The sequence below is a fragment of the Bubalus kerabau genome, chromosome 15 (assembly GCF_029407905.1).
Source record: "Bubalus kerabau isolate K-KA32 ecotype Philippines breed swamp buffalo chromosome 15, PCC_UOA_SB_1v2, whole genome shotgun sequence".
Classification (NCBI taxonomy): Eukaryota; Metazoa; Chordata; class Mammalia; order Artiodactyla; family Bovidae; genus Bubalus; species Bubalus kerabau.
The window spans coordinates 37,251,934-37,304,724 of NC_073638.1; the positions used below are offsets into that span (position 1 = coordinate 37,251,934).

The 52,791-nt window shown below is 43.0% G+C and overlaps 2 long non-coding RNA genes across 2 annotated transcripts; one reads left to right on the forward strand and one right to left on the reverse strand.

Annotated features, from left to right (window-relative positions):
- Window positions 1-10,856: 10,856 nt before the first annotated feature.
- LOC129628079 (uncharacterized) lies at window positions 10,857-25,409 on the forward strand. The gene is made up of 2 exons (XR_008702718.1): window positions 10,857-11,269; window positions 25,007-25,409. It is a non-coding gene; the product is annotated as an uncharacterized LOC129628079 (long non-coding RNA).
- On the reverse strand, window positions 21,543-28,591 carry LOC129628078 (uncharacterized). The gene is made up of 5 exons (XR_008702717.1): window positions 28,538-28,591; window positions 27,545-27,586; window positions 24,522-24,613; window positions 22,635-22,728; window positions 21,543-21,770 (listed from the first exon to the last, which is right to left on the reverse strand). It is a non-coding gene; the product is annotated as an uncharacterized LOC129628078 (long non-coding RNA).
- Between the last annotated feature and the right edge of the window lie 24,200 nt (window positions 28,592-52,791).

The window sequence follows — 52,791 nt, forward strand, 5'->3', positions numbered from 1 at the left end:
TCAGGAAATAAGAAAAGACCTGTGTTTTGATTAGAGGCTTCAGATACCATGATCCTGAAGGACTTGGTGTTCTCAGGTATAAATTTTAAGGTGTATAAAATGTAAGGCTAACTGCAAAGTTAGACCAAGTTTGGACTGAAATAAAGTCCAGATTTTAATCTCAAAGGCATAAGGGCCCTGCCCCAGTTCTGAGTCCACAGTAGGCCTGATTAAAAATCTGTTGGTTAAAAACCTGCTTTCATTATAATGAATTTTTCTCATTTTTCTTCTGTATTGAGAGTGACAATTTCCATTTGTGATGATCAGCCACAACATAGATGCAAATGTGCTAAGTAAAATTAGGTGTATCAGAGAGACTATCTTATAAAAAAGATCATTTTACAGCCTAACCCAGCAAGTAGAGAGTTATTCCTGCTCAATGTACTATATGCAAATGCTCAGATTATAGCTAATTATATTGTTGCAAAGCAGAGCCAAGAAACTGCTACAATACTCCTAGTCTCCTTGGGGAACAGGCCATGAAAAGAACTTTTTTTTCCTCCTTTGTAAATTACACTATGATATAATTGGGTCTCACTGTTCATGTAACACCCCGCTCAGGGATAGCGCAAGAGAAATGAACAATGTCTTACTAAGTCCCTGTTAAGATCATTAAATGTAGATCACAACACACTAGCAGGCGCCCAAATCTTAATGTGTCACAGTTACAAAACCGGGAAAAGAAAAAAAGTGACAAGTTGCCTCATATTATTTTTCTCTTACAATGGAGTTTAAGGTAATAAAGTGTTAATGAATTCGGCCCTGTGTAGTTGGCATTGTGAGAGAATTTTTTTTTTTTTTTTTTTTACTACATTGTAGGAAAAATTGTCATATTCTTTTAGGCAGCTGTTTAGAGAAAAGCTTTGACAGTGTATAATTGACTCTATTTTTACTGCATTTTCATATGGCATTGTTAGGATTATATACTGTACTGAGCTCTGCTTTTCAGTTTTACGCACTAAGAAATTTTCCCCTCAGACAATTTTTCACTGGGGATAAACCAGAGTCCAACCAGACAGGCAAAAATGCACATCCCCAGCTTCTCCCATTGGACGCCCTGAGAGGAGTTACTGAATTATTGTTAGAATTCTTTCCGAGGGAAAAGACCTCTCAGATTGACCCCCTCAGCCTACAGCTGGAGTAATATATAAATATATTTCTAAAATTACACACACACAGAGCACCAAAATGGTAACCATAGTTGTCAGAGGTTTTCTCTAGGAGATAAGAATTTGAGAATCGTGGGTGATTTTTCATTTACTTATTTATTCATTTATTTATTGCATTTCTCGTTTTGTTTTCAAAAGCATCTTTCTCCTGGGGTTAGGAGGAGTGTTTTTAACAAGCCAGCTCCCTGACTCCCACCAAAGTGCCCTTTCCTCCCACCAGGCTGGTTAGGTATTGCAGATATAGTTGTCAACCATTTCAATCCTGAGATCCTGGGCATTTTAAGTTAACTCTGTTTCTTTTTCAATTCAAATCAATTTGTCATAGATTCTAAGAAGATATTCCACAACTGTCTTTTTTTTTTCCCTTCCCACGTTCAATTATAACAATGTAATATTGCCTCCAGGTTGAGAAGAGCAGTGACAGAAATATTTGCCAGCCAGTACAGCAGGGGCCAAGGTATCAGAAAGGACGATGGTTACAAATTTCCTATGCCATCTGGGTGTGTCCTGGACGGACATCAGCCCTAGTTAAGACCATGACCTTTTAGAGTCAGAAAAGCTTGTGTTTTAATCTGGGCTCCATCATATACTGGCCATGTGACCTCAGGCCAGCTAATCTCTTAAAACCCTTTTAATGACACCGACCATTGAAAACCCACTAGGGTATTATGAAGATTAAATGAGATAATTCATTTCTAAAGCACTTAGCAACATGCCCAACACACAGTCAGTATTCAATAAGTGATTGCTATAACTGTTACTATACATGATGGACAAGGATCCAATGTATTATTATTTTTTTTTTTTATGTAAAAAGGAGGCTTTAAAACTCATCTTAACAAACTGTAAATTGCTTCTCTGACTCTCCCACCCCCACCCCTGTTTATGCACCTTCCCCTAGTCTATTCATATTCTTCTGTGAACTTGTGGTTGCTGCCAAATGAGTAGAGCAAAACAGGAGCGCAATTTAATTGAAAATGCATGTGTCAATGTCACAATGTGAGAAAGGTGCCATCGTTCGGGCCATCACTTCTCATCACACACACATATGGGTGCTTGTATGTGTGTACACACACACACACACACACACACACACACACGATAAAATGCAGTGCATGTGTCTGAATTATTCTGTGGTTCTCCAAGAAAGGAAATGTCTCTACTTCTCAGTGTAGAGGTGATCATATGTGGAGGTAAAATGATTATGTTTCTAATAGTGATATTAAAGCTACAGCTTACATAGTACTGTTACATGCTCTTTATACATGTTAATCGATTTACTACTCACTGCAATCCTACAAGATAGGCAGTAACATGATACCTGTTTTCCAGATGAAGACACTGAGTCACAGAGCGGTGAAGTGACTTAGCCAAGATCACACAGTAAAGAACCGAGCTGGGATTCACCCCAAGGAATCTAGCTTCAGGAAATACACACTTACTGTTCTCTTAGAATCTAACAACTCCCTATCGAACATTTCCCCTGTGCCAGGCACCCTGCTGTGTTGATGATGTCTCACTTGCCCGCCTTTACTAGACATTGTAGTTAGTAAGGGGTAGAATCCAGCTCCAAACTTAGTCTTATCTGATTCTAAAATTACACTGTTGGCCCCTGGAATATACACGCAAATGTATATATGTGTTCATGCATGCGTGCTGAGTCACTTCACCCATGTCTGACCTTTTACAACCCTATGGACAGTAGTCTACCAGGCTCCTCTGTCCATGGGATTCTCCAGGCAAGAATACTGGAGTGGGTTGCCATGCCCTCCTCCAGGGGTTCTTCCTGGCCCAGTGATAGAACCAGCAACTCTTAAACTCCTGCATTGGCAGGCAGATTCTTTACCACTAGCACCATATATACACATATACATACATATATATACATATAATATACTATAATGTATACATATATGTGTGTATATATAATATATATTATATATATATTCCTCTTTTGAGGAAATTCTAGGACACCCAAATCAAGTGTCTATACTTGATACACCAACATCTGCCTATACTTACCTCACTTTGCCAGGAATTCACACAAAACTTAGCACCTGCATCTCAAGAGTTTGATGCCTTTGGTTTCTGCAACTGCATCACATAAATTCTTTGAAGCTCCCTAAAGCAAAACGTAGGTCATTTGAGAGCCAGGATCATATTTTTACCCTTTTATATTCCCAGGGATTCTGGAACAGAATTAGCCACATAATTGACAATCGCTCATTTTGGTGAAGACTTTATATGAAATGTAAAAAATCTAAAAAAATAGAAGTACCACAGAAAAAGAGTTAGGTAATCTTTGTGCCCCCAAATTCTCATCTTTTGTCCATTCTCCAGTTATCACCTCAGTAAGACAGAAACTTATTTCTTTATATCCACAGCAAAACTCAGAAGGCAGCAGGGACAATGCCCTCCTCAGAATAACTTCTAATAGTGAAGCAAGAGTCAAATCAGGAGTCATCCCTGATGCAAGATTCATGGTAATTTTACTAAAGGACTTATGAAATCAGTGCATTATTATGTGACTTTAACTTCTGAATTTCATGATAGGCTTATCAAATTCTCTTCCTGCACCGATGGCTACTGCTATGACCTTGGTACCTGTTCTCATGAATTCTCCTAAGTTATTTCCCTGTCTTAGTCCATGACCTCTCCCTTCCATCCTATCTATGGCAAAAACAAAAAGTTGTGTGGTCACCAGATTCATTTCCTTTTTCCTCTGGGCACCCAGATGGATAATATTCATCACCCTTGGCAGTTACCCGGAGCCCACACAACTAGGTTCTGACCAATGAATCATGGAGCGTCATCATGCACGCCACCTCCAGTGTGAGTGACCTGTAAAAATCCTCCACTTGCTCCCTGTCACTCCCCTCCCACTTCACAGTGACCATATATTGATGCTGAAAATAGGACCACAAAGTGGAAGAGTCCAGGCTCTAGAGTTAACATTTGGCCAAAAAAACAAAAAACAAAAAAGATATTCACTGACCTGATTGTGAAGAGAGAAAAACTGAATTTTTATTGGATTATTTCACTGGTCTTTGAGGGGTGCTTGTAACAACAGTTAGTGGTTATTTATGACTTACTCTAGGACTCACTCCACGATGGCAGTTGAGTCAACTGCAAGGGGAACTTCAATTGTTTCACTTCCAGAAATTACCAGGAATTTTCTATCCCACTTTGGAGAGTCTTCTGACCAGAGACCATGTCTCTCTCATCTCTGAATCCCCAGGACTCCCCACACCACCTGACCCAGAGAACAGAAGTTAACCAATAGACTTCTCTATTTAGGAATATTTGAAAGTGTTTACCATGTACCTCGGAGAAGGCAATGGCACCCCACTCCAGTACTCTTGCCTGGAAAATCCAATGGACAGAGGAGCCTGGTGGGCTGCAGTCCAAGGGGTTGCTAAGAGTCGTGCACGACTGAGCGACTTCACTTTCACTTTTCACTTTCATGTATTGGAGAAGGAAATGGCAACCCACTCCAGTGTTCTTGCCTGGAAAATCCCAGGGACAGGGGAGCCTGGTGGGCTGCCATCTATGGGGTCGCACAGAGTCGGACACGACTGAAGCGACTTAGCAGGGGCAACCATGTACCTGACATTCTCCCAGGCACTGGGGAGACCAGGTGAACCAATTTCCTGATTTCCCAGAGCAATCTAGTAAGGGACTCAGACCACAACATACCAACCAAAAATATTTTAATATAGTATTAGGTATGTGTATTATGAAGGAAATGAAATGTAAGAATGGTGTAGAGTTTGACTTGAAATAAAAGACTCTTGTCTGTAACTTGGTTAAGAAAGAGGCTTCTCCAAGGAGATAACATTTAAACTAAGACTTAATTATCTATATAATCATTTAACAAATAACTCTTGACCATTTAGTTGTGTTATTGTGCTAGAAACTAGGACTTGATAGATGTTTATTGAGTGTATGAACAAATAAGTTCAGCGTGAAATTCAGTTCTTTAATTTGGGTATCCTTTATGTGGCTTCAACTCACTTTCAACAAAGAAAGAGGATCAAAGCGATAGGAAGGAAGAAAAAGACAAGAGGTCAGAGTCAGAGAGAGAAACGGGAAACAGAAGGAGAGGGGACACAGATAGGGAGGTAGTTTGATCCTGTGTCAATCCATTCTCTTTGATCAGCTGCCTCTGCAGCTCCAGATAATATATATCTCCTGATAGATTTGGAAGTTTCCATTCTGGATTGTCCCATTCAACTCACTGAGGGCACCTGGGATCCCCTTCCTAATGACCCTTCACGCTAGACCAGCATCCTCTGAAAGGGGCTCTCTAGGCCCATCCACCTCTTGGGGACTCCAGATGGGTCCCCTTTATCTGACCATCTCCCTATACTCTTTAGGTTTCTTCTAAAAACTGGCTGCTTCCAGACCCATCTTTAAGCATCCCCTCAAGGCCAAGGTCCATGATCACTAAACAAGGCAAGAAGTTTCCATTAACCCTTGCCAAGGAAATGAAATTCAACATTATCCTAGAAAATTCTCAAACCTGCAGACAATATCCAGGTTACAGTCTTGGAAAAGTTGTGCTTAGTGCCAAGGTGTTTATGCCAAAGCTTCCTCTATGCCTTACAGAGGGTCCCATATGGGCTGACCCCACTTATGGGTTATGACTTGAAAATATGACTTCCAAATATCCCAATGACACATGATCTTTTCCATAATATGCAATAGAAATAGCCTGCAAATGCTGTTGTGTGGAGTGTCTAAACCACATATCCCAGCCTTCATTTTTTACTCTGATAGCAAAATATTCTTCTCAAACCATGTATTACTATTGTTCTGCTCTCCCCTCTTATCCTTCCCTACCTGATGCTACCCCAGTCGTGACAACCAAATATGTCTCCCAGACATTGCCATAAGCAGCTGGTGGGGGGAGAGGGGAAAAATCACCCCCAATTGAAAACCAATGCTCTAGTTGGAGAAGGATGGCCTTTCCCTATATCCCCATAACATAGGGAGGAGAAGAGAAGAGGGGAGGGAAACATGAGCTATCCTGGCTGGGTCTCTATGCCCTGCAACCTATGGAGACTGACTAGGACAGCTTCCTACGAGGCTGGTAGGAGCTCAGCTTAGTAGCTATCATTACAGTCATTACCATTACAATGACTACTTATAAAGGGGATTTGAGCTTGGAGGTGGGATTGGACCAGTTGATCTTCACAGTTCCTTCAAGCCCCTGGAGCCCCGGATTTCTCACCCAGAAATCCCCCAAGTGTGACGCTTCTTTCCTGGTAGCAATCTTATCATCTCGCCTCCTGTGCCCTTCACTGCTGTCTCTTCAATCTTTCCACCTCACCAATTCAAAATACTTTCCTAACACATGACAATAAAGTGCAAATAGCAGAAATCAAGTCCCAAGTTTCTGTCAAACCACCTCATCACGAAACAGCTGAAGTCAGATGCACAAAGTCTGTTGATTAAAATTCCCTGTTAAGACAATGAACACCAGACCCAGAGCTCCTGAAGGTGGCTGGGGTGACATCAGCCATGCTGACTCTGGACCTAAAGGATCCTTCCAGAAATGCCTCCTGAAATCTTGGCCTTTCCTGGGCCTCCCTGGTGACTGTTCCAGTACCACCAGAGACTGGCAGGCTGAGCCCAGGCTGTTTTTCTTTCTGTCTAGAGCTCAAGGAAGGATAAGGCCCAGCCAGGTAGAAGCCCAAGAGGACAACCTGAGATGCCAATGCGTAAACACTTCAGGAGGGATGGAAGTATGAGAGCAGTCATCACACAGAGTCCACGTGCAGTTGGGAGAAGTCCCAGCAGAGCCCTGCCATGGATAACCAGCCCCTCCTGATGTCATTCTTTCTAGGTCACTGTTTGTGCCACAAACATGCACACATGCTGTTGAAATAGAGAGAAATTATTCTGAAATTATTTATTGAACACTTACTATCTGTCAGGCAAATTCACCAACATACCATAAATATACCTCTGTAACTGCACACACCTGTATATAAATGCACCTCTATAACTCTATAACTGGAAAAGGTCAGTTTTCATCCCAATCCCAAAGAAAGGCAATGCCAGAAAATGTTCAAACTACCACACAATTTCACTCATTGCACATACTAGCAAAGTAATGCTGAAAATTCTCCAAGCTAGACTTCAACAGTATGTGAACCAAGAACTTCCAGATGTTCAAACTGGATTTAGAAAAGGCAGAGGAACCAGAGATCAAATTGCCAACATCTGTTGGATCATAGAAAAAGCAAGAGAATTCCAGAAAAGCATCTACTTCTGCTTCATTGACTACTCTAAAGCCTTTCACTCTGTGGATCACAACAAACTATGGAAAATTCTTAAAGAGCTGGGAATACCAGACTACCTTACATGCCTTCTGAGAAATCTGTATGTTAGTCAAGAAGCAACAGTTAGAACTGGACATGGAACAACAGACTGGTTCCAAATTGGGAAAGGAGTATGTCAAGGCTGTATATTGTCACCCTGCTTATTTAACTTATATGCAGAGTACATCATGCAAAATGCTGGGCTGGATGAATCACAAACTGGAATCAAGATTACAGGCAGGGAGAAATATCAATAACCTCAGATATGCAGATGACACAACCCATATGGCAGAAAGCGAAGAGGAACTGAGAAGCCTCTTGATGAAAGTGAAAGAGGAGAGTGAAAAGGTTGGCTTAAAACTCAACATTCAAAAAACTAAGATCATGGCATCCAGTATCATCACTTCATGGCAAATAGATGGGGAAACAATGGAATCAGTGACAAACTTAATTTTCTTGGGCTCCAAAATCACTGCAGATGGTGACTATAGCCATGAAATTAAAAGATGCTTTCTCCTTGGAATAAGAGCTATGACAAACCTTGAAAGCATATTGAAAATCAGAGACATTACTTTGACAACAAATGTCCATCTAGTCAAAGCTATGATTTTTCCAGTAGTGATGTATGGATGTGAGAATTGGACCATAAAGAAAGTTGAGTGCCGAAGAACTGATGCTTTTGAACTATGGTGCTGGAGAAGACTCTCGAGAGTCCCTTGAACTGCATGGAGATCAAACCAGTCAATCCTAAAGGAAATCAGTCCTGAGTATTGACTGGAAGGACTGATGCTGAAGCTGAAGCTCCAGTACTTTGGCCACGTGATGCAAAGAACTGACTCATTAGAAAAGACCGTGATGCTAGGAAAGATTGAAGGCAGGAGGAGAAGGAGACAACAGCGAATGAGACAGTTGGATGGTATCACCAGCTCAATGGACATGAGTTTGAGTAAGTTCTGGGAGTTGGTAATGGACAGGGAAGTCTGGTGTGCTGCAGTCCATGGGGTTGCAGAGTCAGACATGAGTAAGCAACTGAACTAAACTGAACTGATAACTGCATAGGATTACCAGGGTACACAGAGGCACATGAGGATATATAGGCACACACATTTCATAAGTGTCAGCACATATATGAATATACACAAATAAGCATTCAAACACATAGCATTGTAATGTATATGTGTATTGTCACACAAAACCATACATATTACATTAGAGTCCGTGCAAGTGACAGAAACTCAATTCAGGTTGGCATTAATTAGATGAGGATTCATCTAATTAATGAATGGGGCTTCCCTGATGGCTTAGATGGTAAAGAATCTGCCTGCAATGCTAGAGACCGGAGTTTGATCCCTGGGTTGGGAAGATCCTCTGGAGGAAGAAATGGCTACCCACTCCAGTATTCTTGCCTGCAGAATACCATGGACAGAGGAGTCTGATGAACTATATATATAGTCCATGGGGTTGCAAAGAGTTGGACATGATTAAGCAACTAACACTTTCATTTTCAGAGGGGGAATTTACTGTTTACAGAATCAAGATGAAATGGGACAATGAAGCTGGGTGCAGAGCAAGGATGCAGCTGGGTCTCAAGAACAACTGAACTCAGAACCGCAGACTTCATCAATTTCATCTCCCACTTTGATCTCTATTTCTCTGCTCTCTATCTTTGCTGACTTTGCATAAAAGGCATATGTTTAGTCAGATGAGAGAAATATGGCCTTTATTCATGCATGGGAAACATGACCACACATTTCCTGATCTCCAGCCATAAATCACAGTCAACAGAAATTACTAAAGCGCTTTCCGGTTCCAAAACTGAAAGCCCAAGGAGTGAGACAATTGATCCCAGCGCCAATTTGTTGTAGTCAGTTTAGGATAGGTTATGCTGCAATACCTAGGTCACAACAATGAAAACCCTAAAATCTCCACGCTTTACTCCCACAAGGTTTACTTCTTACTTGTACCACATGTTTACCATCGGCTGGCTAAGGCTGTGCTCCAGGGCATCTGCTTTCTGGGACCCAGGATGACAGAACAGCATTTATCTGAATATCACAAGTCTTATGGCAGAGGAAAAGGAGAAATGGCAACTCAGGCAAGGGCTCTTAGAGCTTCGGCTCACATATAGCTTATGTCACCTGGGCTCTCACTTCCATTGGCCAAAGGAGGTTATTCAACCATTCCAAACATCAATGGGAGAAAGGTGACAAAGGAAGTTTTAAATGGTAATCCAGCCTACCACAACATTTCCTGACCATGATAATGACGTGAGTGGGTACTAGAATTGACTCATCCCTAGACAAATTACATTGGGCCAGGAGGCAGAACCAGGTTGTTCTACTATGACTTCAGGGGTAATATTTTGAACAAAGAGTAACACTATTATGCCTGTCTGCTAAATCAATTCAGTCTTGTCTTATTCTGTGACCCTATGGATCACAACCCACAGGCTCCCCTGTCTATGGGATTCTCCAGGCATGAATAGTGGAGTGGGTTGCCATGCCCTCCTCCAGGGGATCTTCCCACCCCTGGGATCAAACCTGAGTCTCTTACATCTCCTGCATTGGCAGGCGGGTTCTTGACTACTAGTGCCACGTGGGAAGCCCAACACTGTTATAAATTGCCTCATATGGAAATTGCTGGGTGGATAATACTATTCATTGTGTTATAGAGATATCACAGATGAACTGACGTGCAGACATGTGCTCTGCCCAGCAAACTTCAAGGCATACACATGTATGCACACTCAGTAACTCCCAAGTTTAGATACGGGCACACGTACACAGATAGGCACACACACATTCATGCATATGCACACATGTGAACCTGTAGCGGTGCCTGTGTGCATCCACATACGTGCACATGTTGGTGTCCAGTCTGCCCTCATTTACATGTGAACCCACACACACATGCCACCCTCAAGCACACATGCACACTCCAGCTCAGCAGGGAGTGGCTGCTTCTTGCTGGAGAGATCAAAGGCAGCTGCTCCCTCTGCATATTTAAGGAGCCCCTGCTGTGAGCCTGTAGCTCTTAGCTGAGCCCCCTGCCTAGGTAAAACCCCACTCTGGGAAATGCCGCCCACCCCCAACTCTACCCCAGGGGAAAGTCTTTGGAATCTGATCACTTACTTCCCCAAGCCTTTCAGGAAGAACCCAGAGAGAACCCCATGGTGGGGGCCCTGGAGAAGCAATCTGGCCCCCAGGGCTGTAGTATGGCCTAGCAGGCAGAGGAGATAATGCCTCTGGGACAGTCAAGCTCAGTCCAGGGGAGGAAGGACTGGCCTTGCCCATTTGCCGAGATCCTATATTTCCTCCTAGGGAATGAGCCTGCCGCCTAGATACTTGACGTCATGCTTTGTGGAAGGCTACCAAGACAGAAAGCCGAGCCCTCATCAGACCTGGCTTTGCCGCAAACTCATCTGGACCAGTCACTTTCCTTTCTGGGCCTCAGTTTCCTAGAAAAGTAGACATTCCGAGCCACCCAAAACCGTCCAATCCAAGAATGACAAACACCTGGCCCAACTACCTCTGCAGCAACTCATTCCAGGCGCGGGAGAGACCAGGAAGCAAACACAGTGCCCCTTCTGGCCAAGACTAAATGAGGCCTTTGTTGTTCGGTTGAGCGTGCCAGGCTTCCATGTCCTTCACCAGGAGGCCTAGGAGGCTGAAACAGATGAACTCTCAACCTTCCCTCCTCCTCCACCCTCCCCCACTCTGCTTTCATCCAAAAGAGGTGAGTGGGTTTCCTCTTGTTTGCAACCTCTGATCAATTTGTAAAAACTGCAGGAAACTTGATATTGAGCAGATTCCCTGACTGTACCTCGGCTCCTTAGAAAAGGGCATGGTGACCAGCACTATCTGCCATCAGCACAGGTGTGCAGTGTGGGGCAGCAGGCCCCATGCTAGCTAAGCCATGTTTATAACGGGGCAAATGCTGCACTTTCCTCCACGTGTAAGACAATAAGCCCGATCTGCCTGTAAAAAGAAATGTATTCTTTCCCAGGAGTAGAGATGCTTTGAGTTGAGCCCTGGGAGACATGAGGGAGCCTTTTGCAAATGACACTGATAAGGAGGAGGTAAGTCCCAGCTTCAACAGCCAGGGAGCGTTCCTTTAAAATCTGTCTCTATGCTGATTAAATCTGCCTACCAGAAAAAAAAAAGAAAAGGGCATAGTATCCATACTCTGTAGTTCCTTTATACAACAATAACAATACCAAAGCGACAACAATATAATAATAATTTTTCGACCACCTACCATATGTCAGGTACTGTGCTTGGCTCTATACACACAGCGTGTCTAATTCTCTCAACATTGCTGCAAGTTAGGTCTATTCCTACTTTACAGATAAAGAAATGGATGCTCAGAGAAGTTACGTGAATTGCCCACTATCACTCAAGGTAGGAAGGGGGTTGGATTTGAGCCCATATCTGTATGCAGAAGCCTCTTCTCTTTTTACTGCATAATAGTCAGATCTATTTTGAATCAAAATAAGAGACAACATGAACTCTGTGAGTAAGACGGCAGACAGCTTTGGGGTGGGAGCAGAAAGAATGGGATATTGATACCCAAACCTTAACAGCATTTCTCTCATCCCTCACTTCTTAAATTCTGCATTTCCTTCCATTCAAATTTAAAACTTGAGCATGAGTATCACACAGATCTCCAGATTTTAGTAAACAGATATTATGAAAATTTTATTTAAACAGGTGAATGTTGTTTATTAGACTTTTATTACCTTTTTAACACAAAAGCATTACACTACCAGTAAAGAAAATACAAATGAACATACAGAAGAAAACAAAAAGTACTCCAAACTTCCTAATCTCTCCACCAGAAACAAGCCTTGTTAATACTTTAATACGTAACCTTCCAGAATTTTGCTATACATACTTTGTTACATGAATTCATTCTGTAATACCGTTTCTATAATTTGCCCTTTCTTTTCATGATTTTATGTTATTCATCTACTGCATCATTTTATTCCACTCAGTAGTAGTACATTGTATGGATGTATTTTCTTTAACCAAAACCTATTGTTGGACATTGTGGATCACAATAAACTCTGGAAAATTCTTAAAGAGATGGGAATACCAGATCACCTGACCTGCCTCTTGAGAAACCTATATGCAGGTCAGGAAGCAACAGTCAGAACTGGACATGGAACAACAGACTGGTTCCAAATAGGAAAAGGAGTATGTCAAGGCTGTATATTGTCACCCTGCTTATTTAACTTATATGCAGAGTACATCATGAAAAATGCTGGGCTGGAAGAAGCACAAGCTAGAATCAAGATTGCCGGGAGAAATACCAATATCCTCAGATATGCAGATGATACCACCCTTATGGCAGAAAGTGAAGAGGAACTCAAAAGCCTCTTGATGAAAGTGAAAGAGGAGAGTGAAAAAGTTGGCTTAAAGCTCAACATTTAGAAAACAAAAATCATGGCATCTGGTCCCATCACTTCATGGGAAATAGATGGGGCAACAGTGGAAACAGTGTCAGACTTTATTTTTGGGGGCTCCAAAATCATTGCAGATGGTGACTGCAGCCATGAAATTAAAAGATGCTTACTCCTTGGAAGGAAAGTTATAACCAACCTAGATAGCATATTCAAAAACAGAGACATTACTTTGCCAACAAAGGTCTGTCTAGTCAAGGCTATGGTTTTTCCAGTGGTTGTGTACGGATGTGAGAGTTGGACTGTGAAGAAAGCTGAGTGCCAAAGAATTGATGCTTTTGAACTGTGGTGTTGGAGAAGACTCTTAAGAGTTCCTTGGACTGCAAGGAGATCCAACCAGTCCATTCTAAAGGAGATCAGTCCTGGGTGTTCTTTGGAAGGAATGATGCTAAAGTTGAAACTCCAGTACTTTGGCCACCTTATGCGAAGAGTTGACTCATTGGAAAAGACTCTGATGCTGGGAGGGATTGGGGGCAGGAGGAGAGGGGACGACAGAGGATGAGATGGCTGGATGGCATCACCGACTGGATGGACATGAGTTTGAGTGAACTCTGGGAGCTGGTGGTGGACAGGGAGGCCTGGCGTGCTGCAGTTCATGGGGTCGCAAAGAATCGGACACGACTGAGTGACTGAACTGAACTGAACTGATTGTTGGACATTTAGGTTGTTTTCAGTTAAATGTCATCATCATAAAATACATTTTAAATAAACTTTGTACATCCTTATTGTAGGTGATTCCCTTAGAATAAATTTCTAGAATTTGAGGGTCAAATGTATGAATATTCTAAGGGGTTTGTTACCTAATCCAAATTTCCCTCCCCAAAAAAAGATTGTTATCAACTTACAAATTCTGTCCGCTTCTCCTGATCTTTGCCAATACTGGACTTTTCAGTTTTAAATCTTTGACTGCTTCTTAACACTTGTGAACACGAAAACAGAGTGAAGCACTTTGGAGGGGTTCCCTGGGGCATCCCATGCGTCACAGGCACTGATGGTGAAAATGGACATGTTGATTTATTTAAGTGGACAGGCATTAGCATCACTTGAAAAGAAGATGTCAATGCACCAGATCACGTGATGACATGCCACCTCTAGATCTGGGTGTAACGTACCGTGGAGTATGGCCTCCCCAGTCAGAAACTCAGTTCTATGAGGGTAGGAACTAAGCCATACTCATCCCTGAAAACTGCTAGGGCCTAGTGTAGGGCCCTGCACACAGGGAGTATCTCTGGATCTGCTATCTTCATCCGTCAATGATGAGATCATCAAGCATCCAATTTGAGGCCCCACAGGAAAACTGACTGGAAAGGGGGATGGCCTGGCTCAGGGGAGCACTCATGCAGTTTAGATTCAGGAGCTCTGAGTTTAAGTCCTGGCTCCCCTGCTTCTTTTGGGCAATTTTTTTTTAAAACCTTTTTGAATCTACTTGCCTCAACTAGAAGAAGGACATCAGTATTGACTCATAAGGCTGGTTAAATTAACGGATATTGCAACTGACAAACCCTGTACTGATATCCTTGTGTTAATGATCATATCAAATACTTGGACTTGTTGTCTGGATGTCCCTCACCTGGACAAAAATGCAAACAGAATTAATCACTTCAAACTTTTCTTCTCCTTTAAAAAATATCCCAATTAATGACCAGGGTTAGGGCATCCAGGCAGATAGACCTGAGTTTGAATACTGGTTCTACCATTTACTAGCTTTGTGATTTTGGGCAAGTAACCTAAGCATTGGAAATCTCTTTGCTGCAAAATGGGGATATTAATAGTGTTAACTGCACAAAGGAAACTCTATATCCAGTATGAGGACCAAAGGAGATGATAATATATGTGTAAATGCCTGGCCCAGCCTAGAGGTATAGCAGGAACTCAAGAAGTATCCTCTTCTCCCTAACTATAAATAGGACTCCCCTATCTATCAATCTCAGCATTCTGTACTTTTTCTGTCATGTAACAAATCACTCTGAACTTACTTAATATAGCAGCCCATGCATTTAGCTCAGAATTCTGTGGAGCGGCAATGGCTCGGAACTGCTGGGTGGTTCTTCTGCTGCCTCTGCATATGGCTGCAGTCAGCTAGCAGGGAATGGCTTCAATCCCATGTCTGGCAATGGAAGAGTATCACTAGAGCAAAGAAGATAACTAGATCATGGGTCTTCCCATCCCCCACTGGGGGCTTGTTCACCTCATGGTTAAGTGCCAATTTCCAAAAGTAGCAAGAGGGCAAGTCATTGTGAACAAGTCTGCCAATGACCCTGTAGCCAAAGCCAGACACATAGCCAATCCCAGATTTAAAAGCTGGAGAACTAGACTCCAACTCTGGGTAGGAGAAGCTCCAATATCACATTAAATAGGAGTTGAAATACAGGAAGAATCTGTGGCCATTTTTGCAATTTGTCTCCGAGGTGAGTGCTTCTTCTAGGGTTGTTGTCTGTAGCCCTGTGACCCAGCTGCTCACAGGGAAATCATGTCTCCTCTATGTATATCAGAAAAGTCTTCCATAATTTTCCCAGCATTCCTGCAAATCAGTGCCAACATGGTGCCATGATCTCCAGCCTAGAAGCTTGTGAGCAGGAGACAGAGACAAAAGAACAAATGCTTAAATTATCTGATGAATGTCAGATACATTAAACTAATTTATGTAATAATGTAAGCATAGTGATGGGAAGGTAATATGAGAGACATAAATTATACATTATTATTGTCAGCTCTAGCACTTATCTTAGTAGCGTGTCAAAATACATCCTGATATGTTAACATTTATAGAAATGAACAACAAGTGCTTGTGCTCAGGGATCCGGCAGTGAGAAGCTGGATGTCATTTGCATGTGTACACCAAGCCATCATCGTCTTGCTCAGGAATGACAGGGACAGGAGAAGAAGGTGCCCATGTGCTTTGCTCCCCTAAAGAGCTCTCAGCCTGAATGCCCCTGGCATGAGTTCCCGGGTGTGGTCAATATGGGAAGCCATGATATATAGGAAGCATGGTCTTGGGGTCAGCCTGATAACTTATCAGCTGTCTAATCCAAGTCATCACAACTCTTCAGACCTCACTTTCCACATCTATGAAATGGGAATAATAAATCTATCTTCAAAAGATTACCACAAGCATAAAATGAAATTATTTTGTTTTTCTTCTCATAGGGGGATCTCTGAAGTATGTATCTGGAGATCATACTCTCTGGAGTATGATCTCTGGAGTATGGGGATATCTGGAGGAAGTATCTGAAGGAATCTTAAACACTGGAAACTGGAAGGCAGGCTTTCCTACTCATCTCAAGCACAGCTAGTGACTGCTTGACTATGGTTATGTTTATTTTTCTCCATTCCATCCACAACATACTGTCTGATATTCCCCTTTCTCTGTCAATGTTATAGCCAGACAATAATTTTTATGCCTAGAGCATAACATGAGAGTATAATATAACACTAATAAGAAACTCCCAGGGCTGATCTGCAGGGAACCATGGTTTGATCTTGGACACATCCAAGTCCTGACCTCTGAGGCAGGGATGATACAGAAGTCTCTAGACATTAGAGAAATCTGTGTGTAGGACAGCTCTCACAGGGAAACATGGCCCTAGGGAAGGGAACCTAATATACAGGGGCAGGCAGGTGGGCAACTATCCTTAGAAGGAATGACCCAAGGATGACAGCCCATCCTGAGGAGGACCAGGATGGGCCTCCAGCTAAACCCAAGCCAAGTCCTGAGCACAGGCAACTCCAGGGCAAGAAAACCAAAAGGAGGGACAGGCATAAGCTTTGTAGAGAAGCCCAGGAGAGCCATGGGATTCTCACCATGTGCAGCCCCAGAAGCCCAGGGTCCAGCAAGGGCAGAGGCAAACCAGAGCTGTTTCAATCCAACCTGCCCACTGTACCACCATCTGGACACATGGGTAGGCTAAATCTATAGAGATGGGAGGACATATAAGGTATTAGGCCCAGAAGTGGGGACTTGGACTTCCAATAGAAGCTGGACATGGGGGAATAGCAATGATCCTGAGCCTGGAGCCTGGGCCCCTGGAATCTGCCTCCCCTCTCCTTTTCTTAAGATACCCACCCTGAGGCCTACTATCCCTTCCACAGTTGGAACTCAAGAAAGTCTAGATCTACCTTCTAGACCTCAATTTCTTCATTGTGAGCAGGAGCCAAAATGCCTTGCCCTTAGTCCATGTGCCTTGTAGAGAAATCAACTCCCAAGGCTGGGTCTAGGGAGAGACAGGCAAGGAGCTTAGAGTGCTCCCTCTCGGGTTCATGCAGGCACAGGTTGGGCACCTAAGAGGAAGTACTCCCTTCAGTATCACACCCTGTTCACCTCCATTGCTTCCCCCTAGTCCTGGCCCTGGACCCACCAGGACTTGTGTGAGGAGTCTCAGTTTTGAAGCAATGAGTATCCCTGGGGTTCCCAGGGCAGTCCCCAAGAGCATATCCTCTCTAACAGGAAACACTGAGATGAGGAGAGCCACTCAGCTCTCTCCCTGGAGAGGAACACCTTCCCTTGGCTCCTATGGTTCCTGGGGAAATAAGCAGAGATTTGCTGTTGTTCAGTCACTCAGTCATGTCTGACTCTTTGCCCTATGGACTGCAGCATGCCAGGCTTCCCTGTACTCCACCATTTGCTGGAGCTTGCTCAGACTCATGTCTATTGAATCAGGGATGCCATCCAACCATCTCATCCTCTGTCATCCCCTTTTCCTCCTGTCTTCGATCTTTCCCAGCATCAGGGCCTTTTTAACTGAGTCTGCTCTTCACATCAGGGGGCCAAAGCATTGGCGCTTCAGCTTCAGCATCAGTCCGTTCAATGAATATTCCAGGTTGATTTCATTTAGGGTTGATTGGCTTGATCTCCTTGCTGTCCAAGGGATTGGGATTCTCAAGTCTTCTCCAGCACCACAGTTTGAAAATATCAACTCTTTGGCACTCATCCTTCCTTACGGTCCAACTCTCACAGCTGAACATGACTACTCGAAAAACCATAGCTTTGACTATATCGACATTTGTTGGCAAAGTGATGTCTCTGCTTTTTAGTACACTGTCTAGTTTTGTCATAGCTTTTCTTCAAGGAGCAAGTGTCTTTTAACTTAATGGCTGAAGTCACCATCCACAGTGATTTTGGAGCCTAAGAAAATAAAGTCTGTCACGGTTTCCATTTTTTCCCCATCTATTTACCATGAAGTGAGATACGAACAGATATGAATACTTAAATCCGGTTCTGCCCTCCCCTGTCCAGGAGGCCTCCGTGGCAACCCCATCACCCATGGAATAACATCCAACTTTCTTAACTTGGCCTTCAAGGCCATTATCTGTTCTAGCTTCTATCACACTCTGTTGTGACCACTTGCTATGTGACTGACTGGACTGGATGTTGGGCACCTCCAAAGAAAGCCTTCCCTCCCTTTCCAGTTCTTGGTGCATCGATATCTGATGAGTTACTGAGCACCTACTTTACGCACATGCCATGCTAGGTGCTGAGAAATCACCATGGACTAAGCCTCTACTTTCACAGAACTTATACTCTAATTGGAAGACACAAACAAAATATAAATTAAATATACCATATACATGCGCTAAGAAGAAAATAAAACCCAGCAAAGGGACAGTGAGACAGAATGGGGTTTGCTAGTGCCCAGGGAAGGCCTCTCTGAGGAGCTGCTGCTTGAGGAGAGAGCCATATGAGAGTATTTGTGGGGAGATAATTTCCGGGGTGAAGACAGCACTTCACACAGTGTGAAGGCCCACACAGGTGTGTGCGTGAAAGGAACAACGCATGCCTCCTCTCACACCCCCGACAAAGCCAGTGCTTTGGCCATATGCTAGCGATCTTTTGTGACTAAGACTGTTTCACGGGCTATTCTCTCTGTTTGATGTGCCTTTCACACTTTCTCTGCTTGGAAAACTCCTACTCAGTCTTCAGAACCCATCCTTTAATCACGTATTTGTAGGTTTCCCTGGCAGGTAGGTGCAACTGACTTCTTCTTCCTCTGTGCTCTCATAGCAGTTTGCACATCCTCCATGACAGCAGCTTAATAGATGCATCTCCGCTAAAGATTGTGTGCTCTCCAAGGGCAGAAACCTCCTTGTTCCAATGCGGAATTGTCTTTATAGGTATTCCTATTAACAGTGATCAAGCTTACCTTTATGACTGTTCCCTTGTTTCTAAGTAAAATATGTCTCTCCCTCTTTCATGAGTTGCTTTGTAGGAAGATTATAAAAGCCTGAAAGATAGTAACAAGAAATAACTTTCTTCCATAGACACATTTACAGATGATCCCGGCCCCAAATTTCTTTTTTCTTAACCTCTGTCATCTAATTCAGCAAGTCAAAATAAATCATTCAGATCAGATCAGACCAGTCGCTCAGTCGTGTCCGACTCTTTGTGACCCCATGAATTGCAGCACGCCAGGCCTCCCTCTCCATTACCAACTCCCGGAGTTCACTGAGACTCACGTCCATCGAGTCAGTGATGCCATCCAGCCATCTCATCCTCTGTCATCCCCTTCTCCTCTTGCCTCCAATTCCTCCCAGTATCAGAGTCTTTTCCAATGAGTCAACTCTTCACATGAGGTGGCCAAAGTAACTGGAGTTTCAGCTTTAGCATCATTCCTTCCAAAGAAATCCCAGGGCCAATCTCCTTCAGAATGGACTGGTTGGATCTCCTTGCAGTCCAAGGGACTCTCAAGAGTCTTCTCCAACACCACAGTTCAAAAGCATCAATTCTTTGGCGCTCAGCCTTCTTCACAGTCCAACTCTCACATCCATACATGACCACAGGAAAAACCATAGCCTTGACTAGACAGACCTTTGTTGGCAAAGTAATGTATCTGCTTTTGAATATGCTGTCTAGGTTGGTCATAATAAATCACTGGGGAGGGGAAAACTCCATCAATCCCCTCTTAGCTCTTTGTGCTGTCGAATAATTCAAATGATTTAGGACGAATTAATAGTGGGAAACAAATTTAATTACATACACACAGGGAATCCACATAAACTAGATTACAAAGACAGTCAGGCAAAATGGGGTATATATGTCATTCTGGACTAAGGAGAAGGGGGCAGGCTCTGGGGCTTCAAAGGGAAAGAAGGCAATCGTAGGAAGATGAGAAAAGAGCAAATGTTTGGTGAACAAATGTTTGCTGGGCCATGTAGAGACAATGGAACACAGAGAATTTTAACAAGCAGACTATGCTACATTCCTCCCTGCCTATGTACCTAGTTCATACTGCAGCATTGAGTATTACACAATCTGGTGATAGTTACCTTTGCAGAACAGATCCTCTATTTAAATTCTCGTAGGTAGTTAGGGGAGAAGTTCAAAGCTCCTTTCTGAGTTTTCATTTCTTAAAAATAATCAAGCCCAAATAATCTTTATAACAAAGAGATACATTTGGGGTGGCAAATTTTGCTTTCCTACAAAATAAATCCTGGCCCTATAATAGCCAATTTCAAAGGAAGCTCTTCACCATTAGAATGAGAATGATGTTGAAGTCAGGACATTAAAAAACAACAACGACAACTATCTGTGCATCATCAGTTGCCCAGCAATGCCTAGTATCTTAGATGAAAGTGGGAAAACGTTTGATGTGTGAAAAGTTATGGGTCTTCTTTATGAGAACATGAGAAGGTAAGAGACCCCTTTTGTTGAATGTATCTTGGTCAGTGCAGCCAGCCCAATACAAGACTTTCAACTAGAGCACAGGACAGCAAACCAGAGCCCCAGGCCACGGGAGGCGCCCAACTCTTACTTTGGTAAATTTTTATTGGAACACAGCCCCTCTTATCTATTTACCTATTATTGTCTATGGGTGCCTCCAGGGGATAAAGGCAGAGTTGAGCGGTTATTACGTAGACTGCATGGTCTTTTCCTGAAAAGGTTTGCTGGCCTCTGAATTAGAGAATCATGGCATGTAATGCATAGTCAAGTATGAATTGCCCTGTGAACAGCCCCGAAATGCTATCTATGGTGAAGATTCTCTCCATGTCATTTCTTTCCTCTATAGTACAGATAGCCCCCTCGGCTCAGTTTTCCTAGGTACTGTATTAACCCCAGGCCCCTCCTCCCCACCTGAGGAGGATGGAGGTGACCCAAAAGCAGGCTTCATCTGGGAGGGATGCCAACTCTCTTTTCATCTGATCTACAAGCCCCCTGACACCCAACCAGCAGTATCATTTTCCCCATCTTCTTGCTAAGCCAAACAACTTTGCCCACCCATTTGCCATTCGACAAAGTCTTTTAAACAGATGACTTTTAATAAGTTAATCCATTCATTGTCTGGAGCTCTGAAAACTGACATAAAAGCACAATGACGCCTAATTAAACTTGTTCTGTGAAAACTAATTTGTCAAACCCAGAAGCACAGTTCATAGATAAATGCTAATATTTGAAAGTCAAATTAAAGTTGAAAAGGTTTGTAATAACAGTTAATTAACTCTTGTTTTGTTTTCCTTCACTGCAAACTGGAACCAACTGCATTGCGGGCGCCTCTTTAACATTTTGGACCACAAAGATAAAATTCAAAGCTTTGAGATACGCCTTTGATGTTGGTATTCTCTGCAGATTCGATATTATTTTAAGTCTCTTTGTTTAAAAATTCATTTTTATTATCCCTGCATGAAATGCATGGCAATTCCCCAAATAACGAGCCATCAGTGCAATTAACATCGTCGATCGACACCAGCGTCCTGATAATTAATACAGACGTGCTGCCTCCCCAGCGAGAACTGTGAGGGCTTGATTTTTCAGAGCAACTGTTCATTTACAGACTCAGCTTCAACCTAATGAAAATGGATTGTGAAACTTTAATGAACAAGACTTTGCTGTCATAATAATAAAGACTTTGAAACAACGCGGAGGCCTCCATAGCAAGCGTCTGGCGCTGTGCTTGTTGCTACGGTACATCAAACCAATTAAGCCATATGATGAATATTTACACCGAGGTTTTTTTCAACTCTATGACATAAGATAAACTCGTAAAAGTGAGCATTAATTCTGCATCAACAGTTTCTGACATTACATCGCACCAAAGACTCATCCGCCTAGCCAAAAGACTGTCTGCCTACCTCTGTTTTGTCTTAATAAGTGTCAACAAAGAATTAGAACGTTCTGAAAATCCAATTTGCATGCACAGGTTGTGAGTACAAGTGCAAGGAAAATATCTTCCCTGAAGTGCATATATATTTGTGTATGTGTGTGTGTGTTTTGCTTGTGGGTGTGTGTATGAAAGAACCCGGGTGGGCTTGTTTTGTTTGTGTGCATCTCTGTGCCTGGGGGAGTGTGTGGCCGCCTTGTATACATGAACCTGCGGGGGTAGGGTGTGTAAAAGTGCAAAACTTGTTTCTCTGTGCATATATGTGTCTACACATTTCTATCTCTGCAAATGTATATATGGGGATGATTTTATGCATTTGTTTGTGTTCATATGGCTATTCCTTGAATCCATTCAACAGTATTTTCTGAGCACCTATTATGTACTAGACCTTGTGAAGTTACAGTGGTTATAAAATCTTTGAAAGCATCTCTACTCAAGGCACTATAATCTGGTAGGAGACTCTATATGTCAATTAGTATCTAATCAGAGTACAGCAGGCTAAGTGCCAAGATGGGAAAAAGAAACAGTATTTTGGGTGTGCATACTATACTAGGGCTTCCTACATGGTGCAGTAGTAAAGAATGCGCCTGCCAATTCAGGAGATGCAAGAGATGCAGGTTTGTTCTCTAGGTCAGGAAGATCCCCTGGGGAAGAAAATGGCAACCTGCTCTAGTATTCTTGCCTGAAAAATTCCATGGACAGAGGAGCCTGGCAGGCTACAGTCCATGAGGTTTCAAAGAGTCAGATACAACTGAAAGTACACACTCTCACACACACACACAATAGGGACATATAACACAAAGTAAAAGAAATTGGGAAATACTTCTTGGAAGAACTGGGGTATAAGCTGAGGCCCAAAGATAAGGAGGAGGTAGCCAGGCAAAAAGAGGGAGACAGGTAAGGAGATGATCTAGGTGCCTTTGCATGCATTCTTGAGCTGTGAGCCAGTGAAGTGTGGTGTCTGCACGTGTACTTTGAGAAACCTCTGTACACCCAGGCCTTAGTGTCTCGAGAATCACAGCACTCCCTGGTAGGACATATCTCAAGACATCACCCATCTGGACTGTAAATGATGCAAATGTAGAGCAAGGACCATGACCTCAGAAGGTTCAGGGCAGCAACTTTGGATTAAAAAAATCTATCATCCCCATTTCTAATCTAACCCACGTTTGTAAGTCAAACTTTCACATACCTATAATTGCCTGAGGTTCTTATTTATGGAAGCATAGAGCTTCCCAGAAGCTAACAGAAGGTAAATTTACCCTGTGATTTTGAGCACAATCTCGGTAGCTTAGGAATTTTCAAGTCAGGGGCTTCTAAACAATCTTCTTCTAGAAGTAAGAGTGTCAGATATAGACAAATGAACCAAACTACAGTAACTTCTGAACATAGCTGTATCTCAATCATATACAGTTGTGCACACATGCATGGACACAAAAGAACAATTTCTGATTCTATTATGGTTTTAAAAAAAAATGTCTAGGAGTTAGCATTGCTCATAGGCAGGCTGTAGCAGAGCAGTTTAAGGTTGCTCACTTTGTTTCCCAGGTGGAAGATAGGTTAAAACTGATATTACATGTGTTCAGAGCACGTCCAGGGATAAGGAAGGAAGCTACTGGGCCAAAAGAGCTGTCACAAGCCATGTAATTTATCCATGGGGAGATTTTCAGGCATTTGACAACTCACTTTACTAACAAAATTTTTGGATGTTCTTTTCCTAGCCTGCAGAAGAGGAGAGACAGTTAATTAAATTTGTTGAGAAAGCTACTATTTGCAGACACATCAGCAGAAGTGATGAGGCAGAGGCCTGTTCTGGGGCCATTTATCATGGAGGCACACAGTCTGACCTATCTTCTCAAGGGTCTCTCTGAGCCATGGTTGGTGTTCATCATGATGACCCTGAGTTCCCAAGAGGAGGTTAAATCATTTAGTTTCCTCTGGTGAAGAAAGGTATGAAGATCTGCAGCAAAATCATTTTTAAAAGATTTAAATGTTACAAGGATTTGCCCTTGGCTGTCCAGAAAGTTCAACTACAATACCTTGGTTCAGATACACTATCATATACTGAGTGCCAGCTAGGCACTGGGCTAAGTCTTTCCACTGGTCATCTCATAGAATCCTTATCAAAATTCTGAGAAGTATTAGGTTGGCCAGAAGTTTCATTCAGGTTTTTCTGTAAGATGTTACAAACTTTTTGGCCAACCCAGTAGAACTTAATACTCTATTTTAGAGAAGAGGAAATAGAAGCAGAAAGAAGTTGAGTAATTAAGGGAAGGCACACTTCTTTTGGCTCTCACTCTTCCTATTCTTAGATACTTATTCCAGAACAATGAATTGTCCCAGGGTTCCAGAGATTTGAGGTCTTACAACAGATGCTTGAAAGTGCCTCACACATCTGCCGGCAGTAAAGCCATCACTATTTGAGAGGTGCCCTTACCTTTGCGTTTATCCAGATCTTCAGTCAGCATTGTAGTTCTCACTTGGTCTCCCTCTCAGGATCAGCAGAAATAGGGACTTCTGAAAATAAAACTTTAAGAAATATTAGACGACCCAGACTGATGCATCAGAGGATGTGAACTCCTTGACACACCAAAACGGCTTGGGGGAAGGAAAGTGATATGTATGCTTTTCTGTGTGTTCTCTTATTTAGTTTGCACAATGGTCTTGTAAATACATACATCTATAATGTTCACATGTACATATGTGCACATTATAGAATTCCCCTCTGCTGTACCAGGCACCACACAAGCATTATCTCTACTGTTCAAGGTTCAGCAAGAGGGTAAAACAACCCCAGGAAATCTGAGGTGCAGAAAGGTTTAGCAAGTTACTTAATGCCACAAAACTAGGAGTGGTAATGCTGGGATTCGAACACAGGATGTGTGACTCTAAGCCCTGTGTTCTTTCACTTATATTATTCAGCCTTCTGAGAATGAGCCCCCAGCCCTAAAGAGGCGAAGCCTATCACATCTTCCAAGATCTGTCCAGTCTGGAGTCTATGATACAGAAAAAGAAGGTTGATGGTCTCATCATGGGTTACTGGGACAGCACAGCTCCGTTCCTGGAGTCTCCTGAGTCTTACAGGGCACAGAAAGAAGACTTAGTTCCATGCCTTCTGAAAACAAGACAGACTCATCATCCATCCTGGAGATTTACAACAGAGACTGCAGGGATCTACAGATGCCAAGTATCATCTTGTCTAATCTCTTTGTAGTATCCCAGGGTCCTCTATTGAAAAACCTTTCAGTGGCTACATTCATCCAAAGTGCTGTCCAATCTTAACTTTATAGAGAGTTCTTGTTCTACTTAATTAAAACAGTTAAAATCTCTCTCTCTCTTTGTAGCTTGTACCCACTGGTCCAACACTGAGCCCTTGCTCCATGGGACCCCCTTTCCATTCCAAATGTAGAAGCAGTGAGGGTGTGTGCTCCTCCTCAGGATGCATACCTGGGGTCTGTTGATGTCTTCATTTTCCTCTCTGAGCTTCACTGGGTCTCAGACTTGAGGACTGTCCAGCAGTCAGACCAGCATTGAGCCCTGAGAGGATCTGGCCAACACTCCTCTTCAGTAGGACTGAGGGAAGGGCCTGTGCTCTGGTCAGGTGTCAGCCTCTACATCCTCTGCTGGCCAGACCTTCCAACAAAGTCTCATCCACTCAGACAGTGCCTCCTCTTCAGTCTCAGCACTGGAGTCTAGGACCCATGTGAATTATCACCCCCGTGGGTCTAAAGATCTGTTAAATCCTTTGCAAATTACCTGAGAGCCCACTGAATATATGTCATCATTTTATGTTATTACTGTTTCTATTGTTGTTGTTGCTACCTGATAATAGTGCATGTTCAGTTGCTTTAGTCGTGTCCAACTCTTTGCAATCCCATGGACTATAGTTCCCCGGACTCCTCTGTCCATGGGATTCCCCAGGCGAGAATACTGGAGCAGGTTGCCATTTCCTTCTGCAGGGGAACTTCCCAGCCCAGGGATCAAACCCACGTTCCCTGAGTCACCAGCATGGCAGGCAGATTCTTTTACTACTAAGCCACCGGGGAAACCCACCTGATAGTAGAACCCCAGGGTAATTAGAAGGGGGCTGAAGGCACTAAGACTCACCAAAGATCCTACTTTGATCTGATAAGAAAATCTGAGTCCTAATTATAGTTCCACTGTTAAAAAATGATGACAAGGAGGATTTTGACGGTAAGGATCACAACAAGATCAATCACCGTTTCTACCAGGCACAACGAATTGAATGCATACAACTCTGTAAGTGAAAGTGAAAGTGAAGTCGCTCAGTCGTGTCTGACTCTTTGCGACCCCATGGACTGTAGCCTACCAGGCTCCTCTGTCCATGGGATTTTCCAGGCAATAGTACTGGAGTGGATTGCCATTTCCTTCTCCAGGGGATCTTCCCAACCCAGGGATTGAACCCGGGTCTCCCGGGGAAGTCCTACAACTCTGTAAAGTGGATACTATTATTTGCCTCATTTTACAGATGAGGAAACTGAGGCTTAGAGAGGTTACGTATTAAATAATTTGCCAAGGCCACATAGCAGTAATGGGATGAGCATCTGGGTGGTCCAAGAGACTCGGAATCTATACTATTAACTACTATGTGGTTCTTCCTGTCACTAGCCTGCAGTGTGAGTTGAGCAAGACAATTCCCTCTCTGGGCCTCAAGTCTGAGTCACCTAGGGTTTTTAAAGCTCCATTAGATCACAAAGTTGACTTGAGAAAGGCAGTGGAAGTCCCAGGGAAGTTGAATCTCCCTCACTGGGGAGCCACCCTCTACTTTCCGGCATCTGAATTTCCTCCTGACTGCCAGGGCAGCTCTCAGGCTCATCTGAACATGCAAATCAGAATTAATTATTCAAGACCGGGTCTACTTTGCATACCAATTCCATTTTCTTCTGTGTGGGAAGGTTCTCACCCCTTTTAACAGTTTAGAATAATGTGCATCAGACCTTCAAAATGAAAACAAAAGTTAAAAAAAAAAATGGAGGAAGAATGGATAAGCTGGATTCTTCACTTGTTCTCTCTGGGGCTGGGCCAGACTGGCTATAAACCAGTATGGCAGAGACCTCGACAGCCTGGAAGGTCTCTACCATTGATGGTGGACAAGGAGTTCTTGAATTTCTGGATCGTGGATATCTCTGAGACTCTGATGAAAACTACGGCGTCTCATCTCCAGAAAACCTACAAAATGCAAGCATGCAATTCTGGAATGTTTCCTGTGAATCTGAAACTCAGCTCTGGACCCCTGATTAGGAAGCCAGGAATGGCTAAAATCAGAAATAATATGGAGATGAAGGCCTATCAGGATTCCTGGGCATGCAGGTATATCAGTGAGTTAAGAAAGATGACTAATCAAACTCAGTTTACTGAGATGCCTAAAGACCCCTGGTCCTTCACTTCAGAGGTGGACCAGGGCCCATCCCAAGGCATGACAGCCTTTGATTGGCTCACCTGACAGTATGTGCTTCAAGGAAGACGTCTTCAACTGCACTTCTGCAGAAGACGAAAATTTTGTTATTCTTAAATTAAGCTATTTTATGTGATCACAAGTATAAAAATAACCACACAGAAATGAAGATGAGCAGAAAATAAGTAAAATTTTTGTGGAAGTTATCCTTGAATATAACAATAGTTACTATTTCTCTTTTTGTTGATTTTCTATATTTTTTCCTAATTTTCTGTAAGGAAAAGTTTTGCCTCATGGTGAAAAATGCATGCAGTTTAAATGTTAAAACAGAAGACCTGTGGGTAGCCCATGATCATGTCTGAGAACAGAGACAAATGGTGATATTAATATTCTATCATGATATTAATAATAACCATAAAAGTCAAATGAACATGTAGGGACAGCTATGATGATCTGAATGAAGCAGAGAAAAGAAAACTGTCCGGAGGAGAAACAGAAGAATGAACCATGCGCTCAGAGGGAGGCAGAGCATTGTGTCCCCTCTATACCCTGAAAAAGAGAGAGAAAAAGTCACACCCTGGCCCCCAACTCCCTCAGGAGACCTGGCTGAGTTCTGTGACATAGCTTTAATCTTTCCTCTTTTTGCCTAAATTGGTTTGAGTGGGCTTGGTCTCATGTAACCAAATAACACCTAAGACAGTGGGAAGACAAAAAGAACACGTATGTCTAGTCTACGATCAAGTGTCTGTGACATCTGAGTGAGTGTGGGTGACATCTGAGAAATTATGGGTAACATCTGCATGGGTGTGTTTGTGTAACAGGCTGAGTGTGTGTAACATCCAAGCATTTGTGACATCTTGAGAGAGAGTGTGTGTGAGATCAAAGTCAGTGTATGTAGCACTGGAATAAGTATGCATAGTTAGCTGGAGTCAATAAATGTTTAAATCTGTGACCTGTCAGTTGTAATTTCTATCAGTTTTTCCCTCCACAATCTGGTCTTACATTCAGCCCAAGGGTCCCATCTTTGCAGATCTCACCTGATGCCAGGGCAGACTTTCTTGGGATGCTTTCCTGTCCAGTTCTATGGGCCTGTGGAGAGAAGAGCAGCCGGTCAAGTTTATCCCCTCCATGCTCTTCAGGCAATGTCAGCTGATTCTCTGCAACCTCTTTGGAAAACTCAAGCCCAGGGCCAAGAGACACCTCCCCCCTTGACCACATCAGACTAGGCTCTCTGAAGCTCAAAGCAACACTTGAGTGCTGTCCGTGCAGAGATAATCATTCACTTATCACAGATAAGTAAAACTGAGGTCCAGAGTCACACAGCATTTGTGCCAAGCAGTGAGGATCTGATCTCAGGTCTCCTGACTCCAGAGCCTGTGCCTTCTCAGTATGTCACACTCCTCCCAGCCAGACTCTACAGATGTCATGAGTGGCTTTTCTCAGCTATACTAGGTCTCAGTTATCTTCCAATTTCCCATCAAGTGTTCCCAGATGGGCCTCCATGGCAACACTGCACCCGTGGCAACAGGAGTAACTACAGCCACTTGCTGGTGGCTTGAAGCCCACTGGCACAGGAGTTGACACAGAGACAAAGGACACCAAGCCTGCAAAGTGTACAGGCCTATACTTGAGCAGTGTTGAAAGGGTAGATTCATTCTGTGGCTTTCTTGGGATCAATTTTATTTGGAGAATTGATGACACAGAGATTGCCGCATACAAAGCCCTCAAAAATGTGTTTCATCAAAGGTGATGCAGAATCCAGAAAACTCAGGGCATACAGCCTGGTTGAGCACTATAGCAAGGGAACGTTATCTAAAGCTCTTTTGAGGAAATGGGAAGACTCTAGTCATATCCAATGGGGGTGTTGGGAAGGCATCATATTTGGCCACGGTCTAGAAGAAGAATGTATTTTTCATTAAATGCTGAGGTCACTGGTGTGTGTGACATTGTGAGCTGACCTTGCTTCATTCATTCTGTTTCCTTTCCTCATGGTTCAGTGAGACCTGCCCAGCCCACAAGGACAGCTGCAGTGACAAGGAAATTATGTGAATTCATTCCTATTCTATTACTCCCAAACTATGTGACTTTCCCAGTAGTGAATTCCTACAACTCAGCTTGAAACTCAAATGGGATTTGCTCTCTAAAGGGAATCTTTTGGTTCCAATCTTATTCTTACCTAAGGCTCCTGCAGAACAATATTCTTCCAATATCCTTCCTTGACATCTCATTGTGAATAAATCCATCAGTCTTTCCTAAGAGTGGGATTTTAAGGGAATCTGGTTAAAGTTGGGAAGAGATGGAACGTATAGAAACATAAAGATTGAAAGCTCAGAAGACAAATTATACCAACAACTTAATTTGCCGAAGGCCTATCCATGCATGCATGCTAAGTGGCTTCAGTTGTGTCTGACTCTGTGCGACCCTATGGACTGAAGCCTGCCAACATCCTCTGTCCATTGGATTCTCCAGGCAAGAATACTGGAGTGAGTAGCCATGTCCTCCTCCAAGGGATCCTCCCAACCCGAGTATCGAATCCGCCTCTCTTAAGTCTGCCTGTATTGGTAGGTGGGTTCTTTACCACTAGTGCCACCTGGGAAGCCCAGAAGGCCTATCCACTCATGTTCAAAGTGGAGATCCTTGTGGCTGAGCACCGATGAAATGATTTCGGCATGTCGGGCGCAGTTGCAAGCTCTTCACATTAGTTAACGCTCTTAATCTCTTTTTCTTCAGCTTTTAGGCTCACTGCTTGGCACAAATAAAATAATCCATGGGCTAAAAGATTACCAAAATGACTAAAGATGGATGGATAGCTGGGGTAGTGAAACAGTAAGAAGGACAGAGTCTTGGGGTAACTTCTTTGTGTCACTAACATGAGTTTTTAAACATTTTCCTGCCCAGATTTTTCATAAACCATTGTCAGTGGGTCAATTTTTATCCTAGCTGTCCTTTTCCCACTTGGCTAAGAAACCGTCAGATGAAAAATGGTAGATTTCTATTAGAAATAGAAGGAAAAATCATAAGGACAGCTATTAATGAGATGATTTAAAAATATATATATTCAATCAAGAGTAATTGGGGCTGAGCATAGTAAGTCATGGAAAATTATAAGCTCTGCCCACTCTAGGGCATGACTGACTATTAAAATCTTTTTCACACCATTGCCTACAGAAAGCAGCTGGGCACCATGCCACCAGGGAGGTGGCAGCAGAATGGCCTCATTCCCTAAACAGGCTTGCAAAAAAGAGGACAATCGGTTGAATTGCTGAATCAAACTTAACCCTTTTAATGCCACATCAAGTGGATTTTTGACAAAGAAGAGTCAACATTTAACTCCTCAAGACCAAGTCATGGAATGACTTAGTTGAAAAACATTTATTATTTATGGAATACACACTGTGAGCTTTTGTATCAGTGATCTCATTCCCTTAAATTCTCAAAGTAAATATATATGGCCCATTTTATTCACCCATGTTCATAAAGGCTGAAACTGGAGTTCAGAGAAGCCAAGGTGCTTAGCCCAAAGTCCCATGGTCGATTTGTGGCAGAACTGCTGTGGTAAAAGCTGACTCCACTCCCAGAACTCTTCCCATACACCCACAGACAGCTCATCTGTTTGTTCTGCCTTCATGTAGTCATGGTTTGACCTCAGTTAAAGTGAAGAAGAGCTAAGGAGCCTCTTGATGAAAGTGAAAGAGGAGAGTGAAAAAGTTGGCTTAAAACTCAACATTCAGAAAACTAAGATCATGGCATCTGGTCCCATCAGTTCATGGCAAATAGATGGGGAAACAATGGAAACAGTGAGAAATTTTATTTTGGGGGGGGGTGCCAAAATCACTGCAGATAGTGACTGCAGCCATGAAATTAAAAGGCACTTGCTCCTTGGAAGAAAAGCTATGACCAACCTAGACAGCATATTAAAAAGCAGAGACATTACTTTATGAACAAAGGTCCATCTAGTCAAAGTTATGGTTTTTCCAGTTGTCACGTATGGATGTGAGAGTTGAACTATAAAGAAAGCTGAGCACCGAAGAATGGATGGTTTTGAACTGTGGTGCTGGAGAAGACTCTTGCGAGTCCCTCGGACTGCAAGGAGATCCAACCAGTCCATCTGAAAGGAAATCAGTCCTGAATATTCATTGGAAGAACTGATACTGAGGCTGAAACTCCAATACTTTGGCCACCTGATGCGAAGAACTGACTCATTGGAAAAGACCATGATGCTGGGAAAGATTGAAGGAGGGAGGAAAAGAGGACAATAGTGGATGAGATGGTTGGATGGTATCACCAACACAATGGACATAAGTTTGAGTAGGCTCTGGGAATTGGTGATAGACAGGGAAGCCTGGTGTGCTGCAGTCCATGGGGTCACAAAGAGTTGGACTCGACTGAGAGACTGAATTGAACTGAACCAACAACAAACCTGTTAACCAGAACTTGCACCTGGAGATTTTCTTGAATGTTTTTCTTCCTGTTACTCAGAGTTAAAGAGAAAACTCTCCTCTCTCAACCTTGCTAGTTGATAAATTTAGTACAATGTCTGGATCTCTCTTCTCCACTGGCTTATGCAGAGAATGTTGTAGAGTCTTTCTAGGAAGGAACCACTTGCAAAAATGATCTCTTTGAACATACTTTGCACTGTCTAGGACTAAGAGTAGTGGGAATCCCAGAATCCCTGAATGTCTAGGTTCTCTTATCTGGGCCTTTGTCTTCTTGCCACTTCTTCCTTTTCTCCTCGTCTTGCTGATCACACCAACTACTCCAATTGTCTTGCTGTATCTCACTGTGTGAACTTTTACCTGAACCCAGGTTAGGCAAGGCTGGAGCAGGGAAGCTGAAAGAAGACTCATTCTCTCCAGGCAACAGCAAAAAGGGGTCTCCTCAGGTGGGGCTTACACTTGTACAGAGCAAACACGGCCTGTGGCCAAGTGGGTACAATGTGATGGGCATGCGCAGTGCTATAAGTGATCTCAGCTATTACATAACCATTATTTACAAAATGTGGGGCAACAGTGAGAGGCCTTGGGGCCAGAGAGCCTGACCACACCATCTTGGCTAATTTGCTCTCTCCTTACACCCCTGCTCCCACTCCATTACAGGTTAGGATCTAGACAGAAGCAGGAATTTGGTTGACTTAGATATGGCCTGATCCTAGCCTGTATCTTTTCTTCCTTTACTAATAAATCTTTTATGTGAGGCTGCTTCATTGTGTTTTACATCATATTCCTCCCAAAAACGTGAAGGAAAAGTAAAATTATATTTTAGTGATGTGTTTGATCAACTAGGATCTATTTTGTCAAGGTTAGTGGTCACATTGTATGGTGGAAAAAACTCTAAAGCAAAAATTAGTTACAAGAGTTCCAGCCTCAAATTCATCATCTGCTACAGGTGTGATCAGGTGTCAATTTCTTCAACTTCAGGTGGAACTAATGATACTTACTTCACAAGATGGTTGTGGAGATCAAGCAATATAATGAGGATTAAAGTATTTGGCGGAGAAGGCAATGGCAACCCACTCCAGTACTCTTGCCCGGAAAATCCCATGGGCAGAGGAGCCTGGGAAGCTGCAGTCCATGGGGTCGCTAAGAGTCAGACATGACTGCAACTTCACTTTCACTTTTCACTTGCACTTTGACTTTTCACTTTCTTGCATTGGAGAAGGAAATGACAGCCCACTCCAGTGTTCTTGCCTGGAGAATCCCAGGGACGGGGGAGCCTGGTGGGCTGCCGTCTGTGGGGTCGCACAGAGTCGGACACGACTGAAGCGACTTAACAGCAGCAGCAGCAGCAAAGTATTTGGAATGTGTAAAAATGCTGTCAAAATTGTATGTGACATGTGCTTGTGACTTTGCCCAGTAACACTCCCACCTGGGGTCCATGTAATTTAAGCATTACCAAGACCATGAATGGAGCTGCATGAAAAGAGCAGTCTTTGGGATCAGATTTGTGTCAGTTCAAGTGCTGAATCTACCATTTGCCATTTGAATATTCTTGAACAAATTAATTATACTCATTCTTATTTTTTCACCTATAAGGTGAAAATAGCAATACTTTTCTCCTTGAGTTCTGAAGAGTACTAAAATGGTATGCTGATAAATGTTTAACAATCAGCTTTCTAAAGTAAAAAAAAAGCCCTGGGTTTGTGGTGTTGGCTTCCATGATGTAAATATTCTCATCACAGCTGACTTCAAGTTACTACTATGGCATTTCTGGATGCTGAGTTGGGAAGTTGTGCACAGTTGGCTCTTGCAAGCCAGTCTGAGCCAGCACCAGCCCACCTCTCATGTTAGATGAGTTAACAATTGTAAAGACTCAGAAGAGGTTTTCTGTTTACCGGGAAACTGATAAGTGTACATTGACTTTATTTTGCTTGGGCCCTGTCCTCCAAGGCACAGAATCTGAGGCAGGCACTGAGGCAAGCTGGGAGGCAGGGATTGGGGTGGGCGAAGGATCTACAAGCAGATTCATTCCTGCGGTAAAGGAAGTGAGAGGATAACTGGAAGGAAGGGGCATCCTGGTGCTACAAGGAAAACAAGGTAACTAGAGAAAGATAATCAGCAGGAAAAGGAGGAATCTTTCCCCCAAGTCCTGGATGCAGTAAAGGATTGTAATTCACACCCAGTCCTGGGATCATCCGGATCCTTTCATTCCACCATCACCTAGGTAACTGGGGCAAAGTGGGATTAGTTGCCTGGCAACAATACCCACCTCTCTACTCCTGTACACACTCATATGTCCTGACCTCTGCTGACATTCCCTCCCTCGGGCCATCACCTGTCCCAGCAACACACCTTCTGCCACCCCAAGCCCCTGTCTAAGCCAGGCCCAGGGCCCATTTAATCGGAGTACATCAGCCCAGAAATCCACATGTTTGCCTGCTCTCATGGAAGAGAAGCAACAAAGAGAGAGAGCCCAGACCAAGAGCAGGGAGACTTGGAGTCTAGCCTCAGCTTCACACAGGACCTGCTCCTGTGGGATCTTGGGTAGGCTGTTTGACTTCTCTGAGTTATTGCTTCTTCATCCCCAACTGGCGATTTCCCTCACATTTGCACCATGGAGAGTCCCTTTCATCTGTAAAATGGGAATTATAACACCTGCTGGGCCAGCACAGAGTCGTCCTCAGGTCCACGTGTGTGCAGAGTCCCCTGATGTACAGCGAGTGCCAAGGGTGACAAGGTGATGATTACAAGGGCCAGCAACCCTGTCATCAAATGGGCTTCCAGCCTCTCCAGTGTTCCCTGAAGCTCGGCAGAGGCCTTGGCACCAGGAAACCAAGGGATGAATGAAGCCGAATCCCTTCCAGGACAAAGCAGATGACATGCTCTGATGGATTCTGAAGAGGGCTTGTGTTCCTGCCCTTCACCATTGTCGGGCCATTCGTGCAGGCAGCCCGGAATCCTGCCCAGCAGCTCTTTCTCCCCGAGAAGAAAATTGGCAGTCCTGGGAAGCGAGCAGCTCTCAGGTTGGACTTGATTAGGGACCAATTTGGGCCTGTTAGCCGAGCCTCCAGTATCATCTCGGCCAATTACTGGCCCAGCCTGGCCTGCAGCTGGCTGCTCCCTTCCAAGCTGGACACTTTTATTTCCAGCAAAGCTCACCCTGTGCCTGAGGCAAGAGACCAGGGTGACTGTGGCCCATTAAAAAGATGGAGAGCGAAATAACTCACTCAGTAAGGTAATGGTGTGGGTGGGGCTTGAGCTGGAGTTTTAATTAAAAAAAAAAAAATTCCTCAATAAACAGTCTTGTGCCTTACGTGTAATAAGTATGGGAATTTATAAACTCTCCCCTGCTATGGGGCTCTGATGACTATTAAACTTCACGTCTGGCAGAGGAATTTTGGCCTTATGGGCTAACTGCACTACTTCACCTCTGCCAAGCCAAACAGGCTGGCAACCCAGGAGGGAGGCCAGTGAAACTGTGTTCAGACTGCCCCCACCTTTGCAGAGCTGCTGGTTCCGACTATCCCCTGAACAGCGCTGCAGCACTGGCCCTTGGGAAACCCAGGATCTGCCAAAAGACTCTCCTTCCGGCTCCTTTCCCTGCCTCTGCAGGAACCTGGCATTCACTCCTGCCCCCTCCAGTCAAAGCACTGCTCCCAGGAATGCAAGTGAGAAGGGTCAAATCTCAGAATAATATATCACCTCTTCCCCCACGGCGGGTGCTGCCTTGGATATTTAACAGCCTTATACTTCTTAGCATGGCATACAAAGCCCCCTGCAATCTGGCCCCTTTGTACCTCATTTCTCACCACTCTCTGCCTCCCACTTACCCCTCCATGCAATCTTCATCTAGTCTCCTGACTATGGGTCTCTGCTGCTGCTGCTGCCTCTGCCTAGATGCCCATGCCTTTATACTCTAGAGAGGAGTAGTGGCATTGCCATGTGCATAGGCCCCAGGGCCAGCCTAGAGTTTGAACCCCTGCTCACCAGCTGTTTCACTTTTGCAAATTTAACCTGTTAATACCTCAGCTGCTGCTGCTCAGTCGCTTAGTAGTGCCCGATTCTTTCTGACTTTTTAGACTGTAGCCCACCGGCTCCTCTGTCCATGGGATTTCCCAGGCAAGAATACTGGAGTGGGTTGCCATTTCCTTCTCCAGGGATCTTTCCAACCCAAGGATCGAACCCGCGTCTCCTGCACTGCAGGCAGTTCTTCTACCACTAAGCCACTGTGGAAGCCCCTAATACCTCAGACTCCTCCATATAAAATGAAACTTGTACCTCCATCCTAGGGTTAGTGTGAGGATTAAATGAGCACCTGTTTGTGTTTGGCACATAGGAAGTTTTATATAGCTCGTTGTTGTCATTATTATTATCTTTATAGATAAATGTCAGCTAACCACAGCCTGCAGACCAAATCTACCTACCTGTATTCATAAATGAAGTTCTGCTGGAGCACAGCCACAGACACATCCATTCACTGACATATTGTTTATGGCTCTTTTCCTGCTACAATTGGCAGAGTCATGCAATTGTGACACACACTGTGGTCCCAAATCCTAAACTATTTACTATCCGCCAATTGTATTGGCCCTTACTTTAAGATCCAGTTAAAGGGGATGCTGATGCTAACACCCCCGATCCCAGGCTGCATTCAGCACAATCTTTTCTGTCCCCAGCCCAACCCCCATCCCTGCCCTTCTGCACCCTTGTCACACACTGCAGTGACCTGCTAAGGATCTGCTTCCATCACTGGACTGTGAGCCCTTCAAGGGAAAGAAACCTATTTTCTTCTTTTGCTTTTCTCCCATCAGTTCAGTTCAGTTCAGTCGCTCAGTCGTGTCCTACTCTTTGTGATCGCATGAATCGCAGCACGCCAGACCTCCCTGTCTATCACCAACTCCTGGAGTTTACTCAAACTCGTCTCCATCGAGTTGGTGATACCATCCAGCCATCTCATCCTCTGTTGTCCCCTTCTCCTCCTGCCCCCAGTCTCTCGCAGCATCAGAGTCTTTTCCAATGAGTCAACTCTTCACATGAGGTGCCCAAAGTACTGGAGTTTCAGCTTTAGCGTCAGTCCTTCCAAAGAACACCCAGGACTGATCTCCTTTAGAATGGACTGGTTGGATCTCCTTGCAATCCAAGGAACTCTCAAGAGTCTTCTCCAACACCACAGTTCAAAAGCATCAATTCTTCGGCGCTCAGCCTTCTTCACAGTCCAACTCTCACATCCATGCATGACTACTGGAAAAACCATAGCCTTTACTAGAAGAACCTTTGTTGGCAAAGTAATGTCTCTGCTTTTGAATATGCTATCTAGGTTGGCCATAACTTTTCTTCCAAGGAGTAAGCGTCTTTTAATTTCATGGCTGCAATCACCATCTGCAGTGATTTTGGAGCCCCAAAAAATAAAGTCTGACACTATTTCCACTGTTTCCCCATCTACTTCCCATGAACTGATGGGACTGGATGCCATGATTTTCGTTTTCTGAATGTTGAGCTTTAAGCCAACTTTTTCACTTTCCTCTTTCACTTTCATCAAGAGGCTTTTCAGTTCCTCTTCACTTTCTGCCATAAGGGTGGTGTCATCTGCATATCTGAGGTTATTGATATTTCTCCCGGCAATCTTGATTCCAGCTTGTGCTTCTTCCAGCCCAGCGTTTCTCATGATGTACTCTGCATATAAGTTAAATAAGTTCTGACTAATAGATGATAGATCATACCTTGAGCCACAAAGATATACAAGCACAAACTCTGTAGGCCGAACACTGCGGCTCAGTTTGTGATAGGGGCATTTAGCCCACTGAGTGGTGTCACCTGTGACCTTCAGAGGCGTCACTTCAGGCTTGTCTGCTTCTTGTCTGTGCTTCCCAAGACAGAGTCATTTCAGATTTACATAGCTTCAAAAACATGAACTGATGAGGCAGAATGAAGAACAACTTTCATATCCACACGAGTTTGTATTATTAGTTCCCAGTGTTTCAAAGTCTCGTTTCTCCTTCTTCTCCATCTTTCACTAACCTAGGGCTCAGAGGTGGCTCACCAACTTATACACATGAGGTCTGAAGGAATAGGTGGTGATGAGGCAGGAACAGGGCTCAGGAGCCTAGAAACACAACAGGAAATAATATTTCCAAATCATAAGGAGGCTGAGAAAATGGAAAGATGGCTAAGTTTGAGGTTTTCTAGAGCTTTCTTCCATCTAGCCTTCAGTTAAGAAAAAAGGACATCTAAGCTTAAAAATAAGAATGGTAGGGGAAAGGATGCTATGACTTTGATGAACACCGTATTGTTACAATCCTACAAGCAGGAGCTACTAACTCACAGCCTTGAGAGCAATGATTGTCTTGACATCAGACAGGGAAAGTTCTCTATGAGTCACAGAGGGAAGGCAGGGGATTTAGTGATGGGCAGGTAAACAACACGCAGATAGAAAAGGAACCTTAGTCCCTGCCTTCAGAGAGTTCATCATCTAATGAGAGGTTAAAAACCAGTAGGACTGTAATTGTCCTTGTAAACCTGCGTGAAAACCCAACCAACAATCTGCACAATGAACTCCAGAGACTAAATCAGTTCCTATTACTGTGAAATCTCAGTTTAACTAAAGATTCCCAGCCAGTGACGCACTGACTATAAGCAATATTTAAAACAATAAAACTACCTCGTAACAGGAAAAGAATTCAAAGAAGCCCTTGGGGTCTCTATAAAAAGGTTTGGCTTACATAAACACTTGCTGCGTAATTGAGAACCCAAGAATGCTGGGCAAAAGACTAGGTGAGATGTGACTTTGACAGAGTTACCAATAGGACCAAGGGCCGCAGAAATTCCAGAATGGGAAGGCAGCACAAGATTAGCATTTTTTAAAGTATAATCCTTGGGCTCTTTCTAGATGTTTTACCGAGAAATTGTGAAGTAAGCATCTTTGCAGAAACTTTAGCATGTCCTTATGTAGTATGACTCTTAGAAGGCAGATAAAATATATGGCATTTCTTAAATTTCTGACATTTCTTAATGTTTCTGACAGGAAACATCTTTTTTTAATAGAGTATCACCCAGTTCTCATGTTCTGCAGAGACAATAAGGAAAATTATATAAGTGTTGGTAAAATTGTGAGTTCTTTGCAGAGTGATTTCTTTTGGTCTTGCCAGTGCCCAGGACCACACCTGGCACAAAGTGCTCAGAAAATGTTAGTGAAGTGGAACCACCTGAAGTGTGAAGCTAATGTCCTGAGTTTAAGTCACAGATAAATCATAGCCCCAGGCCTCATGGACTTTTCCCAGCACAAAGAAGGTAGAGGGAATTTCCATAGAGTGTTTCTTCAGAGTCCAACTGAGCTCAATTTAGAACACAGATTTTGCCAGAAGAAACTTGAATAATTTCAAGTTCATCAGCTTTGGATAAAAGCTACTCCTCCTTGGAAGACAATTGAGTTAGTGTCTTCTGAAACAGTGAGGGCCTATGAACCCTCTTTCAAAACCTGAAGTAACAAACCACTTCGTAACACCCCCCCAAAGTCGCCATCACACAATAAAAGTATCATCTGTCACTTTCATCTGAAATTACCAGGACTTCCTGTATACTAACATTTTACAGAATGTTTAGCAGAAATCCTTAGGCTAGATAGAAATGAGTTTCTAATAATCTCATGAACAAAATTGCATTCTATAACACTCTTGCTGTACCCTTGTATACACTATCAAAGTGCCTGAAAATTATAGAAATTATTTTATCGGCTACATTAATTTCCTCTTGAAACATCTCAACATATCAACTTGAAATTAAGCATCAGAATTCTGCAGTTGCATTTAAATATGTTAATAATCTTAGGTAAACAAACTGAAGGCTGAAATTGTCTACAAAGAATGGAAGGCTGCTTGTTGGAGGTTCACAAACACAATGTAGAATAATTATATGCTAAAACACTTAACCTTGGGAACACACAGAAAATTCACCAAGATCAATTGCTCATAAAAAAAAGACAAAAAATTTTAATCAGATGAGAGTTATCTAGTAAATGGCTAGAAAACTTGATGGGAATTCCTTTGATAATACCATTTTGATTTGATTAGTTGTACTATTTTTGTATCTTTAGTAAACACAGTTTGATTATACTGCTGAGTTTCTTTTCTACAGAAATATTACAAACCTATTGGTGGCTAAGAAGAAAATGTAGAAGGAAGATGAAAATACATTTTTAAATTACAACCCACACTTCTCTCTCCTTCTCCTTGCTTTCTAGTGATGTTAGTTTATGAGGGCCACTGTAACAGAGTAAAGTGGCCCCCCCTTATCCACAGGGGACTCAATCCAAGACCCCTGGTGAAGGCCTAAAACCATAGATAGTACCAAACTCTGAATATACTGCTAGCCCTCTGCATCCATGAGTGGTACATCCATTGATCTAACTTATGATGGATGGAAAATATTAAAGAAGAAGTTTCAGAAAACTGCAAAAAGCAAAATTTGAATTTTCCATGGGCTAGCAACTGTTTACATAGCTTTTAAATTATACTAGGTATTGTAAGAAATCTAGAGATGATTTAAAGTATAAGGGAGGATGCACATAGGTTATACACAAGTACTATGACATTTTATATAAGGGACTTGAGCACCTGTGGATTTTGGTGTCTACTGGGGGCCAATCCCCTGTGCATACTGAGGGACGGTTGTACTAGGCTTTTTCCTATACCAACATACATATGATAAAGGTTAGTTTATAAATTAGGCACAGTAAGAGACTAATAACAATAGCTAATAAGAAATAGAAAAATTATAAAACTATACTGTAATAAGAGTTAAGTGAATGTGGACTTTCTCTCACTGTCTCAACATCTTCTTGTACAAAATCAATGCCTTTTCCATCTTAATTTAAGCACCTAACATGCAATGTGCTGTTTGCATGGTTGAGGCATGATAGTAAAATTAGAACAAATTTGTTTTTTTTTCTTCACAATTTCATGGATAGGTGATTCATTCTTACCATAGATCTTAACAACTTCAGCATATGAATTTTTTTTCTTTCCATATTAAGAACTTTCACCTTTTTACTTACAGGAAGCACTGTATGGCTTCTCTCTGGCAGATCTGAGTTGCCAGCATCATTCTTCTTTCACTTTAGGGCCATTATTAAGTAAAATAATGATGACCTGCACAGTCAATCTGATAACCTAGAAGGCTACTAAGCGACCAACAGTGAGGACACGGTGGACACGGGACAGCTCACGTGTGAAAGGCATGAGGCAGGACGGTGTGGGACGGTGTGAGAGTTCACCATGCTACTCAGAATAGTAGCAAGCAATTTACAACTTATGCATTGTTTATTTCTGGAACTTTTTTTTTCTTTTTTTTTTTTAATTTTATTTTATTTTAAAACTTTACAATATTGTATTAGTTTTGCCAAATATCGAAATGAATCCGCCACAGGTATACCTGTGTTCCCCATCCTGAACCCTCATGTTTCCAACCACAGTTGACCATGGGTAACTGAAACCGGCAAGTGAAACCATAGATAGAGCGGAGGGAGAATACTGTACCACAGACTGGGTGACTTACACAAGAGAAATTTATTTTCTCACAATTTTGGAGGCCAGAAATCAGAAATCAAAGCGTTGACAGGGTGGGTTCCTTCTGAGAACTCTCTCCTTGGCTTGCAGATGGTTATCTTCTCCCCATGTCTTCACATGGTCTTCCCTCTATCTATCCTTGTCCAAGCTTCCTCTTCTTATAAGGACATCAGTTCTATTGGGTTAGGATCCATCCTAGCCACCTCATTTTAACTTCATTACTTCTTTAAAGACCCCATTCCAAATACAGTCACATTCTAAAGTTCTAGGGGTTAGGACTTCAATATATGGATTTGGGTGGTGGGGGTGGGAAGAACACAATTAAGCCCATAACTTCTCTTCCTCCATTTCTTTTTAATTTTTATTTATTTATTATTTTTGGCTGTGCTGATTCCTCACTGCTGCACAGGCTTTCTCTAGTTGTAGAGAGCGGGGGCTACTTTAGCTGTGGTGCACAAGCTTCTCATTGCGGTGGCGTCTCTTGTTGCAGATCATGGGCTCTGGGGTGTTTGACTTTCATAGTTGTGGCTCCTGGGCTCTAGATCACAGGCTCAATAGTTGTGGCACATTGGTTTAGTTGCTCCATGGCATGTGGGATCTTCGCAGACCAGGGATCAAACCAGTTGTCTCCGGCATTGGCAGTCAGTTTGTTTACCACTAAGCCACCGGGAGAGCCCTCTTCCTCCATTTTTTAATGGAGGGAATATCATTGCCTTAAAATTTTTTTCCACATAGGTATTTACATTATGCCTTCTTTATCATTCATTACAATTATTTCTATTGATTTTTGTCTCATAAATTGGTCTCATTTCTCTTCCTTGAGTCTTCATCATCACAAGTTTAGATTCCTGAGCAGTTTTTTCCCTGACTTCTACCACCATCCAGCAGTCAGAGTGATCTTTCTACCTGGGTCTTCCCTCATAGCTCAGTTGGTAAATCATTTGCCTGCAATGCAGGAGACCTGGGTTCGATTCCTGGGTTGGGAAGATCCCCTGGAGAAGGAAATGGCAACCCACTCCAGTATTCTTGCCTGGAGAATCCCATGGACAGAGGAGCCCGACAGATCCACGGGATCACAAGAGTCAGACATGTAAAAAGTCTTATAGCTGCTTCTCTGTTTAAAACCTTTGCTGAATATTTAAACATCCAAAATTCTAAGAAGCTATAAATTACACTCTTGTAGATTCATCCAAAGGAAAGAATCAGAAAATTACACAAAGTATGTACTTGCAAAGATTTTGGTTACAGAATTGTTTACAATAGAGAAAATTGAAAATCATCCAAATCCCCATTAATAGAAGACTGGTCAAATACAACCTAGACATATATCCATGCACTAAAATAAAATACCATGCAGTTATGAAAGGGATGAGACCAGGGGATATATTTGTTGACAATTAAAAAATGTTTGTCCTCAGGAATTCCCTGGGGGTCCAGTGGTTAGGATGCTGTGCTTTCACTGCCAAGGGCCCACGTTCAATCCCTGATTGAGGAAATAAGATCCCACAAGCCACATGGTATAGACAAAAGAAACAAAATATGTCTTCTATTAATTTTTTTAAAAAGCTGAATGGTATATATGTTTTTATTTAAACTATAGATAGATAAAAATGGATTGAGAGATAGAATTCTGGAGAAAGAAAGATTAAATTTTTGTGGTGTTTATCTTTGGCTGCAAAATCACTGTGTATGGAGACTGCACCCATGAAGTTAAAAGAGGCGTGTTCCTTGGAAGAAAAGCTATGACAAAGGCAAACAGTGTATTAAAAAGCAGAGACATCACTTTGCTTACAAAGATCTGGATAATCAAAGCTATGGTTTTTCCAGTAGTTGTACCATAAAGAAGGATGAGCATTGAAGAATTGATGCTGTTGAACTGTGGTACTGGAGAAGACTCTTGAGAGTCCCTTGGACAGCCAGGAGATCAAACCAGTCAATCCTAATGGACATCAACACTGAATACTCATTGGAAAGACTGATACTGAAGCTGAAACTGCAATACTTTGGCCACCTGATGTGAAGAGCCAGCTCATTGGAAAAGACCCTGATTTTGGGAAAGAGTGAGGGCAGGAGGAGAAGGGGGCAACAGAGGATGAGACGGTTGGATAGTATCACTGACTCAATGGACATGAGTTTGAGTAGACCCCAGGAGTTGGTGAAGGACAGGGAAGCCTGTTGTGCTGCAGTCCATGGGGTCACAAAGAGTTTGATACAACTGAGCAACTGAATAAGAATAATCTTTGGTAGAATTACAAGTGATTTTTTGTTTATTTATCTGTATTATCTAATTCTTCAAAAACAAATGTATATATTGCTCTTATAATAGAGAACTTAAAGGTTAAAAAGGAAAACTGCTAATCCTCCTTTCCCCACAGATGTGAGTTCATGCTTCTTAGAGTGACATCCAGACATCCTCATCCTGGAGCTGGACTACCTTTCCAGGTGTGCATCCTATTACCTCTCCTTGCTACCCCTACCCCTACCCTCCACCACTCCCTGTTCCCCTGGCATGTCCGGCTGTCTCCTATGTCTGTGTCCTTTCCATATGTTTTTTTTCCTACTACTGAATTACCTTTCTCCACAACTTTTGATTGAAAAACTCCTATTCATCCTTTAAAACCCATATCAAACATCACCTCCCTTGTGACTTTTACCCCCCAAGATGTACTTGCTCCCTCTTCTGGATAGTGACATTTTGTTTGTTTGTTTTGTTTATGCTTCAAGCTAAGCATGTAGCTTCTTCCATCTTTATTATTTTTATGTTCCTTTCATGACTCTGGGAATTTCAAAGACTAAATTAGAATCTTGGGCATTACACAGCCCATGAGAAGTTGGCCCCCACTTCTGATGCGGTATCTCCTTTGTAGAGCAAAGTGGAAGGATTAAAGGACGTCTTTAGAATCTGGATCCAGTCCCCCTTCCTTCGGGCAAGCTTTTCCTGACCACCTCCACTCTTGCCTCAGGCTACACCAGATCTCTCTCTATTATCTTCTTGGCTGTTTCCTCCACTGATTTTGCCAGCCTTCCTCTGGAGATGGTTTGCTCCTTGGGGCATGGTCCATGCAGGCTGCCTGTGCATCTCTATAGGTCTCATCACTATAGGTACTCAGATCTTGCTTGAATAAACAGATGAGTACAATGTCAGCCCTGAGCCTGGCCCACAACAGCCTCAGGGCAATGTGTCCTCTTATCCCTGTCGTCTTCTGGTCCTATGATGTTTGAATATTCCACACTCTGTTCTGTGCCCAAGAAGTCCCCATTCTCTACAGGAGCTCCTACAAGAAATCACATCACTGCTTTCTTTCAGAATGATTTTGAAATATTTCCACCAGAGACGTTCTTTTGAGGCCAGAGGAAGCTCTGCCTCCTGCTCCATAATGAACTGTGACATTTCTCTCAGCTTTCTTTATGACTCTTCCAGGAAGGTTCCCTTTCAGGACCATTAAGAAGAGTGTGGACAAAGATATATACATCGGGGGAAAAAAAAAAAGAACAGAAGGGAATATAATAAAGTGTTAACCCTGGTTTTCTCAGGGTGGTGGGCCAATGTGGGAGATGCTTCTCCATACTTTTCTATAATTCTCAAATTTCCTCTATTAAACTGCATTGTATTTATAATAATAAAACAGCACTCTTTAAAAGAGAAAGGCAGTCCTGGTCCATCTGCACTGACACATGAGTAAATCTCAGATTGCATTTCATCATTGGTATACACACCTTTATCAGCTTCCCCAATGGCTCAGCTGGTAAAGAACCCACCTGCCAATGTAGGAGACACAGATTTCTAGGTTGGGAAGATCCACTGGAAAAGGAAAGGCAACCCACTCCAGTATTCTTGCCTGGGAAATCCCATGGACAGAGGAGCCTGGTGGGCTACAGTCCACGGGGTCACAAAGAGTTGGACATGACTGAGTGCACATGCACAGGACAGGACAGATACATACTCTTCTCAGACACAAAATGCCCTCTGGCCAATCTCCCTCCCAAATCTGCATGAAATACCTGCCTGTCTGGGGCAGATCAGGATCAGAATGTGTTAGTTGCTCAGCTGTTTCCGACTCTTTGTGACCCCATGAACTGCAGCCTGCCAGGCTCCTCTGTCCATGGGATTTCCCAGGCAAGAAAACTGAAGTGGGCTGCCATTTCCTTCTCCAGGGTATTTTCCTGACCCAGGGATTTAGCCCAAGTCTCCTGCATTGCAGGCCGATTCTTTACCATCTGAGCCACTAACAGATCAGATTGAGAAAGCCTGGAACAAATAAGCAAGAGATAGATCCCCCGCCCAGCAAAGTTCCAGAGCCTCAGAATAGACGTCCCTGAGTCTCTGGGAAAGACGATTTCAGAGTCTCTGCAAATAAACTATAACAGTTTTCCTGGTCTCACTCTCAATTTGTTTTATTTAGTTTCATTTTTGCCAGAATAACACACTTGATTCAACTAGTCCCATATGACTTTATTTCCATCACACCGGTTACCTTTGTCTGAAGCAGGTCCCAATATAAGGACTTCTCTTAAGATACGCTTCTGGATCTGTTATGACTATGGCAGGCTGTTATAGGGCCACCACCTCCCTTGTTGGGAACATCATACATTCATTAATCTTAAGATCCAGCTACAATGGAGAGGTTAAGTGAGCAGAGAGCCTTGAACCACACTGCCCAGTTGAAATCACAGCTGACACTAAAGCTGGGTAACATTGCCCAAACTCTTTGACATCTCTGTGCCTCAAATAAAAAATGGTGATAATGAAAGTACCCACCCAGGGAATAGCTAAAAGGATTAATGGGGTTCATCCATGTAAAGCTTTTATAGCAGTTTCTGGCACAAAGAAGTCGAGGCAAGTATTAGCTGTTACTATTATTGTGACCGAATCTGTACTGGTTCTCATTTAGGTTTTTCTGTTTGGTTTTCGTGAGCTGCTAAAACTCTCCATCGACTGATATGAAGATTAAAGTCAAACCCCCTCGGATCTTAGACTTTCCCTATGTCGGAATTGTGCAATTGATTTTTGAACCTAGAGGCAGCAAAATGAATTTGCATATTTTCCAAAGAAATTCCAGAGAGAAAGTGAGAGGCCAAGTGAGGGAGGGGCAGAGAAAGAACAGTGACAGAGAGACAGAGACAGAGAAACAGAACAGATTGAAGCTGCTAGCCTGGCAGCAGGAACGAGGGCCTCAGAAAAGCTGCTCATTTCCCAGCTGGGGTGGTTTTTCTTTTTTTCTTTTCCTGGGTCTTTCCTTTTTTTCATTTGTGTTCACACTTCTCCCTCTTGTGGCTCATCAGAAAATCACAGGTGCTCCTTGCTTTTCAGCGGATTTCAAAACTGGTGAACCCCCAAGGCTGGCAGTCCTAGTAGAGGCACGTGGGTCAAGCCCGGGGCAGGCAGGCCGGGCCTCACACACTGCCTGCTCCTTCTCCAAGTGTCCTGCGAGCAGAATGAGCCTGCTTCTCTCTCTCACGATGAAAGAAAGAAGAGCTCTAGAAATGAGTGTCATTTCCTCATGGGGATGCCCCCAGAGGGGCTTTGATGGGGGCGAGGGGGTTTGGGGAAGGGTGTGGACTCGTTTGGGGACAGGACAGTGGGAGAGAAAATGATCCAAGTCCTCTTCCAAGTCATCTTTGTGTCTGCTCACACTGTAACCTACACCAAGTGCCCATCCTTCAAGAAAGAGGGTAAAGGTCTTCACCCTTTTCATGATCTTTATTATTCCCTCCCCAGACCGTTATTCTAGGTGGAAGTGTCTTGTCTTTCCCCACAGCACCTTATCTAGGACACTACTATGGCACTAATGTGGTCAGGACTGCTTTCTGGTGCCATTTTATGCGCCTTTGTCTTACCATCCCATGAGACAATGAAGAGGAAAGGGAAGGGACTGGGTTTCATTAACCTCTGAAGACTCAGCCTCGAGCATAAGGCTGGCTACATAAGAAGTGTTTAGACTACACTGTTTGAATGCTCTTTGGTTGTGCGCTGGGATGTGTGACTTCGTGCAATGAATGTCTCCATTTCACGGTAGAGGGGCCAGGTCAGCCTGGATCTGAGGGTCCAGGAGTCCCCAAGTGCATCCATTCCTTTCCATGAGGACTTCCTAGACAAAGGCAATTATGGTCATCTCTGTCTCCATTTCAAATGTATCACCTACCTGAATTCGAAAAATATTTAAATGATCTCTGCAACTTATTTTCAAGTGATTCAGAAGAAAAGGAAGGTAGGGAAGGAGGGAGGAGAGGAGAAGATGAAAAGGAGATGAAGAAAATGAGGAAGAAGGAGTTGGGGAAGAAGGAAGAGAGGGAAAAGAAAGAGAAGATGAGGTACCTCCCCGGTGGTCCAGTGGCTAAGACTTTGTGCTCCCAGTGCAGAGGGCCCTGGTTCTATTCCTGGCCAGTGAAATAGATCCCACATGCCACAACTAAGATTTTACATGCCACAGCTAAAGACTCTGCATGCCTCAACAACAATCGAAGAGCTCGTGTGGTACAACTAAGACTCAGCATAGCCAAATAAATAATAAATAAATATTTTTTTAAAAAAGAAAGAGAAGATGACAAATGTCATGGTTGACGAATCCAGCTGCAGGCTATATAGACAGCTATTGTGCTTTTCTTTCCATTTTTCTGTAGTTTTGAAACTTTTCAAAACAAAAAGTTGGAGAAAAAAGCAGAAAAAAAAGTGATTTGCAAGTTTAAAAATAATGTAAATGGCAGAGCAAAAAATAAAATCAGGACACAATAAAAATTACCATCCCTCAACCTAGGGACTATGCATGGGGTTTAAGGGTTACAAACCTCAGGAAGTTTTAAGTACAAATGCTCTGTTAGTGCATTTGTCTATTGAGGAAGTTATTATTTTTCATTAGATCCTCAAGGAGTTTGTAATATCCTATACACCTTTTTTTTAAAACAGAAACCTAAAGGGAACTAAGAGAATGACTGTTAGCAGACACAGGAGAATCAGTAGCCGTAAAATGACAGACTAAGTCATCAACTTTCAGAGACAAGATAGACCTCAGAGATATTGCAGCACGGAACTCTGCATTCAGATGGGGAAACTAAGTCCAAGGAAAGGTCAGTGAGTTTGACTTCAACAAATTTAACATGTTTCACTTGTTCATAAATGACAACCAGGCCCACAATGGTCTCCATATGCCAGGGGGAATATATCCCTCAGAAAAGCCATCTTGAAAAACGTGAGCAGACAATGGCCATTTGTCGGCCCTTCTAGACAAGGACATGCATCTTAGTTCTGAACCAGATGATCACATTCTTACAGGACTGATGGCAAAGGAAGCTTTGTCAACGGGGTTACGAGTGTTTCAGTGGGACCGGGTACACTCTTAGCTGTAGGGTGGAAGGAGCGGTCCCACTAACTAAGATTGATGGATGGTGCGAGCCCTGGCAGGCCAAATACAATGCAGGGATAGCCAAGTGGGGGAGAAAAATTAGTTTGCAAGATTAGAACATATTAACACAAGTCAGACAACTGTCATGTCACAGCTCCTCACCATAATGCTGATTGGCAGGCAAGCATTTCTGATTCTGATGGCCACGGAGGCGAGGCATCTGCAATCTGTCTCGCATGACATCCGCCGGCTGGCAAATCCCCCCTGCTGGAGAAGTCAGCTTTTCTTAGAAAACTGTGTCCCCTGAGTTTTGTTGGGCAGGCCTCCAGGGCCAAAGGTGCAAGGCAAGGAGAAGGCAGGGAGGATGTGGCGGCTGTCAAGAATTTCAGCTGAAGTGGGCAGGTAGACTTCCTGAGCTCAATGCAACAAGTACTTCCGGGTCACTCACAGGCTCCAAACCAGATGGGGAAACCAGATGGGGAGATGCAAGAGACACTCTGATCTTTGCCTTAAAGAATGTTCAGTTTCACTGGGGAGTCCAGATGTACACACATGGCCAAGTTCAATAAGGATGCAAAGCAGGCCAGAGGCAGCAAAGGCCATCCCAGGCCAACCTCCCATCAAGCTGCTTCTATTGAATGCCCACTTATCTCTGCCTCCTCACTCATGTCTAGACTAATAGGTGAGCAATTCAGCCTATCAATCAGTTTTCATTATCATTCAAACCTGAAGAACTTGTAAGTAGTTAGGAATGATTTATACCCAAGTCCTGGGTGGCACTCTTTCTTTACTTGTTTTCATTGTTTGAAACATTGAATGTGGGCCTTCTAAACTGACTTTATTCAATATTGAGTAAACACAAAACAGCACTTGTAAAAGCATCTGTATTAGTCTATATAGGCCAGGTTATACCACAGTGAGAAACAAGCCTGAAATGCCAGTGGCTTAACGTAACAAACATGGATTTCTACTCTGCAAAATCCACTGCTGATCCAGACACCTTCTCATGATAACTCTGGAAAATAATGAACTTCAGTGATTCAGGCTGCTTTGATCTTGTGACCCCTTCATCTCAACATGAAGCCACAGAAGAGAAAGAATCAGCTGGAAATTATGCAGTAACTTTTTCATTCTTTGACCCAGAAATCTCTCTCGCTTTCACACACACACACACACACAGACACACACACACACACACACACACACACACACACACCAGTTCTGTCTATAGCTTATTGGCTTGAACCAGTCACATGGCCTTGGCTAACTTCAAGTGGGAAGAGACTGGGAAGAAACAGATGAAATGTTTCTGCTATGACTTGCAAGCATAGAGCACACACTTTTGTACTCATCAACAAATTTAAGAAAAAGAAAACTATTAGTATATGTGCCCTGAATCCCCATCTCAGATTCCAACCCCCTTTTTGTTCCCCTCAGAAGTAACTGTAATCTTGAATTGTGTATTTCTTATTTCCTTGCTTTTCTTTATATTTTATCGCATATTCAGTTCAGTTCATTCTCTCAGTCGTGTCCTACTCTTTGCGACCCCATGAATCACAACACGCTGGGCCTCCCTGTCCATACCAACTCCCAGACTTTACCCAAACTCATGTCCATTGAGTTGGTGATGCCATCCAGCCATCTCATCCTCTGTCGTCCCCTTCTCCTCCTGCCCCCAATCCTTCCCAGCATCAGGGATATCGCATATTATTGTGCCTTTAAACAACATAGTATTCTGCTACCCATTTTTTGAACTTCATATAAATGGATGCATGAACTTTGTGGTTTTTCTTTTTTTGCTCAACAAGATTTACTCATTTATCTGCACAGCTAGAATTCAATCATTTTTCACTGGTTTACAGATTTCCATGGAAGGAATATTAACAAATTGTCCATTTTACTGTTAAATGGACATTTGGGTTGTGAAATAAAAATATCTCCTGTCATATTAATAAACAAGAAATGTCACAGCCATCAGCAATTTCTGGCCTCCAAATGTGAATGATGGCTCCCAAAACTGTGATCCAGCAGATGCTGCCACCCCCAGTGGTGATTGCTGAGGAGCTGCAAGAATGCAAGAAGCAAAGTGAACAAGAAACAGGATTGGTCCCAGATAGCAGAGGTGCGTAGGAAAGGAATGAATTCAGTGAGACCAGAGGCTTGCATCTTCCCATACATAGAATGCTGAATTCCTTAACTTATACCTGATTTTTGATGTTCTGACTCCCTGCTCCCTTTGTTGCAAACTTACATATAGCCTGACTTCCCTTCTTCTGCTCCTGTCTCCTTGGAACAGTTTTCTCAGAGCTACTGAGATGCTGTCTCCCAGGCTCCGAGTCCTAAACGTTCCCACCAAATAAGTTAACTCTACTTTTAATTTGTGACTATATTTTTAGTTGACAGTGTTTTCTCCAGGTTGTGATATTATATAGGATGCTGCTATATACATCCTTGTACATGTCTCTGGTAGAGTTGAGCAAAAATGTCTTTACAGAAAGTTATCTAAGATTGAATGTCTGAGATGCAAGTAGAAATAATGAGCATCTGTATGTGTGTGCTCAGTCATGTCCAAATCTTTGTGACTGCAAGAGCATAGAAGTTGATAATTATATAACTATAAAATTTTAACTACATAAAACAATATATATCACTTCTCGGCCTTTTGGCTAAGATCAAGTGTAAAACAATATAATTGTGTCTTACTGGTTATTAAAAAAATGATAAATATGCCAAAACTATAAAAATTGTCTGGCAAGGATTGATTGAAGGCAAAATATTCTGATGTCCTTGTAAAGCTTGGTAGCTCACTTGCTCAGTTGTGTCCAGCACTTCACAGCCCCATGGACTGTAGCCCACCAGGCTTCTCTGCCCATGGAAGTTTCCAAGCAAGAATACTGGAGTGGGTGGCCATTTCCAACTCCAGGGGATCTTCCTGACCCAAGGATCGAACCCACATACCCTGTGGCTCCTGCATTGCAGGCAGATTCTTTACTGCTGAGCCACTGGGGAAGCCCTTGGGAGGGTAGTAAAATATTGTTTAATTTTTTGTTGTTTTGACAAGCTAACCATGCATGATACATTTCCAGGGTAACTACTAAAAGAAGAGAAATTAAGTGAAGGTGAAATACATGAGGGAAAAAATATTCAGTTCAAAAACAGCAAGAAGAAAAAGAAAAGAAAGAAAAGGTAAGACACATTTGTTTTCATTCAGTTGCTCAGTCATGTCCAACTCTTTGCAATCGCATGAACTGCAGCATGCCAGGCTTCTCTGTATTTCACCATCTCCTGGAGTTTGCGCCAATTCATGTCCATTGAGTCAGTGATGCCAACCAAACATCTTGTCCTCTGCCATCCCCTTCTCCTCCTGCCTTCAATCTTTCCCAGCATCTGGTCTTTTCCAATGAGTCAGCTCTTCACACCAGGTAGCCAAAGTGTTGGAGGTTCAGCTTCAGCATCGGTCCTTCCCATGAATACTCAGGATTGAATTCTTTTAGGATTGACTGGTTTGATCTCCTTGCAGTCCAAGGGACTCTCAAGAGTCTTCTCCAACACCACAGTTCAAAACCATTAATTCTTCACTGCTCAGTCTTCTTTATGGTCCAACTCTCACATCCATACATGACTTCTGGAAAAACCATAGATTTAACTACGCAGGCCTTTGTTGGCAAAGTAACGTCTCTGCTTTTCAATATGCCATCTAGGTTGGTCATAGTTTTTCTTCCAAGGAGCAAGCGTGTTTTAATTTCATGGCTATAGTCACCATCTACAGTGATTTTGGAGCCCAAGAAAATAAACTCTTTCATTGTTTCCCCATCTGTTTGCCATGAAGTGATGGGACCAGATACCATGATCTTAGTTTTCTGAATGTTGTATTTTAAGCCAGCTTTTTCCACTCTCTTTCACTTTCCTCAAGAGGCTTTTTAGTTCCTTTTCACTTTCTGCCATAACGGTGGTG